The 72089-nt window shown below is 42.9% G+C and overlaps 2 protein-coding genes and 2 pseudogenes across 2 annotated transcripts in view; 1 reads left to right on the plus strand and 3 right to left on the minus strand.

Moving 5' to 3' along the window:
- Positions 1-9067: 9067 nt before the first annotated feature.
- On the minus strand, positions 9068-13578 carry LOC117508477 (annotated as a pseudogene).
- A 7961-nt stretch (positions 13579-21539) lies between these two features.
- On the minus strand, positions 21540-45907 carry LOC117508972 (annotated as a pseudogene).
- A 4014-nt stretch (positions 45908-49921) lies between these two features.
- On the plus strand, positions 49922-53550 carry LOC117508483 (extracellular calcium-sensing receptor-like). The gene is made up of 8 exons (XM_034168256.1): positions 49922-50070; positions 50478-50772; positions 50866-51155; positions 51358-51653; positions 51801-52006; positions 52111-52332; positions 52437-52560; positions 52637-53550. Exons 1-8 carry the CDS (start codon positions 49964-49966, stop codon positions 53548-53550), a joined length of 2454 nt encoding a protein of 817 aa, XP_034024147.1. The 5' UTR covers positions 49922-49963.
- Positions 53551-70552: 17002 nt separating this feature from the next.
- LOC117508973 (zinc finger MYM-type protein 1-like) overlaps positions 70553-72089 on the minus strand; it is a 2509-nt gene continuing 972 nt past the window's right edge. The window contains exons 1-3 of the mRNA XM_034168799.1: positions 71899-72089; positions 71146-71259; positions 70553-70907 (exon numbers count right to left, since the gene is read on the minus strand). The exon at positions 71899-72089 is cut by the window's right edge and continues 972 nt beyond it. Coding sequence (XP_034024690.1) covers positions 70889-70907; positions 71146-71259; positions 71899-72089 — 324 coding nt within the window. The 3' untranslated portion in view covers positions 70553-70888. The remainder of the gene's footprint in view (positions 70908-71145; positions 71260-71898) is intronic.

A 72089-nucleotide genomic window follows, 5' to 3' on the forward strand; every position in this document is an offset into this window, starting at 1 on the left:
TTCCAAATCAGTAATCAGATTAAAGTTACTTCTCCATGTGCGTTACTATTATTTTTCATTGTGGGTCGATAGCAGCATTAAACTTGGTCGTGGGCAGGGGGTCAGGTTCGACTGAACTGCCCACTTAAGCGAGCCGTGAGGCTTTTCATCCGCGTTTTTTGGCAGCTGCTCGACTCGTCCTCACCTCTTAAAGCGCGGTGATCAGCACACCTGCACTGAGCTTTACAAAGACATTTTTATACTTTTTTCCCTCCTTTATTTAGAATTCTGATCTGAGCCGCTCCGTATCGTCTCGTTAAAAACAGCTGATCCTCCGCGACGCGTCAACAACTAACACTGTTTTCCACTCAAATGCACCTAAACTCTCTTTCTGAGGACCACATGATGTGAAAACGCAATAAAACTTTCTTACCTGTAAATCTGGTCCTGTTTTCTGCATAAATAAATGTTATCCATTCTTTGTGCTCAAACGCCAAAGCAGGGGCGAATCCAGATGGAATGGGGGCGTGGGGCAAGGATGTGCCCCCCTCCCCCACAACACCCCTAGATTAAAGGTCCAGTTTTGAAGCCGTTTTGTACTACAACTACTAATACTGCTTAAAATAATAATAATTTCGACAAGTAAAATGTTTAGAGAATTTAAATGTTAGAAAAATGTTAGAATTTAATAGTTACATTTATAAACAATGTAGGTTTGAAATTGCAAGTTTTACTGTTACAGTGCTGTCAACAGTTAAATATGAGGTCAAGAAAGAGGTCTTTATTTTACTTTTTATAAAACAAGTATTTGTTTTCATTGAAGTCAAGAAAGGGTGACTATAAAGTGAGTTTTGGCAAAACAGGTATCACTGTCATGTTGATGTGGGTTGTTGTCGGCAGCTGGGGAAAGTAACTAAAAAAGTAACTAGTAATCTAACTTAGTTACTTTTACAATTGAGTAATCAGTAAAGTAACTTAGTTACTTTACAAGGAGTAATCAGTAATCAGTAATTGGATTACTTTTTCAAAGTAACTGTGGCAACACTGTACCTGACATGCAGCCCCATATCATCCATGACTGTGGAAATTTACATGTTCTCTTCAGGCAGTCATCTTTATAAATCTCATTGGAACGGCACCAAACAAAAGTTCCAGCATCATCACCTTGCCCAATGCAGATTCAAGACTCATCACTGAATATAACTTTCATCCAGTCATCCACAGTCCACAATTTCTTTTCCTTAGCCCATTGTAACCTTGTTTTTTTCTGTTAGGTGTTAATGATGGCTTTCGTTTAGCTTTTCTGTACGTAAATCACATTTCCTTTAGGCGGTTTCTTACAGTTCGGTCACAGACGTTGACTCCAGTTTCCTCCCATTCGTTCCTCATTTGTTGTGCATTTTCGATTTTTGAGACATATTGCTTAAGTTTTCTGTCTTGACGCTTTGATGTCTTCCTTGGTCTACCAGTATGTTTGGCCTTTAACAACCTTCCCATGTTGTTTGTATTTGGTCCAGAGTTTAGACACAGCTGACTGTGAACAACCAACATCTTTTGCAACATTGCGTGATGATTTACCCTCTTTTAAGAGTTTGATAATCCTCATCCTTTGTTTCAATTGACATCTCTCGTGTTGGAGCCATGATTCATGTCAGTCCACTTGGTGCAACAGCTCTCCAAGGTGTGATCACTCCTTTTTAGATGCAGACTAATGAGCAGATCTGATTTGATGCAGGTGTTAGTTTTGGGGCTGAAAATTTACAGGGTGATTCCATAATTTATTTCCTCAGAATTGAGTGAGTCCATATTTTTTTCCCTCTGCTTGGTCTAAAAAAGTAACCGTTACTGACTGCCACAATTATTTTTCCTGATTTCTTATAGTGGTTTCTTAAAGCCAGAAAGTTGCCATTTGAAATGACTTTAGTTTTGTGTCATGTCTGTGATCTGCTTTTATTCTACAAAATTAAACAACTGAATGAACATCCTCCGAGGCCGGCGATTCCATAATTATTGCCAGGGGTTGTATATGCGCCTCTGTATGTTTATATTGGTGTTGTAGGATAAACTCATGACATTTAATGGCATCCAAGAAGATCATGCGTGTGCACATGCATGAGCTTCTGAAAAATGTGGAAGTTACCTTCGACTGCAGGATGTGTGTGCACACTGATGTCTGCGAGATGTCTTGTGTTATCAGGTTGTGAAAACAGCGTTTTCCATTTTCAAAGTGTTTTCAGTAGCTTTTACATATATATGATAGACATGTAGATTTACAACGGAAATTAATCTGTTTTGGAGCGGATTCTGCCATGTTGCACTAGCAGCCAGAGAGAGACCAGACGTCACGGTGCCTCTCTACTGTGACTGGGGTGTCCCACCTGAAAAAAAAAAAGACAGATTTGCAAGATTGTTAGTTTCTCAAACAGGTAATGTGGGTCAGGAAGAAAGTTCAGGATGGTCCCGTCTATACTTCTTCTGCTTGGATAGCACATCTTCGATTAGGGCACAATTGTAGAAATGATGATTGTGATATTATTGCAGCTGTAAATTTGTGGCATGTCCCTGGCAAGGCTGCCTTTGACGGTTCCTGACTTGCCCTGACTGCTGTAGCACTGCCAAAGATAAACAGGAGCCGTAGCGTACAAGCAGCCCCTGACAATGCTCGTTACCATATTCTTCCCTTGTTCCATTCCAGGGGTGTATGCAGTCAAGGCACTGATTAGGGCATTCCTCTGGTGCCTGGTTCACTTGTCCTCGCCATCAAGTCTGTCATTAGCACTCTTGAGCTGCAAGTTGAACATTTCCATTGTTAGTCATAAGCAATTATATATACTTTCCTGTTCAGATACTGTATAATTTGAGAGGCATGGTCATAACTGGTATTCAACTCAACTCCTTATTGGACAGGCCCTATATTTTTAACAAGCTGTTCATTGCTTGCAGAATTTTTCTCAGGTTAGTTATCAGCGAGGTATACCACACAGGTAAAAGCAGATCAGACAAAAATGATTAATCCTCTGTACCCACGCACCGCTATTTGTGTAAAGGGCCTTTCACACCACATGCTTTGGAAGTGTCAGAGGCATCAAAAATCGGTCTAAAAAGCATTAGTTTCAATGGTCTCTTAATCACAGTATAGAGACTGAACAGGCAAATTAACTTGTGGATATTAAAGGAATCAGAAAGCAAGAAATATGTTGTAACAATTATGTGGTAACAATTCCCACCAAACACTGTTTGACTGTGACATGAAGTCATCCTCAAATGAGGCCTGAGCGAAACACTAAACCCTGGACAAATGTTCATTCTGGAAATGTGAAATCTAGTTGATTTCTGCCACTGTAACGTGTGTGACTGCTATATTCATCTCATGTTCAAACATGTTTGTTTAAAAACATGTTTGAACTGCAAGTTGTGAAGTGACCAGTAAAAAAAATATTGTCCGTGAGCTGGTTTATTTAAATGTCAATGCTTCCTGCTCATGCATGTTGAAAACATTATTTTGTAAATCAATTTTTAATAACTTTAATGTATTTTTCCTTATTTACAAAAATGCTAAAGATAGGCTTTTTTTAAAATTTGGCAAAATGTATGTAACTCAGGTCTGTGGGACTTCTGGATAATAAGCTGCCATTGCAATCTGTTTCCATAAAAAACAGATTTTGGTAGCTGACAATCACAGTCTGTAGTGATGTAAATTATTTTGCAAAAATTAATATTCCAATTAACAGAGTGCATGTTTATGCAAGTTGCACCAAGACATGTTTCGGCGTTAGCTCTGTCAGTTTATTACAGTAATCTTGAAATTATACAGTATATTCAGTAGGCCTGAATAAATCATAAATTGACAAATTCTTGGTTACCATGGTAGAGTGCTTAAATTATTTCCTATTGTTCATTATACCTATGTTGCACACATAATTTAATGGAGTCCACATTAACTTTCTGTATGCTGTAAATGATATTAATTTTTCCTAATATGTGAAATTTTACACACACACATACATATATATATATAATTAGATCATATATACAACACACACACACACACACACACACACACACACTTTTATTTAGAGCAGCTTTACACATACAACATGAACATTATGTGAATGTTGAACATTAAGCATACGAGGGCTGTCAATAAAGTAACGTCCTTTTTATTTTTTTCAAAAACTATATGGATTTCATTCATATGTGTTTACCGTCAGACATGCTTGAACCCTCGTGCGCATGCGTGAGTTTTTCCACGCCTGGCGGTGACGGAACAAAACACTCTGTGAAAGCCTTAAGGACAAGTTGGAACATGTCCTGCCTGTTAAAACAATTTCTCATATACTCACTCCACTGAAAGCCATCAAAGCCAGCCCTGGATTTTACAAATGGTTATCAACACGGAGGTGTTTTTCTTTGCCGCCGCACCGCGTCGGCTGCGTCCCGACGCGCGGATCCGTCTGCACGTCTTTCATTAAAAAAATCTCCTTTAACAGTGGAATATCCGGATAAAATGCTGAAACCGACTTCTTTCTGAAACTTCTCTGTTCTCCTCACGACGTCCTGGATCAACAGAGCCTGAAATGTGGAGGTTTTCAGCTTGAAGACAGGCTGATGACGCCGCCTGAGAGCGCTGAGCGACGTCTCGCACCGTGAAAAGTCCTTAAAGCGACAGAATCACCTCAAAATCATCTCATCAGCCGTTAAAATTTTCACTGAAAACCAGCTTAATTTTTCGAACCGTGTCCACTTCGTGTGTCTCACAGGTTTAGAAAAAATTTTGATCAAACAACGCGCCAGTCTCTCAGCAACTTCTCAGACAAAGGAATTCCGACGAGGGGCTGGACGACTCCTCCCACAGGAGTGCTCACAGGCGAATGACGTCAACCGACAGGCGTGGAAAACTCACGCATGCGCACGAGGGTTCAGCATGTCTGACGTAAAAACATATGAATGAAATCCATATAGTTTTTGAAAAAATAAAAAGGACCGTTACTTTTATTGACAGCCCTCGTACATTCTATGAACATTTGATGATTTTTGCAAATGTTTCCCTTACATGTTTGTCTAATGTTTGCGTCCATGCAAACATTAGACAAACATCACAAACATTATATGAACGTTTGCAAACTTGCTGAACAGTAAATGAACATTCTATGAACGTTCAGTTGATGTTCGCAAATTTTCGCCTCCATGCAAACATTAGACAAACATCACAAACATTCTATGAATGTTTGTTTGATGTTTGCAAATGTTCGCTTCCGGGTGTGTAGGTTTAAGGATATGATTCCTTCTTTGTTATGTTCTTCAATGCCATATACCAACACAGTTCAGAGTAGACTGCCTAAACTCTGTGAGTGAGATAGATTATCTCGTCAGTAGCTTTACATCCTCATTGAGCACAACTTGGATGCTGTAGCTGCCTCTGAAAAAGAGAGCCTTAAATCAGAAATGCTTGACTCCGTGGTATAACCCACAAACTCACAGCTTAAAGCAGATAAACCCGTAAGCTGGAGAGGAAATGGCGTCTCACTAATTTAGCAGATCTTCATTTAGCCTGGAAAAAGAGTCTGTTGCTCTATAAAAAAGCCCTCCGTAAAGCTAGGGACATCTTACTATTCATCACTAATTGAAGAAAATAAGAACCCCAGGTTTCTTTTCAGCACTGTAGCCAGGCTGACAAAGAGTCAGAGCTCTATTGAGCCGAGTATTCCTTTAACTTTAACTAGTAATGACTTCATGACTTTCTTGCAAATAAAATTTAACTATTAGAGAAAAAAAATATTCAAAAACCATCCCAAGGACATATCTTTATGTTCGGCTGCCTTCAGTAATGCTGGCATTTGGCTAGGACTCTTTCTCTCCGATTGTTCTGTCTGAGTTATTTTCATTAGTTACTTCCTCCAAACCATCAACATGTCTATTAGACCCCATTCCTACCAGGCTGCTCAAGGAAGCCCTACCATTAGTTAATGCTTCGATCTTAAATATGATCAATCTATCTTTATTAGTTGGCTATGTACCACAGGCTTTTAAGGTGGCAGTAATTAAACCATTACTTAAAAAGCCATCACTGGACCCAGCTATCTTAGCTAATTGGTAGGCCAATCTCCAACCTTCCTTTTCTCTCAAAATTCTTGAAAGGGTAGTTGTAAAACAGCTGACTGATCATCTGCAGAGGAATGGTCTATTTGAAGAGTATCAGTCGGTTTCAGAATTCACCATAGTACAGAAACAGCATTAGTGAAGGTTACAAATGATCTTCCTTATGGCCTCAGACAGTGGACTCATCTCTGTGCTTGTCCTGTTAGACCTCAGTGCAGCTTTTGATACTGTTGACCATAATAGTTTATTACAGAGATTAGAGCATGCCATAGGTATTAAAGGCACTGCGCTGCAGTGGTTTGAATCATATTTATCTAATAGATTACAATTTGTTCATGTAAATGGGAGTCTCTTCACAGAATAAGGTTAATTATGGAGTTTCCACAAGGTTCTGTGCTAGGACCAATTTTATTCACTTTATACACACTTCCTTTAGGCAGTGTTATTAGAAAGCATTGCTTAAATTTCATTGTTAAACAGATGATACCCAGCTTTATCTATCCATGAAGCCACATGGATGACCTCTAATTTCCTGCTTTTAAATTCAGATAAAACTGAAGTTATTGTACTTGGCCCCACAAAATCTTAGACACATGGTGTCTAACCAGATCCTTACTCTGGATGGCATTACCCCTGACCTCCAGTAATACTGTGAGAAATCTTGGAGTCATTTTTGATCAGGATATGTCCTTTAATGCTATATTAAGCAAAATATGTAGGACTGCTTTTTGGCATTTGCACAATATCTCTAAAATTAGAAAGGTCTTGTCTCAGAGTGATGCTGAAAAGCTAATTCATGCATTATTTCTTCTAGGCTGCACTACTGTATTCATTATTATCAGGTTGTCCTAAAGGTTCCCTGAAAAGCCTTCAGTTAATTCAAAATGCTGCAGCTAGAGTACTGACAGGGACTAGAAGGAGAGAGCATATTTCACCCATATTGACCTCTCTTCATTGGCTCCCTGTTAATTCCAGAATAGAATTTAAAATTCTTCTTCTTACTTAGAAGGTTTTGAATAATCAGGTCCCATCTTATCTTAGGGACCTCTTAGTCCAATATCACTCCAATAGAGTGCTTCGCTCCTCAGACTGGCAGGCTTACTTGTGTTCCTAGGGTTTGTAAGAGTAGAATGGGAGGCAGAGCCTTCAGCTTTCAGGCTCCTCTCCTGTGGAACCAGCTCCCAATTTGGATTAGGGAGACAGACACCCTCTCTACTTTTAAGATTAGGCTTAAAACTTTCCTTTTTGCTAAAGCTTATAGTTAGGGCTGGATCAGGTGACCCTGAACCATCCCTTAGTTATGCTGCTATAGACTTAGACTGCTGGGGGTTTCCCTTGATGCACCCAGTGTTTCTTTTTATTCATCTCTTTTTGCTCTGTATGCACCACTCTGCTTTTAATCATTGGTGATTGATCTCTGCTCTCTTCCACAGCATGTCTTTTTCCTGGTTCTCTCCCTCAGCCCCAACCAGTCCCAGCAGAAGACTGCCCTCCCTGAGCCTGGTTCTGCTGGAGGTTTTCTCCTGTTAAAAGGGAGTTTTTCCTTCCCACTGTTGCCAAGTGCTTGCTCACAGGGGGTCGTTTGACCGGGGTTTTTTCTGTAATTATTGTATGGCTTTTGCCTTACAATATAAAGCGCCTTGGGGCAAACTGTTGTTGTGATTTGGCACTATATAATTAAAACTGATTTGAAATTGATTTGATTTCATGCAGCCCATCGACCGCAGCACGATATGTTGAATGTTGCAAGCATGATCAGATGGCAGTGCAACCTCATGTTGCCTGCTGTTTGAATTTGTTTCCAGCGCGAGCAACATGTAAATGTAGAGTGCATGTACTGTGACCGAATGGATGTGATGAATGCTGTATGTGATGTTAGAGTGTAGCTCAGATTTTTTCACGAGTGCCATTTGATTCCTCCTTCAATCAATCAGCCTCATTCGTATTATGCGTGAAGGGGCCGTAACATTCTACATGCACAACTGCATGAGAGATTTCAAATGGATAGCGCAGTGTAAATCATGTGAACATATCTCTCTACTGGGAAGAATTTTGTTTGTACTCTCATGTCTCAGCATAGCATACCCGAAACATAAACTGAATATGTGGACTATATGATACCAACAGTACCCAAATTCTGTTATGACGGGCCAACAATGAATCTGTTTGGAGGGTCACTTGCCTAAAATACATTTTTTAATGTTACTCACTCACACACATGCTTAATCCAATTGAGGGTTGGGGGTGGAGCCTATCACAGTCGTAGGATGAGAGGTGGGGCATACCCTGGACAGGGATGCCAGTCTGTCGCCGGGTCATATATAGACAAACACACACATTCACATCTGCATGCACACCTATCGTGAATTTAACGTTTCCAGTCCACCGAACCTGCATGTCTTTGGAAGTTGGAGGAAGGCCAACTTGGAGGGATCGTAGACAAACATGGGGAGACCAGGCAAACTGTACACAGAAAGGCCACAGGTGGGAATTGATCCCATGTCCTTCTTGCTGTGAGCAACAGTGCTAATCACTAAGCCAGATTGCTGCCCAAATTTTATCTTATGTCATATTTGCATATAAATTTTACCCTGATACCTAAAACAAAATTTCAACATAAAAATAATTCTCTGCATTATCATTGCAGTATTTTTAATGTGCAGACAGCACCAATAATAAAAAACAAACAAAACAAACAAAAAAAAAAGCCAACATTTCTTTTGCATAATATATTTCAATGGAAAGACACTCTAACAGAATGCACTTGCAAGTTGCTTTTTATAACCAAACTGAAAACAACTGTTTTGTCCAACTTTGTAATGAAAATGAATCTTTCACTGAAGTGCAAAAATTACAAAAATGACAGCATACAGGAAAAATTCAGGATCAGATAACACCATGTTTAAAACATTTAAATTACATGTCACATAATGCCCCCAGGCCTGTCTGGAGGCATGCAAGTAAATCTAATGTGAAATGAAGTGCTCCTTTAAGTCTCAATATCTCGGCTCATGATTGCCTTCTTTGTGTTTTTATCTGGTCTTAGGAGGATAATGTAACATTTGGGTCCAAACAGTGCAACCAAGAGGCCAAAACTGGAGGCCAGGATGGCAAATACTTCCACTGCATCTGCATATTTACCAGGAGAGCTGATATAAGTCGGGACAAATGCCACCCACACAGCACAGAATATCAGCATGCTGAAAGTGATGATTTTAGCCTCATTAAAACTGTCAGGAAGATTCCTGGTCAGAAATGCGAGCAGGAAGCTGAGGACAGCCAGAAAGCCAATATACCCCAGTAACACTGCAAAACCAACTGTGGAGGCAACAACACATTCATAAACTATTTTGTCATTGTGATATTGAGTGTTTTTATGAGGAACTGGAGAGGAAGAGACAAGCCAAACAGTGCAGATTACTGCTGGACAGAACTCAAGCCAGAACAGTCCCTCTCTGTTGTCTGCACCAAACCATTTCAATCTGGCTCCCCCTCCTGGTTTGGAGGACTTAAACACAGCCAGAACCACCATGGTTTTTACCAGGATACATGAGACACAAAGCACAAAGCTGATCCCAAACGCTGCATGTCTCAGCTGACATGTCCACAGCTGAGGCCGGCCAATGAACAGCAGTGAGCACAGGAAGCACAACTTTAGAGAAATAATGAGCAGGAAGCTCAGTTCTGAATTGTTGGCTCGTACTATTGGTGTACTGCGATAATATGTGAAGATCCCGAGGACAACAGCACAGATAAATGTCCCCAGTAATGAGGAAGCAGTCAAGCAGATACCCAGAGGCTCATGATAGGACAGGAACTCAATTACTTTAGGAACACATTGATCACGCTGGGGATTAGGCCAAAAGTCCACTGGACAGCTGGTGCAATCCATGGAATCTGAGGAGAAAATGTATTAATTTGTTTTTCAGGAGAAAGCTGTTTTTTTTTTCTTTTTTTAAAGACTGACCCGTCTCATTGCTGATTTTTCCCTCAGAACATGGCACACAGTGAAAACAGCATATTGGGTGGCCTTTCTTTCTTGTAATGCGGGTGCCAGATGGACAGCTTTCACTACACACTGATCTGGGTGGCTACAGTAATATAAAAAAATATTCTCATTCTGCATAATTGCAGATGATTAGTTTTTTGATAAAATCATGTCAACATAACATGTGACCTCTTTCGACTGCCAGGTCCAGAAGATTCTATCTTCTTCAAGTCTCAGCTCTTCACCTTTCCAGGGTGACATATGAACCAAACCCACATTTTCAACCTTTATGGTTCCATCAGGGAGCAACAGCCAGTTAACAATGTCATAGATTGGTAAGGAATCACCATTCTCATCAATAACACCTGATCACCAGATGATGTGGTGAAACTGATATTTTGCAAGTAATGCACAAGCTGCAAAAAACAAATAAGAGATAGCGTAAATCCTCTGAGAGATTAAAACACAACACACTGCTGTATCTGTTTACACTGAAACACAGCATTTTAAGAAAACAAGTAGTTTTACGAATTTGCTTTTTAGTTATGTAAACAATTTACCCCCTGGGGTCGATGGATGTGCAGGCACGCCCAGCCTTACTTTTTATCATGTTTCTGTTAATAGATGAGTGCACTTTTTTTCTGCTTGCGAAATATACAAAAAGCCCAAACTGGTATAATGTGAGCATTTGCTCCAATTTGTGCTGCATGGAGACATGGAGGTTCAGTGATTTGCAAACTTTAAATTGACCATAGGTGTGTGTGCAGGTGTGAATATGCGTGTGGGTTTGAATATGTTTGTCTGTTCTATATGTGGCCCTGCAACAGACTGGCATCCTATCCGGGGTGAACCCTGCCTCATACCTAGGGGAATAGGTCCAGCCCCCAGTGAACCTTAATTGGAGTAAACAGGTATAGAAATAGATGGATGGATGTTCATAGCCAAATTATTTGTTCAGAAAATGTGCATTATTCTCAAAAAAAAGGGGGGTGGGGGTAATCAATGCTGGTCTGTATTACATACAAAATTATATATTATTTGAATAAAAATCACACCTGCCAAAGCTTGAGGTTGTTTAAAACTGGCACAGCTTTTTCCACTGAAAGGTCCTCTCCCTGGCACACACTGCAGCATGTCATCAAGGGCATACGCCAGTGCGTACACAGCCTTGTACACATTGTACTCTGCCCTGAGATTTGAAACATCCAAAATCTCACTCTTCACTTTCTTTAGATCTTCCATCTCCAGTACATTGTGCTCCCCAGCTTCTACCAGTCTGGTGGAAGTGGGGAAATTTACACTGAAATGTAAATTCCCAAACTGCATTACCTGAAATGTTTAAAAAACAGTTAAAGAAACAAAGAACATCACCCAAAAAGTCATATTGCAATTTAATGCCACAGTGTATGGACGATGTCTCACCACATTATGTCCATAGCTGTTGTTGTGGTGTTGGCCAGGATGTATTTTTAACAAGAACTCCTTCAGACCTGGAATTTCTCCTCTTCGGATGGTGATGCCCAGTGTTTCCACCCGAGGTATGGTGTGAATTTGGGGGTCTGGAACACTGCAGATGGTGCAAACGCTTCACTGGCAATCCACTGCAGACCTGTCACATTCCTGGTTTATCACCTGCACATTGTTTCAGCAAAAAAAAGAAAAAAAAATCTACAGCAGTGTCAATGATGCACTGTATCACTGTCAAACGTGAGTCAGCTGACACAATAAGGTACTGTTTATTACAGAATTCATCACATTTTCTGTTTTGTAAACTATGTCACCATGACTGTCAACTCATTTTTTCAAAAAATAAAATGATTAAATGAAGTTAATTGTTGATGAAAAACAACAATTTCACAACACATACAGTGAATTTACCATCAACACAAGTTAACACAAGTTAACTGTGTAAGACATTATTACTATAAATCATAGTTTTTTCAGACTTTCAAGAATGACGTTGAAAAAAGATGTATTTTAATTCTAACCTCTTCCATGACTCTTATCATAACACTCTCAAAACCAAATGCAATCACTACACGAGCTGTAGATTTCTTCATTACTTCCACTATCTCTTATATTCAGTTGGGTTCTTGTTTGAAGCAAAACTTCTAAGTAAGCCAGACAACCTTCACCAGACTCAACCAAGTCAGACGGAAAGATCGGGCAGCATGGAGTCCATAGTCATCATCATCGACCAACAGGCCAACCCAGGTCCAGCCAAAGTGTTTTAAAATCTTAATTATAGCACGTACCTAATTACACAGAGAAATTACAGATTAGTGTGCAGACCTCAGTGTTGTTTCAACAGCAAATCTTATATAAGGTGTACTGTATGTGTATTTTATTTGGTTTAACTTATTAACTTTTTCACATAGAGATAATTTCACTGCATCATTATACTGTACTTTCTGTTTTACATTTTCCTCTTAGAGATTAATATTTACTGAAAAGCCTCACTTGGGATAGTCCGGAAGAAGGATGGAAACTTTTTTCGGTCACTCAAACAGGAACAAGTTGAAAGTAACTCACCTGCACAAGATAAGATTGTAACCTACAAAGGCTGAAAGCATGAAGAAATTATTCCTTATATTTCACATTTAAATGTGGTTTCTTTCTTTACATACAGATGGAATTCAAATGGAATGAAATGCAGTAAAATGAATTGATGCTGATGCAGAAACTTACCATGGCACTCTGTACAAACCTAAGACAGATGAGATGGCAATAGTACGTGTAGAGGAAGTATCACCCACAATTCCAAACACTGGAGGGGTTCCCACACAGGTTTCATTGAATATAAACTGTTTATCTTGACCACTGGCTAAAGACAAGGCAGCACGAATTCCAATTTCTAATTTGCGGCAGTTATCATAAAGACTGTATCCCAGAGTCACATTAGGAAGCAGGTTAGAATTTCTGTTGATCTCATCAATAGCAAAGCCATGGTCTGAGCCTGTCTGAATCCTGCAACATTAAAACTGACACCAAAATACATCACTCATCAGTTTGCCACTTTTCCTGACACAGTGTCTCTCATCAACAACAAAAGTAGGAGAAAATCATCAGTGCTCATTCAGCTTGCACAGTGTTAGAATAAAACCAATTGTTGATATGGAAATATACTTTCAATGTATATAAAAATAATTCATAATCAAGTTACATATAAACCAAATTCTCCATTAATAACTTCTGTAATATATGTAACAATGTCTCACCATTATTAAAATATTATAAATATATTCATGCTTTTCCTGAATCCACACTCCTTGACACACTCACCTGTAGCAGGTCGGCTGTTGGGGTTCAGACTTGAAAGTCATCTCAGGAACATCTGAGGATAAGTGGAATATAAACAGTCCTCCCAGAACCACATCTCCAGACTTGTGTATCATATTCGGCTTGAAGTCCCTCTGTAACCGACATGAGGAAACAGAAGACCCAGCAGAGCAAAAATTGAAAAACATTATATACATGAGTAAAGTCACACTGACACACAAAAAAGCCATCATGTCTATTCTCTCCTTTCCCCCTGTCTGAAATAAGACACAAAATGTTGCTAATGTGTCATTTATTGAATTGCATCATTGTTGAATCTTGCACGTTGCCAATATGTGCAGAAGCAGAAACAGGGGCAGGGCCAAAGATCATTCATAATTCATTTGACACTGATTTCCTGTTGAAACATTTAAGTTAAAACCTCTCCCATGCAAGCAAAAGCCATACATCAACAACATCCCGAAATGCCGCCGCCTTCTCTGGGCCCGAATTCATTTGAAATGGACAGACGCAAAGTGGAAAAGTGTGCTGGGGTTTTGATGAGTCCACATTTTACATTGTTTTTGGAAATCATGGACATCATGTCCTCAGGACAAAAGAGGAAAAAGACCCACCCAGATTGTTACCAGCACAAAGTCTCTCCCCTCCCGCCCGTGCTATACCGGTTCAAGAATCATACCATATATACGTCTGGTACAAAATCGTAGTATAAGGATTCAATACAAAATACAGAATTGAGCAATTTAAATCAGATTGTTAGCAGACACGCTGTCAAAATAAAAAATAAAAGACAGCCATTGATCGTAAAATTTCCCAGAGGAACCTTTAAGTGTATACCTCATCTTTTCCATATGTATATGTGCCATAACTTCTTTCATCCAATGAGTGAATTTTGGAGGGCATGCCTCCTTCCATTTGAACAAAATTAATCTATGAGCCAATAAAGAACAAAAAGCAATCATTTTTTCTTGGCTTCTGTTCAAAATATATTTCGGGGATACTACCCCAAACAAAGCAATCTGATAACAGGGTACACAGTTTTTCCACAAATCCTGGAAAAAGCCTCAAAAATGGAATGCCGGTATCCATGAAGTTTGGGGCAGGTCCAAAACATGTGCACAAGTGTAGCAGGTGTTTGTTTGCAATGATCACGTGATGGGTCCAGATCTGGTTTGATCTTGGACAGTTTGTCTGTAGACCAGTGCAGAGAGTGCATAACTTTGAATTGAACCACCGCATGTCTGAGTGAGGCTGAAGATGAGTGAATGTTATGTATCACCCTTTGCCACACAGAGTCTGATATAGTCTCATTCAAGTCCGTTTCCCATTTCCGCTTAAGGTCCTCCAGACTGGGTTCATGATATGACGTGAGTAAGTTGCAAATCTCCTCAAAACTTTTAGGGTCAGTTTGATATTCCAGAAGTTTGTCTAGCAGTGACCAGGAGGGTCACAAAGGAAAACAGCCAGAATTTCAACGAACAAAATTTCTTAATTACAAATATCTAAAAAGTGTGACTTTGAATATTATATTTCTTTACCAGCTGATCAAATGAAGCAAAATTGTTATTTATGTATAAATTATACAAAGAATGTATCCCATGCCCCTCCCAGACATCAAAGACATCATCAGTCACTGATGGACAAACATATGGTTCTGTTATGTGTCAGACGCGGGCGGAGAACCCACCCAGCGTTTGACAGGACCCAGCATAAAAGAAGCAGAGCACGGTTCAAAGGAAAACAAATTTTAATTAACATAGTGTATTAAGTGATAATAACCCAAAAGTCAACGGTCTGGCAGCACAAAAGGACCGGAGCCACAACAATTCTGGACCCAAGGACCCCGCTGACACCCCCCAGGTGGCCGCGACAAAACCGAGTCTGTGAAAGAAGAAACCGTAAGGTGAGTCCAACACTCTCCACACAGAGAGACAGCTCAAAGGTGCACTATTCCCTTGATGACCAAACTCTACTGTACTGCCATGGATAATGGTTCCATGGCCACTCAAAATAAAAGCGGCGAGAGAGGGCACCCTTGCCTTGTGCCTCGTTTTAATAGTAAATAGGATGAGAGATTTTTGTTGGTCTGAACTGCTGCCATTGGGGAGCAATAAAGCAGTCTAATCCAAGATAGAAATTTGGGGACAAATTTAAACATATCCAGCCTTTTAAAAGGTAATCCCACTCCACCTGGTCAAAAGCTTTTTTCAGCATCTGGAGAGAGAATTTCAGTATCTTTGTGACCAGGTGGAGTGCTGGATGTAAAGAATATTATACAATCACCTAATGTGAAAAAGGATTGGCAATTTTTCACAAATCCAGTCTGGCCAGGTGAAACAATCATAGGACTAATTCTTTTGAGGTGCATTGCCAGTATTTTAGCATCTGTATTTAAAAGTGAAATTGGGCGATAAAAACTACAGTTTAAGGGGTTTTTATCTTTTTTTAAGTAGCAAAGTGATGACAGCTTGTGTGTAGACAGCGGGAGTAATGATGAACTCTGTAAACATAGACAGTAATATTGGAGACAGTAAGTCTGCAAACCTCTTAAAGAAATCTGCCAAAAAAACATTTGCATTTGGTCCTGGAGATTTGCCACTTTGTAAGTCCTTTATTGCCATGCTTATCTCATTTACAGAAATATCCCTCTCCAAGTCATTGACTAAATCGGAATCTATTGTGGGTACATTGCGGTCTTTGAAAAAATCTTCAATATCAGATGTCTTTGAAGTATTGTCTGAGGAGTAGAGTGACTGAAAAAAAATGGTGAATCATTTATTAATTTCTCCATTGTCTGAACAAGCAGAACTTTGGTCATTATTAATTGCTGAAATACTTTGATAGGCAGACCTCTGCTACAGCTGGTGTGCGAGCAGACGTCCCGCCTTTTCCCCATGTTCATAATATCCACATTTTGACTTGGAGATCAGATATTCAGCCTGCTGGGGAGATAAAGTATTGTATTCAGTTTGTAATAGAACATCATCTTCACCAGTTCTGGCAAGGGGGGATGACTAAGTTCCCTATCCAGTACCAAAATTGCTTCATTCAGACCTTTTAGTCATTGTGAGTTCTTCCTCTTCTTATGAGCACAATATGAAATAATTTGACCACTTAAATAGGCTTTTAGTGACGGACGGACCTTGTGGACATTGCAATCGCGTGTCACGGGACATGCCAGACTAGTCGGATGGCATGCTGGCACTGTGACACGCAGCAAGAGTGGTGGGGTGGGAACACTCACAAACCATTTTTTCTGGGGGGGGGGGGGGGACTGCACACTCGCATTCCATTTGTGTTGCTGGGGGGAGACATCGCACACTTGCACGCCATTTGTGTTGCTCAGCGGGAATAGACACACTTGCAGGGCACTTAGAAATGCATGGCTATTCACGCAAGCCAGTTCGAAAGTGGCTACCTGTGCTCTGCTCTCGTTCTGGCAGCATGAATGGCCCCACCTTTTCTAAGTGCCAAATGAATGTTGTTGGATGTTTGTGGGTAGCACCTGGACTCCAGCTGACTCCGGCTGAGTGTGGGTCGAATGGGAACTCATAATCATGTTAATGATGATTTCATGACAAATAAGTACAACCCCAATTCCAATGAAGATGGGATGTTGTGTAAATGTAAATAAAAACAGAATAAAATGATTTGCAAATCCTCTTCACGTATATCAATTGAATACACCACAAAGACAAGATATTCAGTGTTCAAACTGATAAACTTTATCATTATTTATTTATTGTTTTTGTGCAAATATTTACTCATTTTGAAATGGATGCCTGCAACACATTTAAAAAAAGCTGGGACCGTGGTATGTTTACCACTGTGTTACATCACCTTTCCTTCTAACAACGCTCAACTGAGGACACTAAATTGAAGCTTTGTACGTAGATGGAGTTCTTTCGCATTCTTGCTTGATGTATGACTTCAGTTGTTCAACAGTCCGGGGTCTCTGTTGTCATATTTTGCGCTTCATAATGCAGCACACATTTTCAATGGGTGACAGATCTGGACTGCAGGCAAGCCAGTCTAGTACCCGCACTCTTTTACTACAAAGCCACGCTGTTGTAACGTGCAGAATGTGGCTTGGCATTGTCTTGGTGAAATAAGCAGGGATGTCCCTGAAAAAGACGTTGCTGGGATGGCAGCATGTGTTGCTCCAAAACCTGGATGTACCTTTCAGCGTTGATGGTGCCATCACAGATGTGTAAGTTGCCCATGCCATGGGCACTAATACACCCCCATACCATCACAGATGCTGGCTTTTGAACTTTGCACTGGTGACAATCTGGATGGTCTTTATCCGCTTTTGTCCGTAGGACACGACGTCCATGGTTTCCGAAAACAATTTGAAATGTGGACTCATCAGACCACAACACACTTTTCCACTTTGCATCTGTCTATTTCAAATGAGCTCAGGCCCAGAGAAGGCGGTGGCATTTCTGGATGTTGTTGATGTATGGCTTTCCCTTTGCATGGCAGAGATTTAACTTGCACTTGTGGGTGTAGCAACAAACTGTGTGAATGGACAATGGTTTTCGGAAGTGTTCCTGAGCCCACGCATTAAGATCCTTTACACAGTGATGTCCGTTTTTAATGCAGTACTGCCTGAGGGATTGAAGGTCACGGGCATTCAATGTTGGTTTTCGGCCTTGCTGCTTATGTGTAGAACGTTCTTCAGATACTCTGAATCTTCTAATTATATTATGGACTGTAGATGATGGAATCCCTTCATTTCTTGTAAATGAACATTGAGAAACATTGTTCTGTCACACTCTGTCTTTCAGCCACTGGGGTGTACAAATAGTTGTAGCAACAGGTGTACGAGGCGTTGGAGGCAGCTCCGATTTTACACGTATTGCATATGATTCCTGCTTCATGCTCAGTTGTGTGAAGGGGCCCTAAAGTTCATGTTGGACTGTTAAGCACCATTGGAACACCATAGTGTAAGTGTTGGGAAAGTGTAGGAACACGGACCCACAACAGGGGGCGCAAATGAACGGACAATGGAGAAAGTCAAATCACAAAGTTTTACTGTTGTGAATTCACACAACAAACACAACAGATTACAAATACAGCAGTAACCGAATTCCAAAGGTGTCGTGTGGCAGGCTCGACGATAGGAGACGTCTGTCCGAGTCGAACCGGAACCACCCGATTTCCTCTGCCACCGAACCCCGGGGATACTGGAGCCGCCAAGTCCCGAACCCCAGGTGGCCACTGCCTCCGCTCGTCGGATCCGGTACTGCTGGCAAGGAACAGAAACAGTCAGGTGTGGGTGCGGCTGCACCCAGCAACACACAGGGTGGAAACACCACCTCCACCTCTTGTCAGGAGAATACAGGTGAGTGCAGGAATGTGAGTACTTATCCAAAATACAGTCTCCTGCTGTCTTTTCTCTTTCTGTGTAAAGGCAAAAAGTATTTAATGGTCAAAAGATGATCTGTTTGGCTGGATACGTTACCTCCTTGGTAGAGCGATATCTCGGCAATGAGGTGGAGATGCCGTCCTGCTGATATACCTCCCTGTTGATTGATATCAGCTGTCTCGTCTCAGGTGATGGGTGACAGCTGTCACCCTGGCTGCTCCTGTGAGGCGGCAGCGCCCTCTGGTGCCTGGAGCCCGCACTCCAGACAGGGTGCCCTCTGGTGGTGGTGGGCCAGCAGTACCTCCTCTTCAGCGGCCCACACAACAGTAAGTTCCTTTTCTGTTGTTTGTAAATTAATAAAATATCAAATGACAATGATCTATTTTAGCTATTATATAAAACAAATAATGATTGTTTTTTTACATTCCTTCAATGGAACGAATATTTAATTCACTGAAAGCTGGCATGTTCCAGCTTTCACCTCATGAAATATTCATACCATTGAACTCATAAACATTCATTGTTTGTGTCATATTCACATTTTCAACTAAAATGTCTACTGGAATCCAAATAACACAACACTTAAAGAAATTGGCAAACAGATCAACGTAAAATGTTTATCAAAGTTAAATGCTTACATTTCGTGAAACATAACAAAATGTGGAAAAAGTGAAGCACAGTGAATACTTTCCAGAAGCACAATATGCAGATCTGTGTATGTATATGAGTGTCCTACTTTTCCATGCTTCTGATTTCAAAGGCTTCATTCTGGATTGCTTTTAGAATTTGAGGTCAATTCATGCAGCAGCTTCACCCACAAAAATGTTTGTACATGTGGCTTTGATCATAACAGGTTCTACGCAAATAACATTGTGCAGTGGGAAATACACTGCTCTATATCCTTCCATCTCCTCATATTGTCTTTGTCTCTGTGCTGCAATGTGATGCTGAACTCTGACCTGGAAGGAGTGGTGCTTATATCAAAGAAAATTATTTTTTCAGCAAAGGTACAATGAGTGACAATTTTTACTAAAGTATTGCAGAAATGGATCACTAGAATTTTGTGAATAGCAAATGTTTGAAATACTTCAAGCCTGTGGAAAATGCACTGGATAAAAGAAAGAGCAACAATCTCACATTTTGACAAAATACTTGCGTGTCACTATATTTCACTGACTTTCATTCACACACAGAAAGACTTTATACCATATAAAAATATCCGTCTGATTAGGTGAATGCTCAGCTGGTGTCCACTACGTGAGTTACAGTCCACATGACACGGTGTCCTTCGGCGCACCGTGCGCTGCATAGCTGGACGTACGGAGCCGGCTGATGTGTTCATGATATGAGCATTCAATCATGTCACATTATTAATTCCTTGTTTACGTCCATGGCCATTGTTGATGCACCTGAGGGAACAGAGGGACATTAATTTGTGTATTGTCTGCGCTTTATAACAGGAATTAAATATTTTAACAGACAAAACAAAATCCATGTGTTCCGTCATTTCCAAGACAGACTGGGTCTTCAGGCATCAATACAAATCATTGTCAGTAACATGATTGTCCGACATTTAAACAGTACATTCATTGTTATTATAATGTTCTGTGCTTTCTCATTATTTTGTTCTGACACATTTTTTGTCGATTTATGTTCATTTGTCCAACATATGATTGCTGCTGCTGCTGTGTGAGCGCGATGTGGTATCACGCCTCTCACATGCTCACAATGTGTTTGTGTGCATGCACACGTGCATGCACGAAACCGTCGCCACAGGATCATTCACACCTGTCCGGCGGTTGGCCCTCCCGACAGCGGCTAGAATTTTTCGTGGTTTGCCACATCTGTTTTTTGTTGTTGTTGTTGTTGTTTTGTTTTGTTTTTTTTGTTTTTTTAGGGGGGGGGGGTGCGGCTGGTTTCTGCCTCTTTCACCCAACTTCATGTTATGTGTGAAGGGGCCCTTACATTTGATTCTCTTAAAACTGCAAAGCAAAACTACCCAGAAGATTTAGAAGAAAACTCCCTGGCAGCAGACAAAGGGTTCAGATGATGAAATGGCACATGAATAGATTCATCACATCTTGTGTTGTACCAGCCAAGAGTGACTGTGAGAGGTGTTAAAGGGCAGAACCAGGTGTTCTTATGAACCCGGACTGGCACAACCTTAAATTTTACATTGAAAACTGCATTAGAGATTTCAAAAGGAAAGCGCAGTGAAAATTGTAAGAAAGATGACATCTCTCTGGTGATGACATTTTTGCTTTACTTATGTCTCAGCATAGCATACCCAAAAGGTCAAGTGAATGTGTGGAATATACCATACCAGGGATACCCAAATTCTGTCTATGAAGGGCCAAGAATGAATCTGTTTGGAGGGCCATTTGCCAAAAATATATTTTTATGTTACGTCAAAGTAAACTGCATTGCATTTTATATAAACTTTACACTTGATATCTAAAAGAAAATTGCAACATAATAAAAAGAATTATCTGCATTATTATTGCAGTATTTTATGAATGTGCAGACTGCAGCTACAATACAAACAATCCATGCATTTCCTTTTGCATAATATATTTCAAAGGATAGACACCTTCGTGACAGAATGCACCTGCATCTTGGTTTTTATAACCAAGCTGAAAACAGCTGTTTTGTCCACCTTTGTAATGAAAAGCAAAACTTTCCTGAATTGAAAAAAAAAAAAATACAAAAATGACAACACGCAGAACACACAGATCACCATGTTTACATTTCATTACGTCACATAATGCTCCCACACTGTCTGGGGGGTGTCCAAGCAAGTCTAATTTTAAATGAAGTGCTGCTTTAAGTCTCAATACCTCGGCTCATGATTGCCTTCTTTGTGTTTTTATCTGGTCTTAAGAGGATAATGTAACATTTGGGTCCAAATAGTGCAACCAAGAGGCCAAAACTGGATGCCAGGATGGCAAATACTTCTACTGCATCTACGTATTTACCAGGAGAGCTGATATAAGTTGGGACAAAAGCCACCCACACAGCACAGAATATCAGCATGCTGAAAGTGATGAGTTTAGCCTCATTAAAACTGTCAGGAAGATTCCTGGCCAGAAATGCAAGCAGGAAGCTGAGGACAGCCAGAAAGCCGATATAACCCAATAACACTGCAAAACCAGCTGTGGAGTCAACAACACATTCACATTTACTGCCTGGACAGAACTCAAAGCCAGAACTGTCCCTCTCTGTTGTCTGGCACCAAACCATTTCAATTTGGCTCCACCTCCTGGTTTGGAGGACTTAAACACAGCCACAACCACCATGGTTTTTACCAGGATACATGAGACACAAAACACAAAGCTGATCCCAAACGCTGCATGCCTCAGCTGAAATGTCCACATCTGAGGCCGGCCGATGAACAGCAGTGAGCACAGGAAGCACAGCTTTAGTGAAATTATGAGCAGGAAGCTCAGTTCTGAATTGTTGGCTCATACTATTGGTGTACTGCGATAATATGTGAAGATCCCCAGAACAACAGCACAGATAAATGTCCCCAGCAATGAGGCAGCAGTCAAGCAGATACCCAGAGGCTCATGATAGGACAGGAACTCAATTCCTTTAGGAACACATTGGTTACACTGGGGATTAGGCCAAAAGTCCTCTGGACAACTGGTGCAATCCATTGAGCCTAAAGAGAAAATGAATTTAAATTTTAGTCTTATAGGAAAGCTGCAGTCTTTTTTTTATTATTATGTTTTAAACACCAACCGGTCTCATTGCTGATCTTCCCTCAGAACATGGCACACAGTCAAAACAGCATATTGGCTCGCCTTTCTTTCTTGCCATGCGGGTGCCAGGTGGACAGCTTTTGCTACACACTGATTGGGGTGGCTACAGAAATATAAGAAATGTTTTTATTCTGTACCATTTCAGACTGTTAGTTTTTCCATAAAAAGTTAACATGACCTGTGACCTCTTTCAATTGCCAGTTCCAGAAGATTTTGTCTTCTTCAAGTTTAAGCTCTTCTCCTTTCCAGGCTAACTTCTGAACCACGCCCACATTCCGAACCTTTATTGTTCCATCAGGGAACCACTGCCAGTTATCAATGTCATAGATTGGTAAGGCATCACCATTCTCATCAAGTAACACCTAGTCACCAGACGATGTGGTGAAATTGACGTTTTGCAAGTAATGCACAAGCTGTACAAAATAAAATAAGAAACAGAAAATAACTTAGGGTTAAAGTAGTCAATCCTCTAAGAGATGAAAATGCATTACATTGAAACACAGCATTTTAAGAAAACAAGCTGTTTTACTGATGATTTTATGATTTTCCTTTATAAATCATTGGTTGTTTGGATCAGTAATTTCAGTTAAATATATCATATAACAGACATGCACAGTGACATCTGAGAAGTGAAAGGTTTATAGGATTTACAGAAAGTGTGCAATAACTCTTTAAACAAAATTAGGCAGGTGCATAAATTTGGGCACCCCAACAGAAAAACAAAATACATCAATATTTAGTAGATCTCCCATTTGCAGAAATAACCCCTAAACGCTTCCCATAGCTTGGAGTGAAAGTATGGATTCTGGTTGAAGGTATTTTGGACCATTCTTCTTTACAAAACATCTCAGGTTTGTTGATTTCCGAGCATGGACACCCCGCTTAAAATCATACCACAGATTTTCAATAATATTCAGGTCTGGGGACTGAGATGGCCATTCTAGAACACTGTACTTGTTTGTCTGCATGAATGCCTGAGTAGATTTTGAGCTGTGTTTAGGGTTGTTGTCTTGTTGAAAGATCCAGCTCCGGCTCAACTTCAACTTTGTCAATGATTCATGAACATTGTTCTCAAGAATCTGCTGATATTGACTGGAATCCATGAGACCCTCAACTTTAACAAGATTCCAAGTACCTGCACTGGCCACACAGCCCCACAACATGATGGAACCACATCCAAATTTTACTGTAGGTTGCAAGCATTTTTCTTGGAATGCTGTGTTCTTTTTCAGACAGTTATTTTTACAAAAGTATTTATGGTTATATAATCAAAATTGCCCCCTAAAAACTTGCAAGTTAGAACAAGATGTAGTGATAAACCTTGGATATCAAAGGGTATATTAAAATCCTGCAAAAAAAGAAACTTTATTGAGACTTTTTAAAATATCTGACATTAAATGCTCAAAAGCGATATAAGGCCTATAAAAACAAATTGACTTCTATTATCAGGTATGCAAAAAAAAAAAGTATTATACAAATTTGTTAATGAAAAACAAAAATAATATTAAAGGAATGTGGAAAGTGTTAAGGGATTTAATTGGCAGGAGCTTTAGTTTGCCATCGTATTTAACAAATGAACATAATGTTGAAAAAAGTGCATTACAAATGGAGTTTCGGAGTGTTAGAGGACAAGTTGGGACATGACTATCTCGGCTTTCAGTGCTTACCAGTCGAGTGAGTATAAGAGAAATTGTAGAGAGCTGGGCTTGTCCCAATTTGTCCTCTAACACTCCAAAATAGAGGTGTTCCTTTGTCTCGCTTCATCAGCGAATCGGTCGTGACGCGCGAAGCGTCCGTGCGGCTTTCCATGACAAAAATCTCTTGTTAAAAGTGAAATCTGCCAGAAAATGGCTGATGTCCAGCTCTTGTGATAACCAGAGAAATTGCACACGACGGTCCTGGCTCAACACAGCAATCCGTTTAGAAATGATGTGGTGGTTTCTGCCTCTCTATGGCGGCTCGGAGTACGGCACGCTGTGCGCCATTGTGGGTCGTCCTTAAAGCTGTAGTAACACTCCTTATTCTCTGTGAAGCCTGTAAAATTTTCACCGAAAGCCAGATGAATTTTTCGAATGGTTTCCAGCTGCCTGTCTCTAACAGTTTCTGAAAAAATTCTGATGGAAAAAAAGCCCAAATCATTCCGCCATTTCCTCGCAATGAAACAATGATGAGAGGGGTGGAGCAGTGCTCGCTCAAAGCCTGCCCACAGGCGAATGACACAACTGACAGGCGTGGAAAAACTCACGCATGCGCACGAAGGTTCAAGCTTGGCTGAAGTAAAAACATATGAATCAAATCCATATAGTTTTGAAAAAAATAAAAAGGTACGATACTTTTTTAACAGACCTCGTACAGTTAATTGAAACACAGAACCCCACCAAAAATGTCACACTGCAATTTAATGCCACAATGTAAGAATCATGTCTCATCACATTATGTCCATAGCTGTTGTTGTGGTGTTGGCCAGGATGTATTTTTAACAGGAACTCCTTTAGACCTGGAATTTCTCCTCGTTGGATGGCAATACCCAGAGTTCCTCTCAGGCATTTTATGAGTTTGGGGGTCTGTAACACTGCAGATGGGGTAAAAGCTTCACTGGCAATCCACTGCAGACACATTCTGCTTTATCACCTGTACATTGTGTCACACAACATTCATAACATTTTCTGTTTTGCTATAAATCATGTCATGATTAAAGTTCTGTGAACTCATTTTGTCAGGGCCCCACCAAAAATAAAAATGAATGAATTTATTTGTTGATGGAAAAACAACAATTTTACAACATGTACAGTGAATTTAACAGTTGCAGCACAGGCTCACTTTTTATGAAAATGCCATTATTACTGCGATTTATAGTTTTTTTCTGATTCTTTAAAAGGCATATTCTTAAATTAAGATGTATCTTAAATCTAACCTCTTCCATGATTCGAATCATTTCACTCTCATGTGAAAATGCAATCACGACAGGAGCTGTTGATTTCTTCATTATGTAGCACTTGTGGTCGGATAAATGGGGCTTGAGAGAGTTTAGGTGTTCGTCTTTTAATGCCGTATGCACTGAAATACAAGAAACACATCCGTGACCGCACTATTCTCATCAGAGCACACTTATCAATTAGTTTTGTACAACTGAGGTCGCTTTTTATACATAAAATTGTACATTTTACAAAAGAAATATGAACTTAATTTATGTTTTTCCCACCTGAAATACAAGAAACACATCCGTGACCGCACTATTCTCATCAAAGCGCACTTATCAATTAGGGCCTGCAAAGCCCCCCAAGCTGCCTCCACCTGCTTGCGTGGGTCCCTGTTGGGAAAGTGTAGTGACACGGACCCACAACAGGGGGCGTAAATGAACGGACAATGGAAATGCAAAAGATAATTTAATGTTGTGAAATGTGCACAACGGTATACAGATACGACTTTAAATCAATCAATCAATTTTATTTATATAGCGCCAAATCACAACAAACAGTTGCCCCAAGGCGCTTTATATTGTAAGGCAAGGCCATACAATAATTACGTAAAAACCCCAACGGTCAAAACGACCCCCTGTGAGCAAGCACTTGGCGACAGTGGGAAGGAAAAACTCCCTTTTAACAGGAAGAAACCTCCAGCAGAACCAGGCTCAGGGAGGGGCAGTCCTCTGCTGGGACTGGTTGGGGCTGAGGGAGAGAACCAGGAAAAAGACATGCTGTGGAGGGGAGCAGAGATCAATCACTAATGGTTAAATGCAGAGTGGTGCATACAGAGCAAAAAGAGAAAGAAACACTCAGTGCATCATGGGAACCCCCCAGCAGTCTAAGTCTATAGCAGCATAACTAAGGAATGGTTCAGGGTCACCTGATCCAGCCCTAACTATAAGCTTTAGCAAAAAGGAAAGTTTTAAGCCTAATCTTAAAAGTAGAGAGGGTGTCTGTCTCCCTGATCTGAATTGGGAGCTGGTTCCACAGGAGAGGAGCCTGAAAGCTGAAGGCTCTGCCTCCCATTCTACTCTTACAAACCCTAGGAACTACAAGTAAGCCTGCAGTCTGAGAGCGAAGCGCTCTATTGGGGTGATATGGTACTATGAAGTCCCTAAGATAAAATGGGACCTGATTATTCAAAACCTTATAAGTAAGAAGAAGAATTTTAAATTCTATTCTAGAATTAACAGGAAGCCAATGAAGAGAGGCAAATATGGGTGAAATATGCTCTCTCCTTCTAGTCCCTGTTAGTACTCTAGCTGCAGCATTTTGAATTAACTGAAGGCTTTTCAGGGAACTTTTAGGACAACCTGATAATAATGAATTACAATAGTCCAGCCTAGAGGAAATAAATGCATGAATTAGTTTTTCAGCATCACTCTGAGACAAGACTTTTCTAATTTTAGAGATATTGCGTAAATGCAAAAAAGCAGTCCTACATATTTGTTTAATATGCACATTGAATGACATATCCTGATCAAAAATGACTCAAGATTTCTCACAGTATTACTAGACATCAGGGTAATGCCACCCAGAGTAAGGATCTGGTTAGACACCATGTTTCTAAGATTTGCAGGGCCAAGTACAATAACTTCAGTTTTATCTGAGTTTAAAAGCAGGAAATTAGAGGTCATCCATGTCTTTATGTCTGTAAGACAATCCTGCAGTTTAGCTAATTGGTGTGTGTCCTCTGGCTTCATGGATAGATAAAGCTGGGTATCATCTGCGTAACAATGAAAATTTAAGCAATGCCGTCTAATAATACTGCCTAAGGGAAGCATGTATAAAGTGAATAAAATTGGTCCTAGCACAGAACCTTGTGGAACTCCATAATTAACCTTAGTCTGTGAAGACGATTCCCCATTTACATGAACAAATTGTAATCTATTAGATAAATATGATTCAAACCACCGCAGCGCAGTGCCTTTAATACCTATGGCATGCTCTAATCTCTGTAATAAAATTTTATGGTCAACAGTGTCAAAAGCAGCACTGAGGTCTAACAGAACAAGCACAGAGATGAGTGCACTGTCTGAGGCCATAAGAAGATCATTTGTAACCTTCACTAATGCTGTTTCTGTACTATGATGAATTCTAAAACCTGACTGAAACTCTTCAAATAGACCATTCCTCTGCAGATGATCAGTTAGCTGTTTTACAACTACCCTTTCAAGAATTTTTGAGAGAAAAGGAAGGTTGGAGATTGGCCTATAATTAGCTAAGATAGCTGGGTCAAGCGATGGCTTTTTAAGTAATGGTTTAATTATTGCCACCTTAAAAGCCTGTGGTACATAGCCAACTAATAAAGACAGATTGATCATATTTAAGATCGAAGCATTAAATAATGGCAGAGCTTCCTTGAGCAGCCTGGTAGGAATGGGGTCTAATAGACATGTTGATGGTTTGGAGGAAGTAACTAATGAAAATAACTCAGACAGAACAATCGGAGAGAAAGAGTCTAACCAAATACCGGCATCACTGAAAGCAGCCAAAGATAACGATACGTCTTTGGGATGGTTATGAGTAATTTTTTCTCTAATAGTTAAAATTTCATTAGCAAAGAAAGTCATGAAGTCATTACTAGTTAAAGTTAAAGGAATACCTTGCTCAATAGAGCTCTGACTCTTTGTCAGCCCTCTAAAGATGTCCTAGCTTTACGGAGGGCTTTTTTTTTATAGAGCAACAGACTCTTTTTCCAGGCTAAGTGAAGATCTTCTAAATTAGTGAGACGCCATTTCCTCTCCAACTTACGGGTTATCTGCTTTAAGCTCTCTTTTTCAGAGGAGTTACAGCATCCAAAGTTGTCTTCAATGAGGATGTAAAACTATTGACGAGATACTCTATCTCACTTACAGAGTTTAGGTAGCTACTCTGCACTGTGTTGGTATATGGCATTAGAGAACATAAAGAAGGAATCATATCCTTAAACCTAGTTACAGCGCTTTCTGAAAGACTTCTAGTGTAATGAAACTTATTCCCCACTGCTGGGTAGTCCATCAGAGTAAATGTAAATGTTATTAAGAAATGATCAGACAGAAGGGAGTTTTCAGGGAATACTGTTAAGTCTTCAATTTCCATACCATAAGTCAGAACAAGATCTAAGATATGATTAAAGTGGTGGGTGGACTCATTTACATTTTGAGCAAAGCCAATTGAGTCTAACAATAGATTAAATGCAGTGTTGAGGCTGTCATTCTCAGCATCTGTGTGGATGTTAAAATTGCCCACTATAATTATCTTATCTGAGCTAAGCACTAAGTCAGACAAAAGGTCTGAAAATTCACAGAGAAACTCACAGTAACGACCAGGTGGACGATAGATAATAACAAATAAAACTGGTTTTTGGGACTTCCAATTTGGATGGACAAGACTAAGAGTCAAGCTTTCAAATGAATTAAAGCTCTGTCTGGGTTTTTGATTAATTAATAAGCTGGAATGGAAGATTGGTGCTAATCCTCCACCTCGGCCCGTGCTACGAGTGTTGTGGCAGTTAGTGTGACTCAGGGGTGTTGACTCATTTAAACTAACTGTTGGGGAAAGTGTAGTGACACGGACCCACAACAGGGGGCGCAAATGAACAGTCAATAGAAGAGCCAAAAGGTAACAATTTAATGTTGTGAATGTGCACAACGACTATACAGACAATCTCAGAATATGATAGCGGTCAATACACAAAGGTGACGTGTGGGCAGGCTCGAGGATAGAAGACGTCTATTCTGAGAAGAGCCGGAACCACACGATTTCCGCCGCCACCGAACCTGGTGAATACTGGAGCCGCCAAGTCCCGAATTCCCAGGTGATCACCGTCCCCGAATGTCGGATCTGGTACTGCTGGTGAGGAGCACAAACAGTGAGATGTGGGTGTGTGCACACCCAGTAACAAAAACAGTCAGAAAGTGGAAAGTCACCTCCACCTCTAATCACACACTCGTGCAGCTCCTGTTAACCACTTATCTGGTTGGAGTGTGAAACGAAGCCGTCGCTGATCACACCAAACTCCAATCCCACAGATAAAGAAACACTTACAGGAAAACAGCTGCAAAGAAGTTCAGACTATTAGTCAGTGTTTTCAGTTTAGCAGAGAATTACCTTCACAGGTAGATGATATCTCGGCAATGAGGTGGAGATGACGTCCGGGTTTTATGGAGTAGTATGATGAAGTGTAGATGGGTGACAGCTGTCATGAGATAATGAGTGACAGCTGTCACCCCCGGCTGTGTCCGTGGCGGCAGCGCCCTCTCGTGCCTGAAGCCCGCACTTCAGGCAGGGCGCCCTCTGGTGGTGGGCCAGCAGTACCTCCTCTTCTGGCGGCCCACACAACAGGACCCCCCCCTCAACGGGCGCCTCCTTACGCCCGATCAGGTTTATCCGGGTGTCGGTGGTAGAAATCTGCCAGGAGGGCCGGGTCCAGGATGAAGCTTCTCTTCACCCAGGAGCATTCTTCGGGTCCATACCCCTCCCAGTCCACCAAATACTGGAACCCCCGGCCCATTCGACGGACGTCCAGGAGCCGGCGCACTGTCCAAGCCGGCTCCCCGTCGATGATCTGGGCAGGAGGCGGCGCCGGACCGGGAGCACTGAGGGGTGAGATGAGGTGTGGTTTAAGCCGGGAGACATGAAAAACAGGGTGGATCCACAGTGAAGCCGGGAGCTGGAGCTTCACTGCAGCAGGACTGAGGATTTTGACGATCTTGAATGGTCCAGTGAACCTGTCCATCAGTTTGGGGGAGTCCACCTGCAGGGGAATGTCCTTGGTTGATAACCACACCTCCTGCCCGGGCTGGTATGCAGGGGCTGGGGACCGCCGGTGGTCTGCATGGGCCTTAGCCCTCGTCCGGGCCTTTAACAAGGCAGAACGGGCGGTGCGCCACACCCGACGGCACCTCCGCAGGTGGGCCTGGACTGAGGGCACACCGACCTCTCACTCCACCACTGGAAACAATGGGGGCTGGTACCCCAGACACACCTCAAATGGGGAGAGGCCAGTGGCAGAAGACACCTGGCTGTTATGTGCATACTCGATCCGGGCCAGATGGTTACTCCAGGCCGTCGGGTGCGCGGATGTCACACAGCGGAGGGTCTGTTCCAACTCTTGGTTGGCCCGTTCTGCCTGTCCGTTCGTCTGTGGGTGGTACCCGGACGAGAGGCTCATGGTGGCCCCCAGTTCTCTGCAGAAACTCCTCCAGACTTGAGAGGTAAACTGGGGACCACGATCCGAGACTACGTCAGTTGGTATCCCATGCAGACGGACGACGTGGTGGACCAGGAGGTCTGCTGTCTCCTGGGCCGTTGGGAGCTTTGGGAGGGCCACGAAGTGGGCCGCCTTGGAGAATCGGTCCACTATCGTGAGGATGGTGGTGTTGCCCTGGGACGGCGGGAGGCCCGTGACAAAATCCAAGCCGATATGGGACCAGGGGCGATGAGGCACAGGAAGCAGCTGTAGAAGTCCTTGGGACCTTTTGTGGTCTGCCTTGCCCCTGGCACAGGTGGTGCAGGCCTGGATATACTCCCGGACGTCGGCCTCCATAGATGCCCACCAGAAGCGCTGCCGGACAACTGCCACGGTCCTTCGCACCCCTGGATGACAGGAGAGCTTGGAACCATGACAGAAATCCAAGACTGCAGCTCTGGCTTCTGGTGGGACGTACATACGATTCTTCGGACCAGTTCCGGGGTCCGGGCTCCATGCCAGGGCCTCCCGGACGGTCTTCTCCACGTCCCAGGTGAGGGTGGCCACGATAGTGGACTCCGGAATGCTGGGCTCCGGTGGATCCGACAGCACAGTTTTGACTTCGTCTTCGTGTACCCGGGACAAGGCATCCGATCTCTGGTTCTTGGTCCCGGGGCGAAAGGTGATCCGGAAGTCAAAATGTCCGAAGAACAGTGACCAGCGGGCTTGCCTGGGGTTCAGCCGCTTGGCGGTCCTGATATACTCCAGGTTCCGATGGTCAGTGAAAACCGTGAACAGCACAGACGCTCCCTCCAACAGGGTCTCCACTCCTCAAGAGCCTCTTTCACCGCAAGGAGTTCTCGATTGCCGACGTCATAGTTCTGTTCAGCGGGGGTCAACCTGCGAGAAAAGTAGGCACACGTGTGAAGAACCTTATCGGTCTCCCCGCTCTGGGATAGCACGGCTCCTATCCCTGAGTCAGAGGCGTCCACTTCAACCACAAACTGGCGGCTAGGGTCGGGCTGCACCAGAACTGGTGCAGACGAGAACCGGCGTTTTAACTCCTTGAACGCGGCTTCGCACCGATCCGACCAGGTGAAGGGGACTTTTGGAGAGGTCAGGGCTGTCAGGGGGCTAACTACCTGACTGTAGCCCTTAATGAACCTCCTGTATAAATTTGCAAAGCCGAGGAACTGTTGCAGCTTCCTACGGCTTGTTGGTTGTGGCCAATCTCTCACCGCCGCAACCTTGGCCGGATCAGGGGCGACGGAGTTGGAGGAGATGATGAACCCCAGGAAGGACAAAGAGGTGCGGTGAAACTCACACTTCTCGCCCTTCACAAACAGCCGGTTCTCCAACAACCGCTGCAGGACCTGACGTACATGCTAGGGTCCGGGGAAAAGAGTATGTCATCCAGATATACGAAGATGAATCGGTGCAGGAAGTCCCGCAAGACGTCATTTACCAAAGCTTGGAACGTCGCGGGGGCGTGGTGAGGCCGAACGGCATGACCAGGTACTCAAAATGACCTAATGGGGTGTTAAATGCCGTCTTCCATTCGTCTCCCTTCCGGATCCGAACCAGGTGATATGCATTCCTAAGGTCCAGTTTGGTGAAAATTTGGGCTCCATGCAGGGGCGTGAACACTGAATCCAACAGGGGTAAAGGGTATCGATTGCGAACCGTTATGTCGTTCAGCCCCCTGTAATCAATGCATGGACGGAATCTGCCGTCTTTCTTGCCCACAAAAAAGAAACCTGCACCCATCGGGGAGGTGGAATTCTGGATCAGCCTGGCAGCTAATGAGTCCCGGATGTAGGTCTCCATTGATTTGCGCTCAGGACGTGAGAGGATGTACAGCCTGCTGGACGGGTACTCAGCGCCCGGGACCAAATCAATGGCACAATCGTACGGACGGTGCGGGGAAGGGTGAGCGCCAGATCCTTGCTGAAGACGTCAGCAAGATCGTGGTACTCAACCGGCACCGCCGTCAGATTGGGAGGGACTTTAACCTCCTCATTAGCATTTACACCGGGAGGAACCGAGGATCCTAAACAATTCCGGTGGCAGGTTTCGCTCCACTGAGTCACAACCCCAGACGGCCAATCAATCTGGGGATTGTGTTTAATCATCCATGGGAAGCCCAAAATCACGCGGGAGGTAGAAGGAGTTACAAAAAACTCAATCTCCTCCCGGTGATTCCCAGACACTACCAGGGTTACACGTAGTGTCTTGTGTGTGATAAAAGGGAGAAGAGTGCCATCTAGTGCTCGCACCTTCACTGGCGAAGAAAGCGCCACCAGAGGGAGCCCTACCTCCCTTGCCCATCTGCTATCCAACAGATTCCCTTCTGACCCCGTGTCCACCAGTGCTGGGGTTTGAAGGGTTAAATCCCCGCTCAGGATTTTAACTGGGAGTCATGTTGACAGATGTGTATGACCCACGTGAATGTTTTGACCCCCCCTCAGCCCAGTCTCTAAGGGCGGGCATTTGTGTTTTGACCGTTTGAGGCAGTCTCTCTGCTGATGCTCACTCGAGCCGCAGACAAAGCACTCCCCACGGACCAGCCTCCTCTGTCTGAATGTGGCCCTGCTCGTGTCCCTAGCACCGTCAGCAGGGGGAGCTGTAGCCACATGTAGCGCTGTGGCTGTGGAGCGTGGGGAAGACGGCTCCCTTTTGGACCCGGGAGGAAGAGGGACGGCTTGTGCCTGACCACGCCCTTCGCCTCGCTCCCGTCGGCGTTCTTCTAACTGATTGTCCAACCATATAACCAAATCGATAAGCTCAGCCAAATCCCGCGGTTCCTCCTTAGCCACCAGGTGCTCCTTCAGGACCGACGATAGTCCGTTTATGAAGGCGGCGCGGAGCGCAGTCATATTCCAGCCGGACCTCGCAGCCATGATGTGGAAGTCGACTGCATATTCGGCTGCGCTCCGACGCCCCTGTCTCATTGACAGCAGCACGGTAGACGCGGTGTCGCCTCTGTTAGGGTGATCAAAAACGGTCCTGAGCTCCCTCACAAACCCAGTATAAGTGGTAAGGAGCCGTGAACCTTGCTCCCAAAGCGCTGTAGCCCAAGCGCGTGCCTCACCCCGAAGCAAATTAATCACGTAAGCCACCTTGCTGGAGTCAGACGCGTACATCACGGGACGTTGTGCAAAGACGAGCGAACACTGCATAAGAAAGTCCGCGCACATCTCCACACAACCGCCGTACGGCTCTGGGGGGCTTATGTATGCTTCAGGGGATGGTGGGGGGGGTCGTTGAATGACCAGTGGAACGTCTGTATTCGGCATCGGGTCGGCAGGAGGAGGAGCTGCAGCAGCGTCCTGAGCGCGCGCTTCCACCTGCGCGGTGAGAGCCTCCATCCTGCGATTAAGGATGATGTTTTGCTCGGTCATCAGGTCCATCCGAGCGGTAAAGGCGGTGAGGATATGCTGCAACTCACCAATCACGCCTCCAGCTGACGCCTGTGCACCCTGCTCTTCCATTGGATGTCCAACAGATGGTTGACGCCCCTCGGGATCCATGACATTGGCCGAGATATCCTGTTGGGGAAAGTGTAGTGACACGGACCCACAACAGGGGGCGCAAATGAACGGTCAATAGATGAGCCAAAAGGTAACAATTTAATGTTGTGAATGTGCACAACGACTATACAGACAATCTCAGAATATGATAGCGGTCAATACACAAAGGTGACGTGTGGGCAGGCTCGAGGATAGAAGACGTCTGTCCTGAGAAGAGCCGGAACCACACGATTTCCGCCGCCACCGAACCTGGTGAATACTGGAGCCGCCAAGTCCCGAATTCCCAGGTGATCACCGTCCCCGACTGTCGGATCTGGTGCTGCTGGTGAGGAGCACAAACAGTGAGATGTGGGTGTGTGCACACCCAGTAACAAAAACAGTCAGAAGGTGGAAAGTCACCTCCACCTCTAATCACACACTCGTGCAGCTCCTGTTAACCACTTATCTGGTTGGAGTGTGAAGCGAAGCCGTCGCCGATCACACCAAACGCCAATCCCACAGATAATGTTATGTGTCGGACGCAGCTCGGAGAACCGACCAGCGTTTGAAGGACCCAGTATGAAATAAGCAGAGCACGGTACAAAGGCTAACTGAATTTAATACATAACAGTGATACATAAAAATACAAAAGAAAGTGCGGTCTGGCGTGGTGCGCTCCCAGCAGCGCTAACGGTCCGGAGCCAGAAGCTGTTCGGACTCAAGGACCCCGCCGACACCCCCCAGGTGGCCGCAACAAACCGAGTCTGTGAAAGAAGGAACCATTATGTGAGTCCACACTCTACACACAGAGAGAACACTTAAAGGTGTACAAACAGCAAACACTTCCTGGCTTGATTACTAATCAACTTCCCAACCTGCAGGCATGGAACATCCAGTTCACAAAACTCCACTGCAGTGGAAGTCGATACATGACTAACATACAGCTCAATATCATAAAGGTGTGAGGGACACCACATTTACTGACTGTATAAATGTTAGTCACAAAATCTAACGTACCTCAGGAAGTGTGCTGACGAGTGTGAGACCTCACCCCCTCCTCTTTCACAGACCGTGCATTAAACCTGGACGTTCTCTGCATCCATTGATGATGAGATGGCTCCCGAGACGATGATCTCACCCGTCTGGTCACAAAGTCGAGTCTCTGGCAAATACACACTGTGCACTCCAGTCTTAAATGCCACCATGTTCCAATCCATGCAGATGCACCACAGCTGTGAGTCCTGATGAGCCGCAGGTGATCAGCCTCAGGTGATCAGGGTGAGGTCCTGATAAACTCAGCAACACAGCCACTCAGTTCCAAATGCAAACCACCTGGAAGGAGAAGCAAAGGACAGAAACAAAAAGGCAGCCAGGCCCCCCCAGCCATATAACAGATAAAGAAACACTTACAGGAAAACAGCTGCAAAGAAGTTCAGACTATTAGTCAGTGTTTTCAGTTTAGCAGAGAATTACCTTCACAGGTAGATGATATCTCAGCAATGAGGTGGAGATGACGTCCGGGTTTTATGGAGTAGTATGATGAAGTGTAGATGGGTGACAGCTGTCATGAGATAATGAGTGACAGCTGTCACCCCCGGCTGTGTCCGTGGCGGCAGCGCCCTCTCGTGCCTGAAGCCCGCACTTCAGGCAGGGCGCCCTCTGGTGGTGGGCCAGCAGTACCTCCTCTTCTGGCGGCCCACACAACACTAACATATTCATCCTGCTGTAACCAGGTTTCTGTAAGGCAGAATAAATCAATATGTTGATCCATTATTATATCATTTACTAACAGGGACTTAGAAGAGAGAGACCTAATGTTTAATAGACCATATTTAACTGTTTTAGTCTGTGGTGCAGTTGAAGGTGCTATATTATTTTTTCTTTTTTAATTTTTATGCTTAAATAGATTTTTACTGGTTATTGGTGGTCTGGGAGCAGACACCGTCTCTACGTGGATGGGGTAATGAGGGGATGGCAGGGGGAGAGAAGCTGCAGAGAGGTGTGTAAGACTACAACTCTGCTTCCTGGTCCCAACCCTGGATAGTCACGGTTTGGAGGATTTAAGAAAATTGGCCAGATTTCTAGAAATGAGAGCTGCTCCATCCAAAGTAGGATGGATGCCGTCTCTCCTAACAAGACCAGGTTTTTCCCAGAAGCTTTGCCAATTATCTATGAAGCCCACCTCATTTTTTGGACACCACTCAGACAGACAGCAATTCAAGGAGAACATGCGGCTAAACATGTCACTCCCGGTCCAATTGGGGAGGGGCCCAGAGAAAACTACAGAGTCCGACATTGTTTTTGCAAAGTTACACACCGATTCAATGTTAATTTTAGTGACCTCTGATTGGCATAACCGGGTGTCATTACTGCCGACGTGAATTACAATCTTACCAAATTTACGCTTAGCCTTAGCCAGCAGTTTCAAATTTCCTTCAATGTCGCCTGCTCTGGCCCCAGGAAGACAATTGACTATGGTTGCTGGTGTCACTAACTTCACATTTCTCAAAACAGAGTCGCCAATAACCAGAGTTTGATCCTCGGCGGGTGTGTCGTCGAGTGGGGAAAAACGGTTAGAAATGTGAACGGGTTGGCGGTGTACACGGGGTTTCTGTTTAGGGCTACGCTTCCTCCTCACAGTCACCCAGTCGGCCTGCTTTCCCGGCTGCTCGGGATCTGCCAGAGGGAAACTAACGGCGGTTAAGCTACCTTGGTCCGCACCGACTACAGGGGCCTGGCTAGCTGTAGAATTTTCCACGGTGCGGAGCCGAGTCTCCAATTCGCCCAGCCTGGCCTCCAAAGCTACGAATAAGCTACACTTATTACAAGTACCATTACTGCTAAAGGAGGCCGAGGAATAACTAAACATTTCACACCCAGAGCAGAAAAGTGCAGGAGAGACAGGAGAAGCCGCCATGCTAAATTGGCTAAGAGCTAGTAGCTGCGCTAAGCTAGCGGATTCCTAAAAACACACAAAGTGAATAATGTGTAAATAATTTAGAGGTGATTCAGCAGAGGGAGTGCTTTAGTTAAGGCACGTGAAGATAACAATGTGAAACAAATTGTTATCTAGTTAACTAGATCAATCTAACTGTGCAGATTAAACAGCTAACAGATACAGCAAAACACCGCTGTGCTCCGGAACAGGAAGTGATACAATACCGCAGTGAGCGCCAACCACCAGACAACAGTCAATTAAACAGTTGGTGACGTGTGGGCAGGCTCAAGGATAGGAGACGCCTGTCCAGAGAAGAGTCGGGCCCCACACGATTTCCACTGCCAGCGGAGACCTGCAATACACCGGAGCCGCCAAGTCCTGAGTCCCCAGGTGGCCACCGCCTCCAGCTGTCGGATCGGGTACTGCTGGCAGGAAGCACAGACAGATCAAGTGGGTGTGTGCACACCCAGCAAACAGTTCAGCAAAAGTCAGTCACAGTCCCTTCCTGAGGGAATAATCCACCACTCCCAGGAAACAGGAACGCTAAGTATGTGCAGCACCAATAGTATACTTAAGTGATAAGTGAGGAGTAGGAAACGCCGACTCCTTCCAACTTCCACCACCCAGCTCCAAGCTGCGAGTATACAGGGTTAACACTGCCAAACTTAGAAACAATAAATGTGCAAACGGCACAATAATGGCTGAGAGGTTTACCTGTCGGGTAGATGATTTCTCGGCAGGGATGTAGTGTCACTGCCAGGCTTTTATGGAGAAGGTGATGAATGATTGGTGATGAATGACAGCTGATGAGGTGTGATGACTGAAAGCTGTCCGTAGGGGTTCCAGGAAGGCGGCTGTGCCCTCTGGTGCCTGAAGCCCGCTTTCAGGCAGGGCGCCCTCTGGTGTTGGGCCAGCAGTACCTCCTCTTCTGGCGGCCCACATAACAGGTCCCCATGTATCTCCTGTCTAAAATTACATATTAAATTACTGAATTGTGAGCCAAAATACAAGAGCCAAAATACAAAAATAAAATATCTTCTTATATCTTCTTTGCCAAAACCTGTTAATGACTAAATAACAAAAATTGTGAGGTGGGTGGTGTTTTCTAATGCATCACATGTAAATTCGTACATGACAATTACTACTGGGCCCACACTCTCCCCTGCAAAATGAATGGTGTCCCAACATTACACAGTCCATAAATACCAGTCTTCAACTACTCCAGAGCCATGGAAGAGTGGGAGTCAGCCGAGAAGGTACCAGATGTCCATCAACAGTTCATCACATGGTGTATCTCCCTCTTCAACCATGATCACGAGCAGACACCACTGGCCAAGTGATATCTAAAGGATATGCTCTGATTTACAGGCAAAGTACCTCCACTGAAAGATTATTCTTATATACTCCTACCAGTGACCTACTGTACAAGCTTTAAAGGCTATTACCTAAATAAATGTAAAATGCTTGTATGTGATGTTTTAACTGTGCTTTGTCCTAAAAATTCTAAAAGCTGCCGATGTGTGGTTCAAGTACATACGGTAGAACATTTACTGAACAAGTGTACAACAAGTAAATCAATTAACTAATCAATTAAAGTTCTTAAGCTTTCCTATGTGTGAGAGAGGGATGACCTAATGTGTCATATGTAAGTGTCTGAGGTGGCTTTCTGTATCTGAAAGGATATGATCTCAAGCTCACAGGCTCATCTGCTTCATCAGATGATATTGCTGGGCTCTCATCTGCTGCATGCCTGTCATCAGCCTCACCAGGCGCTGTTTCCTCCTGCACGACACTGGCCTCATCATCACCGCTCAGCTGACCTTCTGATGCACCTCCAGAGTGATGTGCTGGGAGTTCCTCCTCGATGCTCGGTTCTTGGTGTCTAGGGGTTGGTTATGGGTGGAACTCCTCTGCGTTTGCTCTCAGCTGGTTTCTAGTAGGCCTAGAGATGATGGCTTGCCACTCAGCTTCATTCTCGGAATCCTCTGCACTTGATACATTCTTCTCGTTGTCTCTCAAACACCTCTTTTTCTTTGTATTTGGTATTTCTTCAATGACATCTCCTTCAATGGGCAGATAGTCACAGGGCAGCAACAAGTTTCGATGAATGATGCATGTCTTTCCTGGGCCTCTCTCAGGTTTAATCACATAAACAGGAGTCTCAGGTTTCTTTTCCACTATTACATGAACCTTCTCCTCCCAGTAGGACCGGAGTTTCCCTCGGCCACCTCACTGAAAAAAGTTGCGTACCAGCACCCTGCTTCCTGGTTGTAGCTCTGCACAGTAAGCTTTCCTGTCATAACAGTTCTTGGCTCGGGCCTGTCCTTTACTGTCACTTTTGGAGGCTATTTTATAAGCTTCTGACATCTGTTTGTGCCACTTGTCAGCATACTCACTGTGGGACATGCTTTCTTCATTGTCGCCACCAGGGGTCAGGCCAATGGGCAGCTTTGGGCTCCTACCAAAGAGCAGGTAATGAGGGGAAAAACCTGTCGCCTCATTGCACGTACAGTTGTACGCATGGACCACTTTATCCATGGAGCTCTTCCAGTCAGCTTTAGCTTTTTCAGGCAGGTTTCGTAGCATGGAGAGCAGTGTTCGATTGAATCGTTCTACCTGGCCATTACCGGCTGGGTGGTAAGGCCTTGTGTGCGAGCCCTGAATGCCACAATACTCCTTGAGTTTGTAAAACAGCTTGTTCGCAAACTCCCTGCCTTGATCATGATGCAGCTTGCTAGGGAATCCAAACTTGAGAACATAATCTCCAAAAATCTTATCCGCTGCAGTGTTTGCCAACTTGTTTTTTCATGCATAGGCCTGGGCGAACCTAGTAAAATGGTCCATGATTACTAATATGTATTCATAGCCACCCTTACTTAGCTCTAAATGAAGAAAGTCTATTGAAACAAGCTCGAAAGGATGGGTTGTCACTATGCTGGTCAAGGGTGCCCTAGTTGGTTTGTTCGGTCGTTTGCGTTTGAGACAACTACATACATTGGTCACATAGTGGTCCACGTCCCTCTGCATGTGTGGCCAATAAAACCTTTCACGAATGAGGGCCAATGTCCGCTCCACCCCAAGATGACCCATTTCTTCATGTAGCTCTTTGTACACCAGTGGATGGAAAATCTTGGGAAGAAGCAATTGGGAACCAGCTGCTGTTTTTCTGTAAAGGAGTCCATTATTGTCAATATACAGTTTTTTTCTTTTCTTTTTGCAGTACCGTTACCTCATTGCGTTGCCCCCTGCCCTTACTGTAAGGCCACTGCTTTTTCATGATGTGGTCTTTCACTTTTTCAAAAACTGGATCTTCTTCTTGTGCTCTTTTTAGATCTTGCGCTGAGATGGTGGTTATTGTGGAACTCACATGCTCACTTTGTGTGCACGCTGTGGAGATTGTTATCGGACACATCCATAGGGTATGACTTTGTGACTCTGCATGGACAGCATGTGTGATGGTAGCTATTACATCTGGCTCTACCTCTTTGGAACATGTTAGCATGTACTTGTCCATGTCAAGTGGCATTCGCAATAGTCCGTCCGTCTGCATCCCCATTAGACCTACCTGGCCGATACTTAATAGTGAATTCAAAATCTGAAAGTTCGGCCACCTACCTATGCATTGTCGCATTACGTTTTGCAGATGACAAGACATAGGTGAGGGGATTATTGTCGGTGTAGACAACAAATGATGGTGCATAATAGAGGTACTCCCTGAACCGCTCGCACATTGCCCATTTCATTGCTAAAAATTCTAATTTGCCTGAATGCAAATTATAATTTTTTTCAGGGGGAGTCAATGTCCTGGAACCATAACCAATAACTGCCAGTTTACCTTGCTGTCTTTGATAGAGTACTGCTCCAAGGCCCTCTTGTGACGCATCACAATGCAGCACAAAAGGTTTTTCAAAATCGGGGTAGCCTAGTATTGGTGGATGCAGTAGATAGTCTATCAGTTCACAAAGCACACTCTGATGTTGCTCAGTCCATGTAATCGGCTTTCCTGCTTGTTCTTTTTGTTGTGGTTTTTGGTGTGGAGGTCTTTGGTGTGCCTTCAGTTGACAACAAACTGTATAATGGTTTGGCTATTCTAGAGAAGTTTTGAATGTAGGGCCGATAGTATGAGATGAACCCTAAGATCTTTCTCAGTTCTCCGACGTTTGTTGGTTTTCTCTCTTTGAGAGCTTGCACAGGTGCCAGTTCATTTGGGTCCATAGTGTAACCGTCTTTGGACAGAATCTTCCCCAGAAACTTTACCTTGTTCTTAAAAACCTCACACTTTTTTGGGGTGAGTTTGACACCATGCTGCTGATAGCGGTGTAGTACTGCTCTCAAATCTTGTAGATGTTCCTCAAATGTCTTACTGTGTACCAGATTATTATCCAAATATGGCTGGCATGTCTCATCTCTCAACCCTGCTAGACACTCTTCCATGCTGCGCTGGAATTCTGCTGGGGCTGAGGAAAGGCCAAAGGGGATCCTTACCCACTCATACAGGCCCCATGGTGTTATAAAGGCGGTGAGTGGTCTGCTTTCCTCCTCAAGGAACCCCTGATGGTAGGCCTTTCCCTGGTCCAGTACTGAAAACCAGGCACTGCCACATAAGCTGTTAAGGATGTCTTGCACACGAGGGATTGGGTGCCTAGCTGGTATGGACTTCAGGTTTAACTCTCTATAATCCACACACAGGTGCAGCGTCCCATCCTTTTTACGAACACACACAAGTGGTGAGGAATATGGAGAGTGAGACCTTTGTATCCATCCTCGATTCAGAAGATCCTCTAAATATTCCTTCACCTCCTTGTGGAGCGGTTTGGGTACTGACGTGTATGTACGTGTTACAGGGGTGGTGTCTTCCAGCCTGATTTTTAACTTTAATGATGGGATGCAGCCAACATATTGATCTCCTTTCGAAAAGGTTTGACACTCTTAATACTGCACGTACCTTCTCCTGTTGCTCTGATGTCAGATGGTCCAGGGGCACAGGCGGATCCCACAGCTCCTCCTTTTTGTCTTTAACTGCAATTAGACTGTCCATGTGAGTTTCAGAACTGGCGTAGTGAGCAGTGTTGTCCTGCCCTGTCAACAATGGTTGTACACTAGCTGGATAGATAGCCTTCACTTGTTAGAGCTGGCCTATCATAGTGTGGGCTGTTAGGCTAATGCTGCGACTGCTCTCATTAGTAACAGGGACCGAAACTTTAGGCACATCTATCGCTGCTTCTGATAAAGTCAGTCCATGAGGCCACTTTGAGCTATCTACTGGTTCAAACAAGGCATCCTGTCCTGCTGCACTGGAGTATCTGCGCACACTACATTTTACCAACTGAGTTTCACCTGGGGGGATAGTTACTCTTTGTTGTCCTACTCTCACTATTCCTTCTTTCACAGCTTCATTACTTTTCTTAACCAATTGAATGAACATTTCTTTGTACAATCAAGTGAAAATGCTTCCTGCACTGCTGCTGATGTGACCTCTGGGTATTGCTCCATCCCATTTTTGACTAACTGCTCGATAATGTTATAGCCTATTATGGGCGGCTCAGCAACACCTGGCTCATTTGAGACCAACACTGGAGCTAACAGTTCCTGTGCACCTTGTTTTGAAGTATGGAGCTTGAATTTTAACTCCACCCATCCTGAGATAGGGTGGTTTGGTTAGCTGCCTTACCAACAAGTGTCTCATCTTCTTCCAAAAGCTCCTGTAGGTCGCGAGTCTCCAAGTGTGGGAGGTAGGTACTACGCCAGCTCTCATTGACTATGGTTACCTGTGAACCAGTGTCCCAGAGTGCTTTTGTAGGCACTCCCTCAAAACAGCAGTCCACCAGACATTCCTTGCCTATGAGAGCGCGCAGCTTGGCATGGTGATGCGAGGACATTGGATTGGTGTAAGTAGAACCTTGATGTGTCCTGTTGCTGTTCTCAAGCTGTGCTTCAAGCTGTTTAATTCTCTCCAGTAGCAGTTCTTGCATTTTACTTTCAGTCTCAGGTGACTTCTTTGATGACATGGGTGATGGCGTCACCTTGTGGGGTTTGACATTAACTGTTCCTGGCTTATCCGTTGCACCCCAAGTTCCTCTGCACCCCCTTGAAAAGTGTCCGGTTAATCCGCACTTGAAACAGTGTTCACATTGATTTGCCTGTCCACTTTCCTCACAAGCGGCACATGCTTTACATTGAGGGTGCTTGAAACTTGGTGTGACCCGCTGGTGATAGCCCTGCAGATTTTTCTTAATGTCTGCCATTTCCTCTCTACTGTTTCAAATAATTCTGCTTGCCTCTCTGAGAGCTAGGAGGTATTGGAGTTTTGCGTGTCTTTGGTCTGACAACTTCAGCTTGGTCCTGTACTCCTACTCTCATTTCTGAAACTGTCTTACTGTGAGTCAACTCTGCTTGTGTCTCTGTGTGAAGCTCATTTACTTTGGGAGCTCTGTTGACAGCATTTTTGCGCTGTTTAGACTGGCGCTCTGACTCTACACTAGCTGCTTCATTCAGTTTATCAATGAGAATCTCATCTGTAACTGTAAGATCATCCAGATAGGGCTTTAACTGAAACTTGATGTGATCACTTATGAGACCTGTGCTGAATGACCTCAAAAACTTTCTTTGAATCACCTCTGGGCTGTACTGATCACCTGAGCCTGATTCTTTGGAAGCTAGGAGAAGTCTCTCTTTGAGTTCTATTGCCCTAAAAAGGACGTTTTGGGGAGATTCACGGGTGTCTTGTGTAACGTTCATCAACTTATGATATAAATCCATTGAACTGTCCTTTTTAAAGTGTCCCTTCAATATTGTCTTTAACTGTGGTAATGTAAGGTCACTCTTAACTTCAAGCACGTCCCGTAAACTCAAACCTGGGCTGATGGCCTTAACTACAGCTTCCACCACTTCATCTTCACTGTGCCCTTTGACTAAACCTCTTTCCATCTGGTGGATTAGATTTGTAAATGAGAATTTATCTTTTTGTCCTCTTTCTCCAATCTGGCCACTTATTTTGAATTCTCTCCTTATTGTGATTTCTTGAAGCTTACTTCTGGGCACACTGGTGTTCGAGTATACAGAGGGATCATTTCTCAGAGAAATATTGCTTATTCTGTCACTCAGCCTGTGAGATTCATGTGCTTGATTGGTTGCAGATATAGCTTCATGTGGGCTTTCCTTTTCTGATGTATTTATTTGAACTGGGCTATTTTTAGTTAGGTCCAACAATCTTTTCACAAAACCTTCTGCCACTTCATTATCCTCAATATCAATCACGTTGTCCATTGCCTCTGTAACTGCTTTGATCACTTGCTGTCTTGTCGTTGCTTTGGCAGGATCAACTTTGGCGCATGCGCACACGTCTTTGAGCTCTTCCAGTGTCAGCGTCCAGAGCTGCTGTGACACGTGCTCTGCGTACTCCTCCAGGCTCATCTTGCTTTGCGTCGCGGTGCCGCGCCTCCCTCGCTGATGCGCATGACCGTCGGGAAAGTTCTCCGCTGTTTCGTCGATAGAAAACACTCTCAAAAGTTTTTATCCATCCCGGACGGGCCCCCAAAATATGTAGCACTTGTGGTCGGATAAATGGGGCTTGAGAGAGTTTAGGTGTTTGTCTTTTAATGCGTATGCACTGAAATACAAGAAACACATCTGTGACCGCACTATTCTCATCAGAGCGCACTTATCAATTAGTTTTGTACAACTGAGGACGCTTTTTATACATGAAATTGTACATTTTACAAAAGAAATATGAACTTAATTTATGTTTCCCACCTGAAATACAAGAAACACATACGTGACCGCACTATTCTCATCAGAGCGCACTTATCAATTAGGGCCTGCAAAGCCCCCCAAGCTGCCTCCACCTGCCTGCGTGGGTCCCCATGTATCTCCTGTCTAAAATTACATATTAAATTACTTATTTGTGAGCCAAAATACAAGAGCCAAAATACAAAAATGAAATATCTTATATCTTCTTTGCCAAAACCTGTTAATGACTAAATAACAAAAATTGTGATGTGGGTGGTGTTTTAAAATGCATCACATGTAAATTCATACATGACAATTACTACTGGGCCCACACTTACTTCCACAATCCTTTTAAACTCAGCAAACTCATTTGAAGACAAAACTTCCACATAAGCCAGACAACCTTCACCAGACTCAGTCAAGTCAGACTGGAAAGATCGGGCAGCATGGAGTCCATAGTCATCATCACTGACCAACAGGCCAACCCAGGTCCAGCCAAAGTGTTTTAAAATCTTTATTATAGCACATACCTAATTACACAGATAATTTATAGATTAGTGTGCAGACCTCAGTGTCCTGTCAAGAGCAAACCTGCTGTAAAAGTGTACTGTATGTGCATTTTATTTTAGTTTAATGTATCCATTATTTTCACATTGAGATTTGTCTCACTGCTTCAGCATGGCATACTGTCTGTTAACTTGGAAAGCATCACTTTGGATAGTCCGGAAGAAGGATGGAAACTTTTTTCGGTCACTCAAACAGGAACAAGTTGAAAAGTAACTCACCTGCACAGGATAAATAGTGTAACCTACAAAGGCTGAAAGCATGAACAGTAAAATGATTATTTGATGCTGATGAGAAAACTTACCATTGGCACTCTGTACAAACTTAAGAAAGATGAGATGGCAATAGTACGTGTAGAGGAAGAATCACCCACAATTCCCAACACTGGAGGGGTTACCACACAGGTTTCAATGAATTTGAACTTTATCCAATTCCTAGTTTGCGGCAGTTATCATAAAGATTGTATCCCAGAGTCACATTAGGAAGTAGGTTTGGATTTCTGTTGATCTCATCAATAGCAAAAGCCATGGTCTGAGCCTGTCTGAATCCTAGAATATTAAGACTGATACAAAATATATAATTCATCAGTTTGTCAGTTTTCCTGTCACACATATATCTCTCATCAAAAGCAACTGAAAAATCATCAGTGTTCATCCATCTTACACAGTGTTAGAATAAAAACAAATGTGTAGTTTATATAATTGGCATGGCGATATTTTCAATTTATGTCAAAACAATTTCTAATCAACTTGAATATGAAATCAGAGAAACTCCCCACACTCTAAAAAAGGACCTGCAGTCTCAAAAAGAAAAACTGATGGAACAATTTGCAAAAAAGTTATCCCAACTTAGTTATTTCAACTTTCAACTGAGTTAATGCCACAAGACTTCTCTTGTTAAGTTGAAATAACTTTTAAGTTGAAATAACTTAAAAAAAACTATGCAAATTGTTACTTCACTTTTTCTTGTTGAGAGAGCAGTTATTTTTTTTAGAGTGCAGTAATAATTTCTGTAATATAATGTATTCATTTCTGACCATTATTAAAATACCATTTATATATTAGTGAATTGCCTGAACTCCACACTCATCCTTGACACACTCACCTGGAGCAGGTAGGCAATTGGGGTTCAGACTTCAATGACAAATCAGGAGCAACTGAGGATAAACAGAACACAAACAATCCACCCAGAGGCATATCTCCAGACTTTTTTCATCGTATCCATGTGCACAGTAGTGGGATTCAGCCAAGGAGGAGTTTGGCTCACAGGAGGACATCACGTGCCATGTGTGTGTGACGATGGCAACCGGCACCTCTTTGATCACATGGATTGCTGGACTTCTTTCCTGTGAGATTCCACATGAAGAAGTTATCACCTTTTCGCATGTTTTCGTACAATTGTGTCTCTCCAGCTCCTCTCCAACAGTTGTACACGAGTGGGACACTACCCTAAGCAGAGCAGATTTCATAAAAAAAAAAAAAAAAAAAAAAAAAAAAAAATCAATTTGTCTCAAGAATGTAACATCAATGTCACATATTCACATTGTTTATTAAAATATCTATTGAAATTCAACACAACAGTTTAACAAGGAGGCAAAAATAACAAATATAAAATATAACTAGAATGTTTCTAGATTCCTGAACAGAGGACTGCTGAACTTTGGTGGAGGTATGCAGATGTGAGTGTCCTGTTTTTCCATGCTTCTGGTTTTGGAGGCTTGAGTCATGAGTACTTCATAAATCTGAAGTGAATTCGAGCACCCATTTTGGCCACAAAATGCCTTTTGTTGTTCCAGAAAACTCTAGCTATCCATGGAGAGCACAATGCAATACTCCTGTATCATATTTGACATCATGGTTTGCCCCTATATACAGGTGTGAAAACTACACAGGTGATGGTGCAGGATGTTTTAATGATACAGATTTTTTTTTAATTGATTGTAATGTTCTGCACCTACTGGACTTCTCATAACTTATACTGATGTCTAATTCACCCAAGTAACACCAAATGTTTTGGTTTCATTTGTCTATAGTTCTCTTTTGATTACGTTGTCTGATAACATTCTAAGAACATATTCCCAGGTAACATTTTTCCAAAACATTCTAATAATTAAAATCTTTACATTTATTTTCTTGGTCCAGTGAGACATCGGCATCAATTTGACCAGTTAGCGCTCAGCCTCGGCTCGTCTGTCATACATCACACTGACAAGTGATCCTTTGTTGTCCTTTGGCCTCCACATTAGAAATATTACTAGGACTGCTTTCTTCCACCTGCGAAATATAGCGAAGATTCGTCCCATCCTGTCTATGGCTGATGCTGAGACCCTGATCCATGCATTTATCTCTTCTAGATTGGACTACTGCAATGTTCTATTTTCTGGTTTACCTCAGTCTAACATTAGGGGTCTCCAGTTGGTTCAAAATGCTGCAGCCAGACTTTTGACACAAAGCAGAAAGTTCGACCACATTACACCCATTTTGGCACCCCTTCACTGGCTTCCTGTCCCAGTGAGATCAGATTTTAAGGTTCTGCTATTAACCTATAAAATTATTCATGGACTGGCACCTCCCTACCTAGCTGACCTAATTAAACCTTACACACCGGCCCGGGCTTTACATTCTCAGGGTGCAGGACTGCTTTGTGTCCCTAAGGTGAATAAGAAGTCTGCGGGTCACAGAGCTTTCTCTTATCATGCCCCTGTTCTGTGGAATTATCTCCCTGCGTCAATAAAACAGATTCTGTGGAGAATTTCAAGTACATACTTAAGACGCACTTATTTTCCCTTTCATATGGCTAGCATACTGGTACAGTTTTGTTTTACGCTTTTTACTCTTTTAATTCATTTATTAGTAATTGGAGCGGGCTGTGGCCTCAACTTTACCTAAATTCTGGGTCTTTTAGTGAAGCTTAGGGCTAGTGGCCGGCGATCACCTTAGTATTTCTCTGTTTTTCTTGTTGTTTAATGCTGGCAAATTATACAGTATTTTTTGTCTTTCTGATGCCTGATTCTGTTTTTTCTCTCTGTTTAAGGTGCAGCTCCATCCAGAGATGGGAGTTGTATTCGTGTTGGCGATCCTCCTGTCCTGTGCGCCAATAGCATTTCTTGTATATTTGTCCAAGAATTGTTCTGTAAATTATGTTTGTAGCATGGCCCAAGCACACCTCTGAGTCTGGTCTGCTTGAGGTTTCTTCCTCAGAGGGAGTTTTTCCTTACCATTGTTGCTCTGGGGGTTGGTAAGGTTAGACCTTGCCTGTGTGAAGCGCTTTGAGGCAACTCTGTTGTGATTTGGCACTATATAAATAAAAATAAATTGAAAAATAAATTTAAAATTGAAATTTTACTGTGCAGTAGATATATTTACATTTATAAATATGTAAAAATATATATATATATATATATATATATATATATATATATATATATATATATATATATATATATATATATATATATATATATATACACTTACCTGGATATTGTGATTTATTTTCTTTTGTAAGCTCAAACTGGTAAGAAGTACAAAAAGAAGCTTCAATATAGTTTCACCTCCGTTTATGTGAGCAGGATTTTTCAAACATGAAGGGCCAAATCAACTTTTTTTGGAGGGTTTTGCAATGATCCAACTTATTTACAGACCCTTTTCACAATAAAAGAAAGGTGGTAGAAAATTTTATCAGGATACATCTGGCAGCATACACTCGTGCTGTGCATTTGCTACATCCACCATAAAGCAGAATGGCCTTGGGTCCTGGATTAAGGCATGCTGGGAAGTGGGGGAGTCAGGGTGGTTATGGTTAGGGTGGGGAGAAGCAGTAGGATTAGGTTATGGTTAAGTTTAGGGTTGGGGGTAGGAGTAGGGTTAGTAATAGTGAGTTAAAAAAAAAAGTCAAAATTTGAATCATTTGTGACGGGAGCAGGGAAAAAAAAAACGTAAGACTGGGTTGGGTAAACTGCTGGTAAAGGAAGGATGTTTCCACTCTAATAAGTGATTGAGTAATCATAGGCTGTACTATATGTTTGCTGTTTAAATGACTTTGTACAAAAAATATATATTTGGTAAATTACTGAAAAATAGCTTAAAACTCCTGAACTGAAATAAATAAAATAAAGATTCACAATTCATACCTACTACAACCATTAAAAACATGGGTATGAGGTGACAGGGGAGATACCCAGTGTTCATAGTGAAAAACATCAGGAGACATGGGACACATACACACACTGGAGATTATACAACAGATGCACCAACAGAATGAAAGAATATGGAGGGCACTGAACAAAGATGAGGTAATTGTGACAGTAAGCTGATGACGTAAAGTTCAAGAAGGCAAGGTTCTGTCTGAAAAGGGATAAAAGAAGTGAAAACACAATGTGCCCAGTGACAGCTGCTTTACACACAGACTTAGTCGATGGAGTTCTTAATGTTTTGTTATGGTTTGAGCTTTGTTGTGGATTTATTTGCATTGTCGTCTACATTTAAATTCAATGAATACTATAAAGTGAAACACGAAAGAAAAGAGAAAAGAACTGGTGCTTGGGTTAATGCTGGGGCCTCATCTATGAGGTGTAAGCTCCAGGGTTCTGCTCGACAACCTGCGTTCTCAATGGATGGTGACTATGTTATTGGTGGTGTTTTCTCCATTCATTTCAACATGCACACTGTGAAACACAATTACATCAGCAAACCTAATCCTGTACAGTGCAAAGGGAGGTTAGTAACATGCAGGAGTGGGGTGTGAAGAAGATATTATAATGTGTGTGAACAAAAATGGTTTATGAGTACTCGTATTTGATTATACGTATTTACTCGTATAAGCGTATTTGCATCGATGTGAACTTAGTTTTATTGTTCCAGTCAAACCAAAATCAACTTTGACAGTTTTTTTTTATAAATATTATAACATTTTAGTATTTCCAATGAGATTACAGTTGATGTATTTTGCAGTTGTGTTCACAAAGTTGAAGAAAACCTGAACACCATCAAACTATATAAACCCTTTGATTACACTTTCAATCTATCAGTTCAGGATGGATTGCAGATTGTGTTGCTGTCAGTTATTGTCATTAACAACTGTCTTTCTTCATTATGGTTTTGTAATGATTTGTGTCTGTGTGCAGCATTGACTCCCGTGAACTGAGGTTCTCACGAGCAATGGTCTTTGCCATTGAGGAGATTAACAATAGCACAGAGCTGCTGCCGGGCATCAGGCTCGGATACCAGATCCATGATTCATGTGCTTCAGTTCCAGTGGCAATCCAAGTGGCATTCCAGCTTTCAAATGGCCTGGACATGATGTTTGACACAGGCGACAAATGCTCACAATCTGGTATGATGATGGGTGTTGTTGGTGAGTCTGGTTCCACGCCATCCATCAGCATGTCACAGGTCATCGGGGCCTTTGACATTCCGCAAGTAAGTTTGTGGGGTGGTTTCAGAAAAGACAGCATGTGTTGATTTTTTGACAGTTCTTTTGAGATTTTTTTCTTTTTCTTTTTTTGTCTTTAGGTGAGCCACTATGCAACTTGTGCATGTTTGTCTGATAAGCAGCAGTACCCAACTTTCTTCAGAACAATCCCCAGTGACCAGTTCCAGGCTGATGCTCTTGCCAAACTGGTGAAACACTTTGGGTGGTCGTGGATAGGTGCCATCCGCTCTGATTCTGATTATGGTAATAATGGCATGGCATTGTTCCTGCATGCAGCACAAAAAGAGAGAATCTGTGTAGAATATTCAGAATCATTTGATCGGACGAACCCACTGAGCAGGATTAAGCAAGTGGCTGATGTTATCCGCAGGTTTGTCAGGACATTCAGTTTCCACACACCAAACTACACCAGTTTATTCATTTTATTGATCTTATGCTGATTGATAATGATTATAATGCGTGATATTTCCAAAAACAGTCAACATCATTCATATTGCACTGTAAAATATTCACTTCATAGAATACTGATTTCCATCCCGTGACAATGTTTTAGGTTTGCACTGTATTTCCAGGTCTTCAGCTGTGGTTGTTGTGGCATTTGTATCTTCTGGAGACATAAGGATCTTGCTGGAGGAGTTGGCACGGCAGCCTTCTCCACCTCATCAGTGGATAGGCAGTGAATCATGGATAACTGACCCAAACATGCTGAGGTTTGATTTCTGTGTTGGAGCAATTGGATTTGGCATTCAGCGATCTGTAATCCCAGGCTTCAGAGACTTCCTCCTTGATCTCTCTGACACTAAAGTTGCTGTTTCTCCTGTGCTTACTGAATTCTGGGAGGATGCATTCAAATGTCACCTTGGAAAAGGTGAGAGATATATGTTGCTTGTTTTATTGGTGGTTGCTCACAGTGGAGTCCTGTTTTTGCTGAAACCTTACATTATTGCACAATGAAACTGTTAATGATACCCGCTGTCAAAGTTAAAAACACCCTCATGTTGTCTTGTATTTGTAGGCACTGCCAAAGATGAGAGTGCATGTGATGGAAGTCAAAATATCCAGACACTCCAAAGCCCGTACACTGATACGTCTCAGCTGCGAATCACTAACATGGTGTATAAAGCTGTTTATGCCATAGCACATGGCATTCACAACACAGTGTGTCAGCAAACGAATTCCACAACCCAGTGTGACAAATTTACCAAGATAAAGTATACACAGGTCTATTTTGCACATGTGCAAAATTTGGCTCTTGTGAAGTAAAATGGTTGGATTTTACCTTTCAAGTCTTAATAGTGACATTTTTTTTTTATTATTCTACACAGCTTCTTAGTCATCTAAAGCGAGTAAATTTTTCTCAAAATGGTTATCATGTCTCATTTGACATTAACGGTGATCCAGTGGCTGTATATGAGCTGGTGAACTGGCAGAAAAACAAGAACGGCAGCACTGAGCTGGTGACAGTAGGGCTGTATGATGCATCTCTACCAGCAGGCCAGGAGTTCCGTATCACCAAGAAAATCACCTGGCTGGATGGTGGAAACCAAGTAAGAGCACAATAATTAACACTATGAGCAGAGAAGTTAGGTGACACAGAGTTGCGTGGCACCGACGTCTTGTCTGTGTGAGTCTTTGTGTATGTTTGTGCCAGGTGCCTGTGTCAGTGTGCACTGACAGCTGTCCTCCAGGAACTCGTAAACTGCTGCAGAAAGGCAAACCTTTCTGCTGCTATGACTGTACACCATGTCCTGAGGGGGAGATTAGTAATACCACAGGTAATATTTACCATTTAGGCATTGATGAGGTATACGTAAAGAAATACTGTTAAAACCACTTTTGCTTTTTTTCCAGACTCCCCTGATTGTTTCCGTTGCCCTGCTGAGCTCTGGCCTGGTGCAAAGAGAGACATTTGTTTGCCAAAGCCTGTCCAGTTTCTTTCCTTTGATGATGTCCTGGGAATCATCCTGGCCACATTCTCAGTTGGTGGTGCCTGTCTGGCTTTTATAACAGCAGCTATTTTCTTCCGTCACCGGAGAACAGCGATCGTCAGGGCCAACAACTCTGAGCTGAGCTTCTTGTTGCTCTTCTCTCTGGTCCTGTGTTTCTTATGTTCTTTAACTTTCATTGGGGTGCCATCTAAGTGGTCCTGTGTGCTGCGACACACAACATTTGGAATTACGTTTGTCCTTTGTATCTCTTGCGTCCTTGGGAAAACGATTGTGGTGCTAATGGCATTCAGGGCGAGGCTACCAGGGAGTAATTTAATGAAATGGTTTGGTCCACTACAACAAAGAATAGCCGTAATTTCTTTCACCTTCATTCAAGTTTTGATATGCACTATTTGGTTAGTTCTCAATCCTCCCTTCCCAATTAAAAACCTGACAACATATAAGGACAAAATAATCCTGGAGTGTGCATTGGGCTCAGCTGCAGGGTTCTGGGTTGTGCTTGGTTATATTGGACTTCTGGCCGTCTTTTGCTTTGTGTTGGCTGTCCTAGCCCGTAAACTACCTGATAATTTTAATGAGGCCAAATTGATCACTTTTAGCATGTTGATATTCTGTGCAGTCTGGATCACCTTTATCCCAGCATATGTCAGCTCTCCTGGGAAGTTCACTGTGGCTGTGGAGATATTTGCTATTTTGGCTTCCAGTTTTGGACTGGTACTGTGTATATTTGCCCCAAAGTGTTTTATCATTTTATTTAAGCCAGAGAAGAACACCAAGAAAAACATAATGGACCAAAATCGTTCCAAGGACTTCTAAACATTGCATATTTTTCAGTGGAAAACAAATGGTGAATACATGGACTGCATTTATATAGTGCTTTTCCATCTGCGTCAGATGCTCAAAGAACTTTAGACATCAATGCCTCACATTCACCCAGATATCAGGCTGCTGGCATGCAAGGCACCCTCTACACACCGGGAGCAACTCAGGGATTAGGGACCCTGCCCAAGGGCCCTTAGTGATTTTCCGGTCAGGCTGGGATTTGAACTGAGGATTCTCTGGTCTTAAATCCATCGCTTAACCACTAGACCATCACCTCCCCTACTGCCATCTTATTTGCAAACATAGATATAGCTCAACAGGAAGGGTAACATTGACGCTACAGTAGGCAATGGCGCAGGTAGGGAAATTTGTCAAGTTGAGACTCTGGCCTGTTTCTGCAGATGAGTCCATAAAGAGCATAGAAGGATATGTTTTGCAAACTTAATACCCATTACTACATTGTATGACATTAAAAGTGATGACGCAACACTGGCTGTTCCTGCAACATCAAATATCTTGTGTCTGCAACCTACAACCTGTGTGGAATGTCTTAGACCAAACCTGAATTTAGGTGTCTTATAATACTCTGAAACCACCCCCAAATCCCAACAGTCCAATTGCCAACCCCACTGAGGTCCTTAGTCTGGGTCTCATTAACATATGGTCAGTGTCCTCAAAATCACTGTTGAAAAATTATCTAATTATGAAACACTACTTCCATATGATTGGTTTATGTGAAACCTGGCTTAAATCGACTGATGTTCTGCCCTTAAACGAAGCCTGCCCACAGGCGTACACATTTCATCATGTCCCCCGTGAAACAAAGCAAGGTGGAGGTGTTGCTCTAATTTATAAATCTGGGTTCATCTTACTACCTGTTGGAGATCTAAAGTAAAATTTCTTTGAACATCTGACTCTCCGCTCTGCCCAGGATACTACATATAGCCAAGGTCAGGAGAATAAAAATCAATCATGCTATTTTGTCACATTATATAGGCCTCCAGGCCTATATTCTACATTCTTAGATGAATTTGGTGAGTTCATCTCTAATTTGGCAACCTGTGCAGATAACATTCTGATTGTTGGTAACTTCAAAATGCATATAAATAAGTCTTCTGACCCCCTCTGCAAATAATTTATGAACATTATGGATATACTAGGATTCCAGCAATGCATTCAGGGTTCGACACACATTCATGGAAATACCCTGGATTTGACCCTCTTTTGCAGTATTGCTGTCACAATACTCATTGCGCCGACACATCAACTCTTCAAGTACAATTGAAATTGGAGCCAGACTGCCTGATATCTTAGCATCACTTGTGGAAAATTACCATTCGGTAAATTCGGTCTTGTAGACATCTTAAACTCAGTGCTCACAACCACACTCGACATGATTGCTCCACCAATATTAACCCCCCCTCCCAAAAAAAAAAAAAAAAACAGTCATTTTGGTCCAATGATTACTTAACGCAGCCTCAAGCATATGACTAGAAGTCTAGAATGAAAATGTCATAGTTCAAAACTGTTAGCATTCCACCTCATGTGGCACAGTGCTATTCAAGACTATAAGCATGCACTACTGGTTACAAAGTGAGTCTGATTTGATCAACAAAAACAAGAATAATACAAAGTTCCTGGTCGCCACAGTGGCAACACTTATTCATGGACAGCCACCTGTAAGTCGCTCTCCTTTTACAGCCCAAGAGTTTATTGATTACTTTGAGAAGAAAATAGATGACATTCGGTTAACTATATCCCAGCATGCCTTAATCCAGCCACTATACCTTGTTATCAAGGTGGGTGCCATCACTGATATATTTCTAGATGTACCGAATTTGATAGAATCTCACTGGGTATGCCGATAAAACTTAGGAACCTTGGGGTAATCTTTGATCCTACATTGTTCTTTGATCTCCACATCGGAGATATTATGAGGACTGCTTTCTTCCACCTGCAAAATATAGCCAAGATTTGTCCCATCCTGTCTGTGGCTGATGCTGAGACCATGATTCATCCATTTGTCTCTTTTAGATTGGACTACTGCTCTCCTGACAAATGTTCTATTTTCTGGTTTACGGCAGTCCAGCATTTGGGGTCTCTAATTGGTTTAAAATTCTGCTGCCAGACTCTTGACAGGAAACAGAAAGTTTGACCACATTACACCCATTTTGGCATCTCTACTGCCACTAACCTATGAAATTGTTTACAGACTGGCACCTCTCTAATTAGCTAACCTAATTAAACCCTACATACCAGCCTGGGTTCTGCATTCTCAGGGTGCAGGACTACTTTGTGTCCAAAGGGTGAATAAAAAGTCTACGGGCCACAGAGCCTTCTCTTACCATGCACATGTTTTGTGCAATGATCTCCCTGTGGAGATATAACAGTCTTATTCTGTAGAGACATTCAAGTCCAGACTTAAGATGGATTTATTTTTCCATATTGTATGGCTATTGTTGTGTGGCTGGGGGGGCCTGGCTGCCTTTTTGTTTCTGTCTTTTGTTTTTCCTTCCAGGTGGCTTGCATTTGGGACTGAGTGGCTGTGTAGCTGAGTTTATCAGGACCTCACCCTGATCACCTGAGGCTGATCACCTGCGGCTCGTCAGGACTCACAGCTGTGGTGCATCTACATGGATTGGAACATGGTGGCATTTAAGACTGGAGTACACAGTGTGTATTTGCCAGAGACTCGCCCTTGTGACCAGACGGGTGAGATCGTCGTCTCAAGAGCCATCTCATCATCAGTGGATGCAGAGAACGTCCAGGTTTGATGCATGGTCTGTGAAAGAGGAGGGGGTGAGGTCTCACGCTCGTCAGCACACTTCCTGAGGTACGTTAGATTTTGTGACTAACATTTATACAGTCAGTAAATGTGGTGTCCCTCACACCTTTATTATATTGAGCTGTATGTTGGTCATTTAAATCAGCTTCCACTGCAGTGGAGTTTTGTGAACAGGGTGTTCTATGCCTGCAGGGTGGGAAGCTGATTTGCAATTAAGCCAGGAACTGTTTGCTGTTTGTACACCTTTGAGTGGTCTCTCTGTGTGTTGAGTGTGGACTCACATAAGGATTCCTTCTTTCACAGACTCGGTTTGTCGCGGCCACCTGGGGGGTGTCGGCGGGGTCCTTGGGTCCGAACTGGTTCTGGCTCCGGACCGTTTTGTGCTGCTGGGAGCACACCACAAATCCGCCACGCCAGACCGCGCACTTATTTGTTTGTATTTTTTCACAGCACTGTTATGTTCATTAAACTCTGTTATCCTTTATACCGTGCTCTGCTTATTTTATACTGGGTCCTTCAAATGCTGGTCGGTTCTCCGGGCTGCGTCCGACACATAACAGTAGTCTCTGGCCAAACATCACGGACCCAGCAGTAGCAGAGACGGTAATGCGCCGGGAAGGCGGCAGCAGACGTTCAGTAGTTATCTGGATCAGTTGCGGGTGCTCTCCGCCCGGATGGTGCGCGTTGGAGAACCCATTACTGAATACTGATTTGAGCGCTCATGCAGCCGTGTTCCTGTGTGTGCCTTATCCGAGGGTCGTGGTGGAGTGTGACTGGCGACGGCTTCGCGTCACGCTCCGACCGGATAAGAGGTTTAAACGGGAGCTGCAAGAGTGTGTCTGTAATGGGTGCACGCGCACGGCGGAGCTCTGTGGCACGGGTCGCTGTGCTTCCCGTGTGACAGTTGTAGCCCCGTTTCCCCGGATGAAGATAACTACTGCGTCTGTTGTGTCAGCTCCGGTGTTATTTAGTTAAATCACATTTTTGGTTGTGTGTTACACAGAGCTGCGCACAGAAAGGCAGCATGAGTTTGTTTTCTCAGTTACCAAAGGGGGTTTTTCATTTTTAGCACTTTGGCTCCCTCTTTTGGTGACTGAGTCACATTACCGTCAAGCTCTTAAGTTGGAACAGGTGTGTTCCATTTGTTTGAGCTTGACGGTATAAATCACTTATTAGTTTTGTGTGTGTTCATTTTGTGTGGGGTTTTTATTTGTACACTATTTAGTGTCTGGGGTCGTGACCCTGCAGTTCTGTCTGGAGCAAAAAAAGGACCCAAGCAACTTTATGTTAGTCTGTTAGTCTTTCTTTTTATTTCTTTCAGTTTCACCTCCCAGGGTTTGATGGGACGGTCCCCTGGGGGGTCATGGGGGGGTAATTGGGTTGTTTTTTCTTTTTTCTTTTTTTTTTGTTTTGTTTTTTGTTATGCCCTCTCTTCTCCTCTGACTCCAGCCGGGTGAGCCGTAGAGTCGGCGTTGCTGGAGTGGTGCAGTTTGGATATGCTGGGCGTTTCCCAGGTAACCTCTGCACCCGGGAGGGGAGGGGGGGGTTTGGGGTATTTTCTTTTTGTTCCCTCTCTTCTCCTCTGGCTCCAGCCGTGTGAGCCGTAGTGTCGGCGTTGCTGGAGTGGTGCAGTTTGGTTATGCTGGGCGTTTCCCAGGTAACCTCTGCACCGGGGGGGGGGGGGTGTTTTGTTTGTTGATTCCCTGTTCCACCTCCGGCTTCAGCGCGCCTTTGACCCGTCTGCCATCAGCGTGGCTGAGGTTTGGGGCAGTGGGATATACCCGCAGCTGGTGGCTGGTTTGGAAGTCGGAGGAGTGGCGCCGTTTTGTGCCGTCTGCCATAACCGCTGTTCCACTCCTCCCGGTTGCCTTCTGGGGTATAGTCACGGTTGGTGACACTGGATGTGCTTCCAGTTTCCACTGCGCCAAGGGGGTGGGGTTGGTGTTGTTTTGTTTGTATGTTTTTTTTTTCTCCTTTTGTTTTTCCCCCCAGTTTCCGCCCTCAGGGTGTGACTGTGGTGTCCTCTGGGGGGGAAAGGGCTGTGGGTCCATCTAGCCATAGACGGCCGGGGCTGGGTCCGTTGGTCATGAGGGGAGGCGTCTCCTGGGGTTGATGGAATGGTCCTCTGGGAGGTGCTGGGAGTCCCCGTGGGTGACATTGGATCCCAGAGGGACCTCGGCTGTGGTTATTACTCCTGGAGCTGGCAGGATGTCCTCTGGGGGGTGTTGGTCCCTACATGTCGTTAGGGGGGGGGGGGTGTTAGTGTTTTTATTTGCTAGCTTAAGTTTGGGTTTTTCTTTTCTCCCCTTCCTGGGGTTTGATGGAACGGTCCTCTGGGGAGGGGGGGGGGGGTGTTAGCATTTTTATTTGTAAGCTTAAGTTTGGGTTGTGTTTTTCTTTTCTCCTCTTCCCAGGGTTTGATGGGACGGTCCCCTGGGGAGGGGGGGGGTGTTTTGGTTGTTTGTGTTTGTCTTTTTTGTTTTATGACTAATCAGACTGTGAACATGGTTGGACAAAGGCTGACCGCACAGGTTCAAGAACTCCTGGCCACACCTGTGCTAATTGACTGATAGAAACAAGGGCAAAGATGCAGCCAGAGGAGAAGACATCTACCGTTCTGTTAGATGAAGATTCTGTATGAAGATGAATGCGGATACGGTTTCCAGCCATGGTCCCTGGAGGGGGGTGTTTCTCCTGGGCCAGGTTTGTGTGGTCGCCGGGAGGCTTCCCGTGAGGGTGGGGTACTGTTGTATGGCTGGGGGGGCCTGGCTGCCTTTTTGTTTCTGTCTTTTGTTTTTCCTTCCAGGTGGCTTGCATTTGGGACTGAGTGGCTGTGTAGCTGAGTTTATCAGGACCTCACCCTGATCACCTGAGGCTGATCACCTGCGGCTCGTCAGGACTCACAGCTGTGGTGCATCTACATGGATTGGAACATGGTGGCATTTAAGACTGGAGTACACAGTGTGTATTTGCCAGAGACTCGCCCTTGTGACCAGACGGGTGAGATCGTCGTCTCAAGAGCCATCTCATCATCAGTGGATGCAGAGAACGTCCAGGTTTGATGCATGGTCTGTGAAAGAGGAGGGGGTGAGGTCTCACGCTCGTCAGCACACTTCCTGAGGTACGTTAGATTTTGTGACTAACATTTATACAGTCAGTAAATGTGGTGTCCCTCACACCTTTATTATATTGAGCTGTATGTTGGTCGTTTAAATCAGCTTCCACTGCAGTGGAGTTTTGTGAACAGGGTGTTCTATGCCTGCAGGTTGGGAAGCTGATTTGCAATTAAGCCAGGAAGTGTTTGCTGTTTGTACACCTTTGAGTGGTCTCTCTGTGTGTTGAGTGTGGACTCACATAAGGATTCCTTCTTTCACAGACTCGGTTTGTCGCGGCCACCTGGGGGGTGTCGGCGGGGTCCTTGGGTCCGAACTGGTTCTGGCTCCGGACCGTTTTGTGCTGCTGGGAGCACACCGCAAATCCGCCACGCCAGACCGCGCACTTATTTGTTTGTATTTTTTCACAGCACTGTTATGTTCATTAAACTCTGTTATCCTTTGTACCGTGCTCTGCTTATTTTATACTGGGTCCTTCAAACGCTGGTCGGTTCTCCGGGCTGCGTCCGACACATAACAGCTATTGAACTATGCTTTCTATCCTTTTAAATTAATTGTATTAGTAATGGAACAGGTCTAGGCCTCAGCATTTTTTGAAATTTTGGCTGTGTTAGTGAAACTTAGGGCTAGCGGCCAGCGATCTCCTTAGTATATTCTCTGATTTCCTGTTGATTTAATGTTGATGAATTATACCATTGGTGTGGTTTTTCTGGCCGACTGATTCTGCTCTTTTTCTATCAGTTCGAGGTGCGGAGGGAAATGCACAGAAGTGGTGTCTGTAGACAACGGGCTGGTGGAGTGACTGAGGCATGCCATACCTGAAGCTGATGCAGCAAATGTTTTAAATTCCTGTTTACTGTTTCTTCAGCTTTGTAAAACTTTGTAAAAACATTGTAACTTTTAGAATGGCCTAAGCCAATGGTGTCCAAACTATTCCACAAAGGCCCAAGATGGGTGTAGGTTTTCCTTGCAGCCACTGACTCCAGCAGGTGATTTCACTGATTAACAGCCCTTTGAGCAGGTGGGATGAGTTCATCAGTGAAATGCATATCCTGCCACCATCTTACAGTCTCTGATTTCTTTTAGCTTGCATCTCCTATAAAGAATGTAGTCCACCTGTGTGCACCTTCCTCCTCTCTTATATGTTACCATGTGCTCCTCCCTTTTCTTAAAGTAGGTATTCAGCACAGCCATTTCCATCCTTTTTGCAAAATCAACTACCATCTGTCCTTCCCCATTCCTATCCTTGATATCATATCTACCCATTACTTCTTCATCACCTCTGTTCCCTTCACCAACAAGCAAATTGAAGTCCGCTTCTATCACCACTCTTTCATGCTTGGGCACACTCTCCATCACTTCATCTAACACACTCCAGAAATCTTCTTTCTCCTTCATCTCACAACCTACAGTAGCGTTCAGAATAATAGTAGTGCTATGTGACTAAAAAGATTAGACAGGTTTTGAGTATATTTCTTATTGTTACATGGGAAACAAGGTACCAGTTGACTCAGTATATTCTCACAAATCCAACAAGACCAAGCATTCATGATATGCACACTCTTAAGGCTATGAAATTGGGCTATTAGTAAAAAAAAAGTAGAAAAGGGGGTGTTCACAATAATAGTAGTGTGGCATTCAGTCAGTGAGTTCGTCAATTTTGTGGAACAAACAGGTGTGAATCAGGTGTCCCCTATTTAAGGATGAAGCCAGCACCTGTGACAGTTAGAAGATGCCTGTCTGAAGCTAATTTATTTGCAGGAATCCCCCGCAAAGTCCCTCTGTTAAATAAAAGACGTGCAGAAGAGGTTACAATTTGCCAAAGAACACATCAACTGGCCTAAAGAGAAATGGAGGAATATTTTGTGGACTGATGAGAGTAAAATTGTTCTTTTCTGGTCCAAGGGCCACAGACAGTTTGTGAGACAATCCCCAAACTCTGAATTCAAGCCACAGTTCACAGTGAAGACAGTGAAGCACGTCTTTATCTTAGACTGTGTATATATTGGCTCTATTTTGGCTCTCTGTTGGGACTGTTTACACAGAGACTGCTACCTGCTGCTTTGGACTTTGAACTAATAGTCTTTTTCAAGACTTTTTTACTTTTTTACCTTTTTATTTTTTATTTTTTTTTTTTTTTACTTTTTTACTTGACTCTACTGGTGGTCGGCTCTCACTGCGGTATTGTATCACTTCTTGTTCCGGAGCACAGCGGTGTTTTTCTGTATCTGTTAGCTGTTTGATCTGCGCAGTTAGATTGATCTAGTTATCTAGATTACGATTTGTTTCCCAGTGTAATCTTTACGTGCCTTAACTAAAGCACTCCTTCTGCTGAATCACCTCTAAATTATTTACACATTATTCGCTTTGCGTGTTTTTAGGAATCCGCTAGCTTAGCGTAGCTACTAGCTCTTAGCCGATTTAGCATGGCGGCTTCTCCTGTCTCTCCCGCACTTTTCTGCTCTGGGTGTGAAATGTTTAGTTATTCCTCGGCCTCCTTTAGCAGTAATGGTACTTGTAATAAGTGTAGCTTATTCGTAGCTTTGGAGGCCAGGCTGGGCGAATTGGAGACTCGGCTCCGCACCGTGGAAAATTCTACAGCTAGCAAGGCCCCTGTAGTCGGTGCGGACCAAGGTAGCTTAGCCGCCGTTAGTTCCCCCCTGGCAGATCCCGAGCAGCCGGGAAAGCAGGCCGACTGGGTGACTGTGAGGAGGAAGCGTAGCCCTAAACAGAAGCCCCGTGTACACCGCCAACCCGTTCACATCTTTAACCGTTTTTTCCCCACTCGACGACACACCCGCCGAGGATCAAACTCTGGTTATTGGCGACTCTGTTTTGAGAAATGTGAAGTTAGCGACACCAGCAACCATAGTCAATTGTCTTCCGGGGGCCAGAGCAGGCGACATTGAAGGAAATTTGAAACTGCTGGCTAAGGCTAAGCGTAAATTTGGTAAGATTGTAATTCACGTCGGCAGTAATGACACCCGGTTACGCCAATCGGAGGTCACTAAAATTAACATTGAATCGGTGTGTAACTTTGCAAAAACAATGTCGGACTCTGTAGTTTTCTCTGGGCCCCTCCCCAATCAGACCGGGAGTGACATGTTTAGCCGCATGTTCTCCTTGAATTGCTGGCTGTCTGAGTGGTGTCCAAAAAATGAGGTGGGCTTCATAGATAATTGGCAAAGCTTCTGGGGAAAACCTGGTCTTGTTAGGAGAGACGGCAGCCATCCCACTTTGGATGGAGCAGCTCTCATTTCTAGAAATCTGGCCAATTTTCTTAAATCCTCCAAACCGTGACTATCCAGGGTTGGGACCAGGAAGCAGAGTTGTAGTCTTACACACCTCTCTGCAGCTTCTCTCCCCCTGCCATCCCCTCATTACCCCATCCCCGTAGAGACGGTGCCTGCTCCCAGACTACCAATAACCAGCAAAAATCTATTTAAGCATAAAAATTCAAAAAGAAAAAATAATATAGCACCTTCAACTGCACCACAGACTAAAACAGTTAAATGTGGTCTATTAAACATTAGGTCTCTCTCTTCTAAGTCCCTGTTGGTAAATGATATAATAATTGATCAACATATTGATTTATTCTGCCTAACAGAAACCTGGTTACAGCAGGATGAATATGTTAGTTTAAATGAGTCAACACCCCCGAGTCACACTAACTGTCAGAATGCTCGTAGCACGGGCCGGGGTGGAGGATTAGCAGCAATCTTCCATTCCAGCTTATTAATTAATCCAAAACCCAGACAGAGCTTTAATTCATTTGAAAGCTTGTCTCTTAGTCTTGTCCATCCAAATTGGAAGTCCCAAAAACCAGTTTTATTTGTTATTATCTATCGTCCACCTGGTCGTTACTGTGAGTTTCTCTGTGAATTTTCAGACCTTTTGTCTGACTTAGTGCTTAGCTCAGATAAGATAATTATAGTGGGCGATTTTAACATCCACACAGATGCTGAGAATGACAGCCTCAACACTGCATTTAATCTATTATTAGACTCTATTGGCTTTGCTCAAAAAGTAAATGAGTCCACCCACCACTTTAATCATATCTTAGATCTTGTTCTGACTTATGGTATGGAAATAGAAGACTTAACAGTATTCCCTGATAACTCCCTTCTGTCTGATCATTTCTTAATAACATTTACATTTACTATGATGGACTACCCAGCAGTGGGGAATAAGTTTCATTACACTAGAAGTCTTTCAGAAAGCGCTGTAACTAGGTTTAAGGATATGATTCCTTCTTTATGTTCTCTAATGCCATATACCAACACAGTGCAGAGTAGCTACCTAAACTCTGTAAGGGAGATAGAGTATCTCGTCAATAGTTTTACATCCTCATTGAAGACAACTTTGGATGCTGTAGCTCCTCTGAAAAAGAGAGCTTTAAATCAGAAGTGTCTGACTCCGTGGTATAACTCACAAACTCGTAGCTTAAAGCAGATAACCCGTAAGTTGGAGAGGAAATGGCGTCTCACTAATTTAGAAGATCTTCACTTAGCCTGGAAAAAGAGTCTGTTGCTCTATAAAAAAGCCCTTCGTAAAGCTAGGACATCTTTCTACTCATCACTAATTGAAGAAAATAAGAACAACCCCAGGTTTCTTTTCAGCACTGTAGCCAGGCTGACAAAGAGTCAGAGCTCTATTGAGCTGAGTATTCCATTAACTTTAACTAGTAATGACTTCATGACTTTCTTTGCTAACAAAATTTTAACTATTAGAGAAAAAATTACTCATAACCATCCCAAAGACGTATCGTTATCTTTGGCTGCTTTCAGTGATGCCGGTATTTGGTTAGACTCTTTCTCTCCGATTGTTCTGTCTGAGTTATTCTCATTAGTTACTTCATCCAAACCATCAACATGTTTATTAGACCCCATTCCTACCAGGCTGCTCAAGGAAGCCCTACCATTATTTAATGCTTCGATCTTAAATATGATCAATCTATCTTTGTTAGTTGGCTATGTACCACAGGCTTTTAAGGTGGCAGTAATTAAACCATTACTTAAAAAGCCATCACTTGACCCAGCTATCTTAGCTAATTATAGGCCAATCTCCAACCTTCCTTTTCTCTCAAAAATTCTTGAAAGGGTAGTTGTAAAACAGCTAACTGATCATCTGCAGAGGAATGGTCTATTTGAAGAGTTTCAGTCAGGTTTTAGAATTCATCATAGTACAGAAACAGCATTAGTGAAGGTTACAAATGATCTTCTTATGGCCTCGGACAGTGGACTCATCTCTGTGCTTGTTCTGTTAGATCTCAGTGCTGCTTTTGATACTGTTGACCATAAAATTTTATTACAGAGATTAGAGCATGCCATAGGTATTAAAGGCACTGCGCTGCGGTGGTTTGAATCATATTTGTCTAATAGATTACAATTTGTTCATGTAAATGGGGAATCTTCTTCACAGACTAAAGTTAATTATGGAGTTCCACAAGGTTCTGTGCTAGGACCAATTTTATTCACTTTATACATGCTTCCCTTAGGCAGTATTATTAGACGGTATTGCTTAAATTTTCATTGTTACGCAGATGATACCCAGCTTTATCTATCCATGAAGCCAGAGGACACACACCAATTAGCTAAACTGCAGGATTGTCTTACAGACATAAAGACATGGATGACCTCTAATTTCCTGCTTTTAAACTCAGATAAAACTGAAGTTATTGTACTTGGCCCCACAAATCTTAGAAACATGGTGTCTAACCAGATCCTTACTCTGGATGGTATTACCCTGACCTCTAGTAATACTGTGAGAAATCTTGGAGTCATTTTTGATCAGGATATGTCATTCAAAGTGCATATTAAACAAATATGTAGGACTGCTTTTTTGCATTTACGCAATATCTCTAAAATCAGAAAGGTCTTGTCTCAGAGTGATGCTGAAAAACTAATTCATGCATTTATTTCCTCTAGGCTGGACTATTGTAATTCATTATTATCAGGTTGTCCTAAAAGTTCCCTAAAAAGCCTTCAGTTAATTCAAAATGCTGCAGCTAGAGTACTGACGGGGACTAGAAGGAGAGAGCATATCTCACCCATATTGGCCTCTCTTCATTGGCTTCCTGTTAATTCTAGAATAGAATTTAAAATTCTTCTTCTTACTTATAAGGTTTTGAATAATCAGGTCCCATCTTATCTTAGGGACCTCGTAGTACCATATTACCCCAATAGAGCGCTTCGCTCTCAGACTGCAGGCTTACTTGTAGTTCCTAGGGTTTGTAAGAGTAGAATGGGAGGCAGAGCCTTCAGCTTTCAGGCTCCTCTCCTGTGGAACCAGCTCCCAATTCAGATCAGGGAGACAGACACCCTCTCTACTTTTAAGATTAGGCTTAAAACTTTCCTTTTTGCTAAAGCTTATAGTTAGGGCTGGATCAGGTGACCCTGAACCATCCCTTAGTTATGCTGCTATAGACGTAGACTGCTGGGGGGTTCCCATGATGCACTGTTTCTTTTTCTTTTTGCTCTGTATGCACCACTCTGCATTTAATCATTAGTGATCGATCTCTGCTCCCCTCCACAGCATGTCTTTTTCCTGGTTCTCTCCCTCAGCCCCAACCAGTCCCAGCAGAAGACTGCCCCTCCCTGAGCCTGGTTCTGCTGGAGGTTTCTTCCTGTTAAAAGGGAGTTTTTCCTTCCCACTGTAGCCAAGTGCTTGCTCACAGGGGGTCGTTTTGACCGTTGGGGTTTTACATAATTATTGTATGGCCTTGCCTTACAATATAAAGCGCCTTGGGGCAACTGTTTGTTGTGATTTGGCGCTATATAAAAAAAATTGATTGATTGATTAATGCAAGCATCATGATATGGACATGTTTCTCCTACTATGGTGTTGGGCCTATATATCGCATTCCAGGTATCATGGATCAGTTTGGATATGTCAGAATACTTGAAGAGGTCATGTTGCCTTATGCTGAAGAGAACATGCCCTTGAAATGGGTGTTTTAACAAGACAATGACCCCAAGCACACTAGTAAATGGGCAAAATCTTGGTTCCAAACCAACAAAATTAATGCCTAGCAGATGTGAAAAATCATGAAAAACTGTGGTTATACAACTAAATACTAGTTTAATGATTCACAGGATTGCAAAAAAACGCAGTTTGAACATAATAGTTTTGAGTTTGTAGCGTCAACAGCAAATGCTACTATTATTGTGAACACCCCCTTTTCTACTTTTTTTTTAATAATAGCTCAATTTCGTAGCCTTAAGAGTGTGCATATCATGAGTGCTTGGTCTTGTTGGATTTGTGAGAATCTACTGAATCTACTGGTACCTTGTTTCCCATGTAACAATAAGAAATATACTCAAAACCTGGATTAATCTTTTTAGTCACATAGCACTACTATTATTCTGAACACTACTGTACCTGTGGGGCATATGCACTGATGATATTCATCAGCACCCATACAATTTCCAACTTCACACTCATCACCCTGTCAGACACTCGCTTAACCTCCAACATACTTTTAACACACTCTTCCTTTAAAATGACCCCAACACCATTTCTCTTCCTGTCCACACCATGGTACAACAACTTGTACACACCGCCGATGCTCCTGCTCTCACTTCCCTTCCATTTGGTCTCTTGCACACACAATATGTCTACCTTTCTCCTCTCCATCATATCAGCCAGCTCTCTCCCTTTACCAGTCATACTACCAACATTCAAAGTCTCCACTCTCATTTCCACCCTTCTAGTTTTCTTCTTGTCCAGCTGTTGGTGGAAATGTTCTCCTCGTCTTCTTCGTCGTCTTCACCCAGCAGTAGCCCAGTTTCCACTGGCACCCTGTTAGGCAACAGCACTGGTGGCGGACATTGTTAACCCGGGCCTCGACCGATCCGGTTTGGAAATTCGATTCTTATTCTGCACAGTTGGGTTGGCTTGTTTTACGCTGGATGCCCTTTGTGACGCAACCCTCCTCATTTATCCAGGCTTGGGACCGGCACTCAGAATGTACTGGCTGCACACCCCATACCTCCCTACCTAGCTGACCTAATTAAACCCTACATACCAGCCCAGGCTTTGCGTTCTCAAGGTGCAGGACTACTTTGTGTCCCTCGGGTGAATAAAAAGTCTGCGGGTCACCGATCTTTCTCTTGTCATGCCCCTGTTCTGTGGAATGATCTCTCTGCATCAATCAAACAATCAGATTCTGTAGAGACTTTCAAGTCCAGACTTAAGACACACTTATTTTCCCTTTCGTATGGCTAATATATTGGTATAGTATGTTACTATGCTTTTTACTCTTTTAAATTCATTTTATTCGGAAATAGTGTGGGCCGTGGCCTCAACTTTATCTGAATTCTGGGTCTTGTAGTGACTATTAGGGCTAGTGACCAGCAATCACCTTTGTATTTCTTCTGTTTTTCTTGTTGCTTAACCCTCTCGGGCCGACGCTGTCATATACGACTGCTGAGACCAAGTTTTACTAAATTATAAATAACTTTTTAATGATATGAGATACTTACTTTTTTGTTGAAAAGTTAACTCCGCGGATGTTTGAGCCAGCCATCCACCATGTTTGTACACCTCATAGAAGCTGTGTGATGATGTGCGCAATGTGAGTGTCCAATCAGAATTGGTTCACCGTCACATGGTTTTCCAAAATCCAATCATAGGGCAGATTTACCTCACGTGATAAACCAAAGATTGTTTTTAGGAGTGATGTGTTACTAGTTGGCCCGTTTGAATAGCCCCCTGGCTGCTAGCTCCAATGCGCCCTGTGCCATTACGCACAGCGATCAGTGAAAGTTAGCAGACGGAGGGCCTCTCATATAATCTCAAGTGCTCAAACAAAGATTCAAATATAGTGTTTGAGTATCGGGATTGCTCCACTAGTTTGCCTGTGAATGTTATTGGATAAGCCTGTGTGGCAAGCTATCTCACTCCGGCGTAAAGCAGTGTTTACCATATCAATGTAGCTAGGGCGAGGGGCCTCTCCTCAAACTGTGAAAAAGCGTTGAAGTGTGAAAGCTGCTTTCAGAGCAGGAGAGAACAAACACACAGTCAACTTAGAAGTAGAAGTTTGTGATGTGACCTTTGTGTAATAGCAGACAGAAATTGCTTTGAGATGAAGACAAACAAAACGCATAGACATTGTTCAAAATGTGCATTTGTGTTTATTGTTTGAACCTTTTTTTCTTGTATAATCTTTCACACAAGACCTCAAAGTACATTTATAAAGTGTCAAAACAGTTGTTCATTATAGTTTGCTGTGTGTTTTGAATAAATGTGTGTGTAAAATGATTTCTGCTTTACTTTTTCCTTTCTTATTTCTGATTGTAAACCTTTATTACACATAAAACACCACTATAGCATATATATTCTGAAAGTACAGGTTGTCCTGAAAAAAAGAGACATAAAACTTGATTGTGGGATGCAGGGAGAGCTGTTAACAACAATAAATCATTTATGCCAGGTGAGTGAACTGTCCAAAAAATGCCCTCGGACCCCAGAGGGTTAATGTTGACAAATTATACTGTACTTGTTGTCTTCCCAGTGCCTGATTCTATTTTTTCCCTCTGTTTGAGGTGCGCCTCCATCGAGAGATGGGTGTGGTGTTTGTTTTTGCAACCCTCCTGTCCTGTGCACCGGCAGAATTTCCTGTATATTTGTTTTGTGAATTGTTTTGTAAATGGTGTTGGTAGCATGACCAAAGCAGAGGGTCACCCCTTTGAGTCTGGTCTGCTTGAGGTTTCTTCCTCAAATCACCAGAGGGAGTTTTTCCTTACCACTGTCACGTGTGTGCTCTGGGGTTTGGTAAGGTTAGACCTTAATTGTGTGAAGTGCCTTGAGGCAACTTTGTTGTGATTTGGTGCTATATAAATTAAAACAAATTGAGATTGAAAATACCCCCTCATCCAATATGTAGTACTGCATGTCCGCCATGTCGCTGTTACAGTGTTCTGGGCACTAGTGACAGCAGATATCTGTGTCCACAGTTGCACCAATGGAATGTAGCTGCATCTGGGTCAGAGTGCATGGGTCCCTCCAGGAAAGACAGAACAGGGCTCCTGTCCTGTTAAGAAGCTTCTCTAGTAGCAAATCCTTCTGGCCAGACTCCAGTGTGATGTGTTTCCTAAAACACAAGTTGTTTTATTGTTTTTGTCTTTGAGGGAAAGTCAAGTGTATCTCACATCTTATTGTGTTGTCTGATCAAAAACAAACATTCATTTCAGCTGCTGTGCTGTTCCTACAGCATACTCTGGTCATCATCCCAAACCTCCAGCCTGTCCTCACACCAAGATGGTCATGGGTTTGCAGTGGCGGCTGGTGAAAAAAAATGTTGGTGGGGCTGGTGTGCCAATAGATTTCCCTGCCTAGTCCAGTACATGCATTCAAATTAAAAGTCTGAAAATTACTACAATTCCACAATAATAATTTAATTCCCTTCTCAGAATCAGCAGTTTACAGATACAGTTAACCATTTACAGCTATATTAGGCCTTATTTGTACTTTGGAAAGGAACAGTATGAAACACAACACTCAGTTTCACCATTTGTCACCAAACACACAAAGTAGGCATACACCATACTGTACTGCCATTATCTTCAGCCCAACAGTTTCACAATGACTGGCACAATGGGTTTCACAACAGAACGGAAACAGAACAGAACCTCAAAATATAAAAAAAAAATCCTCAGTTGACAAAATCATGTACATGCTGCAGTGTTCACAGCACCTTCCAAAATCCTTTCCACTCTTCAAAACAAAGAAATAGCTTAACATTCAGACTCACTCACCACATGACAAAATGTATGTTTCTGTGTGTGTGTGTGTGTGTGTGTGTGTGTGTGTGTGTGTGTGTGTGTGTGTGTGTGTGTGTGTGTGTGTGTGTGTGTGTGTGTGTGTGTGTGTGTGTGAGAGAGAGAGAGAGTAAATTAAATAAAAGAGTGAATGGGGTGGAGGGTTCTTATTTGTATAAGAACTTTGCTCGTCTGTCTTTCTGTGAGGGCAAATTTCTCAATGACTCTGGCGTTAAAATCAGGAATGTCCCGTGTCAGTTTTTTCTCTATGGAGAGCATAGCCAGAGCATTGAGCCGATCTTGTGCCATGTTTCTAAGGAAAGTCTTTATCCTGTTTAAAGTAGAGAAGCACCTCTCCGAGTCTGATGTTGTCATTGGTGTGGTGATGAGGATGTTCAGAAGACTTACAGTTTCAGTGAATGTGTCTTGAAGGTTGTTTTCCATCAAAACCTGATAGAGAGCCAGTGCACCACTGCAACTCTGGAACTCCTCGTTCTCGTAGATCAGGGACAATTCTGTTTTAAGTTTGGCCTTGTCCAGTGAAGGGTAGGCTTCCACTGTGGTTTTCAGTGCTGAATCTGGGAACTTCCTGCTGTGTTGTTGGAACAAGTCTCCTTGCAACAGAGTGGCGCTGACGAGGTGCTTGGTGAAAGAAAACCTCTCCTTGGCATGGCTCATAATGGTGTCACATACCTGTGCAATGATGTATGTATATATAAAAAAGTAAGAATTCACATGTCCCGTGATCAGCATTCTGAAGAGATAGTCTTACATTGTGTAATGAACCAATATGGCTTACTGTAATTATTCATATCGTAATATGCCAATATACATATTCAGTCTGAACCACTACATAAAATGACCAGCAAATATCCTCATGACATTTTATTTAATGATCTCATTCAAATCTGACCACACAGCAAGTGCCTACCTCCAGTGCCAAATGGTGTCGTGTGTCTTCTCCAATGTTCTCCTTTTCTTTGGGGTTGGCTCCTGAACAGGTCCCCTGTACTCCTCATCATCAGCCAGACTGGGAACAGCCTCCCTGATCCAATACAGATGTTTCCATATGTTAAGTTCTGAAAACTGGCTGACTAGGGATATATTAGTTCTGTGGCCTCTCAGTGCAGCTGGAGAACAGGATACTGAGGCTCCTTAATATCTGCTCCAAAATTGTGGGCCACTTGGTAGAGAACAAATTCACAGAACTGTGCAGGAAACAAGCCTTACAACTTGCGGATAAAATCTCTACAGACTCAGCCCATGTTCTGAACAGTGAATATGAGCTTCTTCCTTCTGGGAAGCGCTTTAGAGTGCATCATTACAGGAGGAAGAGATACAAGAACTCATTTGTGCCACACTCCATCACACTTTTAAATCAGAGGGAGACCAAATGAACATGTTGTTGCAGACCACACACTAAAAAAAATTATGTTATGCTGAGTGTTTTATGATGAATGTTTGAGGTGTTTTTCACATCTTGGGGCTCGGCAGTTTATGTAAGTTGATTTTCCGTTTTACGGACAATAAAGTTTTATCTATTAACCTACCCAAAGGCTTATTACTGGCAATCATATTTAATCTAAACTTTACATTGTTTGAATAAGATAACATAAGGCAACACATATTTTATGCAGAGAGAATAAACATTTAGGATAGGCTACATATTAATGATTTATCTTACCTGATAGTCTGCATGCGACTGATGAATGCCTGGGTGATTCCTGCGATGTATACAGAATCGATGTTCTTCTTCTGCAGATGGTTGTATAACACGTCTACATGAGGCATAATCTTGTGAAACAATGAAAGGAAAAAACAGAATGTGTCGTCTTCCAGCATTCTCACATAGCCGCCAGCTTCCCTCTTTGTTGG

This window comes from Thalassophryne amazonica, chromosome 4, assembly GCF_902500255.1.
Source record: "Thalassophryne amazonica chromosome 4, fThaAma1.1, whole genome shotgun sequence".
NCBI classification, from domain to species: domain Eukaryota; kingdom Metazoa; phylum Chordata; class Actinopteri; order Batrachoidiformes; family Batrachoididae; genus Thalassophryne; species Thalassophryne amazonica.

Excerpts from the sequence above, each read along its gene's own strand:
- LOC117508483 (XM_034168256.1), top strand. The coding sequence starts at position 49,964 with ATGGATGGTGACTATGTTATTGGTGGTGTTTTCTCCATTCATTTCAAC. Across the intron at positions 51,654-51,800 it reads CAAATGTCACCTTGGAAAAG|GCACTGCCAAAGATGAGAGT; the intron begins GTGAGAGATATA and ends TTGTATTTGTAG. Across the intron at positions 52,561-52,636 it reads GGAGATTAGTAATACCACAG|ACTCCCCTGATTGTTTCCGT; the intron begins GTAATATTTACC and ends CTTTTTTTCCAG.